Source organism: Oncorhynchus keta, unplaced genomic scaffold (genome assembly GCF_023373465.1).
Source record: "Oncorhynchus keta strain PuntledgeMale-10-30-2019 unplaced genomic scaffold, Oket_V2 Un_scaffold_9322_pilon_pilon, whole genome shotgun sequence".
Lineage (NCBI taxonomy): Eukaryota > Metazoa > Chordata > Actinopteri > Salmoniformes > Salmonidae > Oncorhynchus > Oncorhynchus keta.
The window spans coordinates 50,161-122,249 of record NW_026291015.1 but is presented as its reverse complement, the minus strand read 5'-3'; the positions used below and the strand labels follow the sequence as shown (position 1 = coordinate 122,249).

The 72,089-nt window shown below is 42.6% G+C and overlaps 1 protein-coding gene across 1 annotated transcript; it reads right to left on the bottom strand.

Annotated features, from left to right (window-relative positions):
• Positions 1–30,208: 30,208 nt before the first annotated feature.
• Positions 30,209–62,912, bottom strand: LOC118382620 (cysteinyl leukotriene receptor 1-like). Its single transcript, XM_052517662.1, has 5 exons — positions 62,206–62,912; positions 62,040–62,104; positions 43,900–43,990; positions 33,632–33,817; positions 30,209–33,392 (listed from the first exon to the last, which is right to left on the bottom strand). The coding sequence occupies exons 3-5, from the start codon at positions 43,978–43,980 to the stop codon at positions 32,625–32,627; spliced, it is 1,035 nt and encodes a 344-aa protein (XP_052373622.1). The 5' UTR covers positions 43,981–43,990; positions 62,040–62,104; positions 62,206–62,912; the 3' UTR covers positions 30,209–32,624.
• Positions 62,913–72,089: the final 9,177 nt, after the last annotated feature.

Sequence of the window (72,089 nt, the reverse complement as noted above, 5' to 3'; positions counted from 1 at the left end):
AGTCTGATTGGTCTTTATGTTCACTAGTCTGATTGGTCTTTATGTTCACTAGTCTGATTTGGCCTTTAACCATGTCTTTATGTTCACTAGTCTGATTGGTCTTTATGTTCACTAGTCTGATTTGGCCTTTAACCATGTCTTTATGTTCACTAGTCTGATTTGGCCTTTAGCCGTGTCTTTATGTTCACTAGTCTGATTTGGCCTTTAACCGTGTCTTTATGTTCACTAGTCTGATTTGGCCTTTAACCATGTCTTTATGTTCACTAGTCTGATTTGGCCTTTAGCCGTGTCTTTATGTTCACTAGTCTGATTTGGCCTTTAGCCGTGTCTTTATGTTCACTAGTCTGATTTGGCCTTTAACCGTGTCTTTATGTTCACTAGTCTGATTGGTCTTTATGTTCACTAGTCTGATTTGGCCTTTAGCCGTGTCTTTATGTTCACTAGTCTGATTGGTCTTTCTGTTCACTAGTCTGATTGGTCTTTCTGTTCACTAGTCTGATTGGTCTTTCTGTTCACTAGTCTGATTGGTATTTGTCCATGTCTTTATGTTCACTAGTCTGATTGGTCTTTCTGTTCACTAGTCTGATTGGTCTTTATGTTCACTAGGCTGATTTGGCCTTTAGCCATGTCTTTATGTTCACTAGTCTGATTTGGCCTTCAGCCGTGTCTTTATGTTCACTAGTCTGATTTGGCCTTTAGCCATGTCTTTATGTTCACTAGTCTGATTGGTCTTTATGTTCACTAGGCTGATTTGGCCGCTAGCCATGTCTTTATGTTCACTAGTCTGATTTGGCCTTTAGCCGTGTCTTTATGTTCACTAGTCTGATTGGCCTTTAGCCGTGTCTTTATGTTCACTAGTCTGATTGGTCTTTATGTTCACTAGTCTGATTTGGCCTTTAACCATGTCTTTATGTTCACTAGTCTGATTGGCCTTTAGCCATGTCTTTATGTTCACTAGTCTGATTGGTCTTTATGTTCACTAGTCTGATTGGTCTTTATGTTCACTAGTCTGATTTGGCCTTTAACCATGTCTTTATGTTCACTAGTCTGATTGGTCTTTATGTTCACTAGTCTGATTTGGCCTTTAACCATGTCTTTATGTTCACTAGTCTGATTTGGCCTTTAGCCGTGTCTTTATGTTCACTAGTCTGATTTGGCCTTTAACCGTGTCTTTATGTTCACTAGTCTGATTTGGCCTTTAACCATGTCTTTATGTTCACTAGTCTGATTTGGCCTTTAGCCGTGTCTTTATGTTCACTAGTCTGATTTGGCCTTTAGCCGTGTCTTTATGTTCACTAGTCTGATCTGGCCTTTAACCGTGTCTTTATGTTCACTAGTCTGATTGGTCTTTATGTTCACTAGTCTGATTTGGCCTTTAGCCGTGTCTTTATGTTCACTAGTCTGATTGGTCTTTCTGTTCACTAGTCTGATTGGTCTTTCTGTTCACTAGTCTGATTGGTCTTTATGTTCACTAGTCTGATTGGTCTTTATGTTCACTAGGCTGATTTGGCCGCTAGCCATGTCTTTATGTTCACTAGTCTGATTGGCCTTTAGCCATGTCTTTATGTTCACTAGTCTGATTGGTCTTTATGTTCACTAGTCTGATTGGTCTTTATGTTCACTAGGCTGATTTGGCCGCTAGCCATGTCTTTATGTTCACTAGTCTGATTTGGCCTTTAGCCGTGTCTTTATGTTCACTAGTCTGATTTGGCCTTTAGCCATGTCTTTATGTTCACTAGTCTGATTGGTCTTTATGTTCACTAGGCTGATTTGGCCGCTAGCCATGTCTTTATGTTCACTAGTCTGATTTGGCCTTTAGCCGTGTCTTTATGTTCACTAGTCTGATTGGCCTTTAGCCGTGTCTTTATGTTCACTAGTCTGATTGGTCTTTATGTTCACTAGTCTGATTTGGCCTTTAACCCTGTCTTTATGTTCACTAGTCTGATTGGCCTTTAGCCATGTCTTTATGTTCACTAGTCTGATTGGTCTTTATGTTCACTAGTCTGATTGGTCTTTATGTTCACTAGTCTGATTTGGCCTTTAACCATGTCTTTATGTTCACTAGTCTGATTGGTCTTTATGTTCACTAGTCTGATTTGGCCTTTAACCATGTCTTTATGTTCACTAGTCTGATTTGGCCTTTAGCCGTGTCTTTATGTTCACTAGTCTGATTTGGCCTTTAACCGTGTCTTTATGTTCACTAGTCTGATTTGGCCTTTAACCATGTCTTTATGTTCACTAGTCTGATTTGGCCTTTAGCCGTGTCTTTATGTTCACTAGTCTGATTTGGCCTTTAGCCGTGTCTTTATGTTCACTAGTCTGATTTGGCCTTTAACCGTGTCTTTATGTTCACTAGTCTGATTGGTCTTTATGTTCACTAGTCTGATTTGGCCTTTAGCCGTGTCTTTATGTTCACTAGTCTGATTGGTCTTTCTGTTCACTAGTCTGATTGGTCTTTCTGTTCACTAGTCTGATTGGTCTTTCTGTTCACTAGTCTGATTGGTATTTGTCCATGTCTTTATGTTCACTAGTCTGATTGGTCTTTCTGTTCACTAGTCTGATTGGTATTTGTCCATGTCTTTATGTTCACTCGTCTGATTGGTCTTTATGTTCACTAGTCTGATTGGTCTTTATGTTCACTAGGCTGATTTGGCCGCTAGCCATGTCTTTATGTTCACTAGTCTGATTGGTCTTTATGTTCACTAGTCTGATTGGTCTTTATGTTCACTAGTCTGATTGGTCTTTATGTTCACTAGGCTGATTTGGCCGCTAGCCATGTCTTTATGTTCACTAGTCTGATTGGCCTTTAGCCATGTCTTTATGTTCACTAGTCTGATTGGTCTTCATGTTCACTAGTCTGATTGGTCTTTATGTTCACTAGGCTGATTTGGCCGCTAGCCATGTCTTTATGTTCACTAGTCTGATTTGGCCTTTAGCCGTGTCTTTATGTTCACTAGTCTGATTTGGCCTTTAGCCATGTCTTTATGTTCACTAGTCTGATTGGCCTTTAGCCGTGTCTTTATGTTCACTAGTCTGATTGGTCTTTATGTTCACTAGTCTGATTGGTCTTTATGTTCACTAGTCTGATTTGGCCTTTAACCATGTCTTTATGTTCACTAGTCTGATTGGTCTTTATGTTCACTAGTCTGATTTGGCCTTTAACCATGTCTTTATGTTCACTAGTCTGATTTGGCCTTTAGCCGTGTCTTTATGTTCACTAGTCTGATTTGGCCTTTAACCGTGTCTTTATGTTCACTAGTCTGATTTGGCCTTTAACCATGTCTTTATGTTCACTAGTCTGATTTGGCCTTTAGCCGTGTCTTTATGTTCACTAGTCTGATTTGGCCTTTAGCCGTGTCTTTATGTTCACTAGTCTGATTTGGCCTTTAACCGTGTCTTTATGTTCACTAGTCTGATTGGTCTTTATGTTCACTAGTCTGATTTGGCCTTTAGCCGTGTCTTTATGTTCACTAGTCTGATTGGTCTTTCTGTTCACTAGTCTGATTGGTCTTTCTGTTCACTAGTCTGATTGGTCTTTCTGTTCACTAGTCTGATTGGTATTTGTCCATGTCTTTATGTTCACTAGTCTGATTGGTCTTTCTGTTCACTAGTCTGATTGGTATTTGTCCATGTCTTTATGTTCACTAGTCTGATTGGTCTTTATGTTCACTAGTCTGATTGGTCTTTATGTTCACTAGGCTGATTTGGCCGCTAGCCATGTCTTTATGTTCACTAGTCTGATTGGTCTTTATGTTCACTAGTCTGATTGGTCTTTATGTTCACTAGTCTGATTGGTCTTTATGTTCACTAGGCTGATTTGGCCGCTAGCCATGTCTTTATGTTCACTAGTCTGATTGGCCTTTAGCCATGTCTTTATGTTCACTAGTCTGATTGGTCTTCATGTTCACTAGTCTGATTGGTCTTTATGTTCACTAGGCTGATTTGGCCGCTAGCCATGTCTTTATGTTCACTAGTCTGATTTGGCCTTTAGCCGTGTCTTTATGTTCACTAGTCTGATTTGGCCTTTAGCCATGTCTTTATGTTCACTAGTCTGATTGGCCTTTAGCCGTGTCTTTATGTTCACTAGTCTGATTGGTCTTTATGTTCACTAGTCTGATTGGTCTTTATGTTCACTAGTCTGATTTGGCCTTTAACCATGTCTTTATGTTCACTAGTCTGATTGGTCTTTATGTTCACTAGTCTGATTGGCCTTTAACCGTGTCTTTATGTTCACTAGTCTGATTTGGCCTTTAGCCGTGTCTTTATGTTCACTAGTCTGATTTGGCCTTTAGCCATGTCTTTATGTTCACTAGTCTGATTTGGCCTTTAGCCGTGTCTTTATGTTCACTAGTCTGATTTGGCCTTTAACCGTGTCTTTATGTTCACTAGTCTGATTTGGCCTTTAACCGTGTCTTTATGTTCACTAGTCTGATTGGTCTTTATGTTCACTAGGCTGATTTGGCCGCTAGCCATGTCTTTATGTTCACTAGTCTGATTTGGCCTTTAGCCGTGTCTTTATGTTCACTAGTCTGATTTGGCCTTTAACCGTGTCTTTATGTTCACTAGTCTGATTGGTCTTTATGTTCACTAGTCTGATTTGGCCTTTAGCCGTGTCTTTATGTTCACTAGTCTGATTGGTCTTTCTGTTCACTAGTCTGATTGGTCTTTCTGTTCACTAGTCTGATTGGTCTTTCTGTTCACTAGTCTGATTGGTATTTGTCCATGTCTTTATGTTCACTAGTCTGATTGGTCTTTCTGTTCACTAGTCTGATTGGTATTTGTCCATGTCTTTATGTTCACTAGTCTGATTGGTCTTTATGTTCACTAGTCTGATTGGTCTTTATGTTCACTAGGCTGATTTGGCCGCTAGCCATGTCTTTATGTTCACTAGTCTGATTTGGCCTTTAGCCGTGTCTTTATGTTCACTAGTCTGATTTGGCCTTTAGCCATGTCTTTATGTTCACTAGTCTGATTGGCCTTTAGCCGTGTCTTTATGTTCACTAGTCTGATTGGTCTTTATGTTCACTAGTCTGATTGGTCTTTATGTTCACTAGTCTGATTTGGCCTTTAACCATGTCTTTATGTTCACTAGTCTGATTGGTCTTTATGTTCACTAGTCTGATTTGGCCTTTAACCATGTCTTTATGTTCACTAGTCTGATTTGGCCTTTAGCCGTGTCTTTATGTTCACTAGTCTGATTTGGCCTTTAACCGTGTCTTTATGTTCACTAGTCTGATTTGGCCTTTAACCATGTCTTTATGTTCACTTTTCTGATTTGGCCTTTAGCCATGTCTTTATGTTCACTAGTCTGATTGGTCTTTATGTTCACTTGTCGGATTGGCCTTTAGCCGTGTCTTTATGTTCACTAGTCTGATTGGTCTTTATGTTCACTTGTCGGATTGGCCTTTAGCCGTGTCTTTATGTTTACTAATCTGATTGGTCTTTATGTTCACTTGTCTGATTGGTCTTTAGTCATGTTCACTAGTCTGATTGGTTTTTGTCCATATCTTTATGTTTACTTGTCTGATTTGGTCTTTAGCCGTGTCTTTATGTTCACTAGTCTGATTTGGCCTTTAGCCGTGTCTTTATGTTCACTAGTCTGATTGGTCTTTATGTTCACTAGTCTGATTGGTCTTTATGTTCACTTGTCGGATTGGCCTTTAGCCGTGTCTTTATGTTCACTAGTCTGATTGGTCTTTATGTTCACTTGTCGGATTGGCCTTTAGCCGTGTCTTTATGTTTACTAATCTGATTGGTCTTTATGTTCACTTGTCTGATTGGTCTTTAGTCATGTTCACTAGTCTGATTGGTTTTTGTCCATATCTTTATGTTTACTTGTCTGATTTGGTCTTTAGCCGTGTCTTTATGTTCACTAGTCTGATTTGGCCTTTAGCCGTGTCTTTATGTTCACTAGTCTGATTGGTCTTTATGTTCACTAGTCTGATTGGTCTTTATGTTCACTAGTCTGATTTGGCCTTTAACCATGTCTTTATGTTCACTAGTCTGATTGGTCTTTATGTTCACTAGTCTGATTTGGCCTTTAACCATGTCTTTATGTTCACTAGTCTGATTTGGCCTTTTAGCCGTGTCTTTATGTTCACTAGTCTGATTTGGCCTTTAACCGTGTCTTTATGTTCACTAGTCTGATTTGGCCTTTAACCATGTCTTTATGTTCACTTTTCTGATTTGGCCTTTTAGCCATGTCTTTATGTTCACTAGTCTGATTGGTCTTTATGTTCACTTGTCGGATTGGCCTTTAGCCGTGTCTTTATGTTCACTAGTCTCATTGGTCTTTGTCCATGTCTTTATGTTTACTTGTCTGATTTGGCCTTTAGCCGTGTCTTTATGTTTACTAATCTGATTGGTCTTTATGTTCACTTGTCTGATTGGTCTTTAGTCATGTTCACTAGTCTGATTGGTTTTTGTCCATATCTTTATGTTTACTTGTCTGATTTGGTCTTTAGCCGTGTCTTTATGTTCACTAGTCTGATTCGGCCTTTAGCCGTGTCTTTATGTTCACTCGTCTGATTGGTCTTTATGTTCACTAGTCTGATTGGTCTTTATGTCTAGTCTGATTGGTCTTTATGTTCACTAGTCTGATTGATCTTTATGTTCACTAGTCTGATTGGTCTTTATGTTCACTAGTCTGATTTGGCCTTTAGCCGTGTCTTTATGTTCACTAGTCTGATTTGGTCTTTAGCCGTGTCTTTATGTTCACTAGTCTGATTGGTCTTTAGTCATGTCTTTATGTTCACTAGTCTGATTGGTCTTTATGTTCACTAGTCTGATTTGGCCTTTAGCTGTGTCTTTATGTTCACTAGTCTGATTGGCCTTTAGCCGTGTCTTTATGTTCACTAGTCTGATTGGTCTTTAGTCATGTCTTTATGTTCACTAGTCTGATTGGTCTTTATGTTCACTAGTCTGATTGGTCTTTATGTTCACTAGTCTGATTGGTCTTTATGTTCACTAGTCTGATTGGTCTTTAGCCGTGTCTTTATGTTCACTAGTCTGATTTGGCCTTTAGCCATGTCTTTATGTTCACTAGTCTGATTGGTCTTTATGTTCACTAGTCTGATTGGTCTTTGTCCATGTCTTTATGTTCACTAGTCTGATTTGGCCTTTAGCCATGTCTTTATGTTCACTCGTCTGATTGGTCTTTGTCCATGTCTTTATGTTCACTAGTCTGATTGGTCTTTATGTTCACTAATCTGATTGGTCTTTGTCCATGTCTTTATGTTCACTAGTCTGATTCGGCCTTTAGCCATGTCTTTATGTTCACTCGTCTTATTGGTCTTTATGTTCACTAGTCTGATTGGTCTTTGTCCGTGTCTTTATGTTCACTAGTCTGATTGGTCTTTAGCCATGTCTTTATGTTTACTTGTCTGATTGGTCTTCATGTTCACTAGTCTGATTGGTCTTTGTCCATGTCTTTATGTTCACTAGTCTGATTGGTCTTTATGTTCACTAGTCTGATTTGGCCTTTAGCCGTGTCTTTATGTTCACTAGTCTGATTGGTCTTTATGTTCACTAATCTGATTGGTCTTTATGTTCACTAGTCTGATTGGTCTTTATGTTCACTAGTCTGATTATACCTTTAGCCGTGTCTTTATGTTCACTAGTCTGATTGGACTTTATGTTCACTAGTCTGATTGGTCTTTATGTTCACTAGTCTGATTGGTCTTTATGTTCACTAGTCTGATTGGTCTTTATGTTCACTAGTCTGATTGGTCTTTATGTTCACTAGTCTGATTGGTCTTTATGTTCACTAGTCTGATTTGGCCTTTAGCCATGTCTTTATGTTCACTAGTTTGATTGGTCTTTATGTTCACTTGTCGGATTGGCCTTTAGCCGTGTCTTTATGTTCACTAGTCTGATTGGTCTTTGTCCATGTCTTTATGTTCACTAGTCTGATTGGTCTTTATGTTCACTAGTCTGATTGGCCTTTAGCCGTGTCTTTATGTTCACTAGTCTGATTTGGCCTTTAGCCATGTCTTTCTGTTCACTAGTCTGATTGGTCTTTCTGTTCACTAGTCTGATTGGCCTTAGCCATGTCTTTATGTTCACTAGTCTGATTTGGCCTTTAGCCATGTCTTTCTGTTCACTAGTCTGATTGGTCTTTCTGTTCACTAGTCTGATTGGTATTTGTCCATGTCTTTATGTTCACTAGTCTGATTGGTCTTTATGTTCACTAGTCTGATTGGCCTTTAGCCGTGTCTTTATGTTCACTAGTCTGATTGGTCTTTGTCCATGTCTTTATGTTCACTAGTCTGATTGGTCTTTATGTTCACTAGTCTGATTGGCCTTTAGCCATGTCTTTATGTTCACTAGTCTGATTGGTCTTTCTGTTCACTAGGCTGATTTGGCCTTTAGCCGTGTCTTTATGTTCACTAGGCTGATTTGGCCTTTGTCCATGTCTTTATGTTCACTAGTCTGATTGGTCTTGATGTTCACTAGTCTGATTGGTCTTTATGTTCACTAGGCTGATTTGGCCTTTAGCCGTGTCTTTATGTTCACTAGGCTGATTTGGCCGCTAGCCATGTCTTTATGTTCACTAGTCTGATTGGCCTTTAGCCATGTCTTTATGTTCACTAGTCTGATTGGTCTTTATGTTCACTAGTCTGATTGGTCTTTATGTTCACTAGTCTGATTGGTCTTTATGTTCACTAGGCTGATTTGGCCGCTAGCCATGTCTTTATGTTCACTAGTCTGATTGGCCTTTAGCCATGTCTTTATGTTCACTAGTCTGATTGGTCTTTATGTTCACTAGTCTGATTGGTCTTTATGTTCACTAGGCTGATTTGGCCGCTAGCCATGTCTTTATGTTCACTAGTCTGATTTGGCCTTCAGCCGTGTCTTTATGTTCACTAGTCTGATTTGGCCTTTAGCCATGTCTTTATGTTCACTAGTCTGATTGGTCTTTATGTTCACTAGGCTGATTTGGCCGCTAGCCATGTCTTTATGTTCACTAGTCTGATTTGGCCTTTAGCCGTGTCTTTATGTTCACTAGTCTGATTGGCCTTTAGCCGTGTCTTTATGTTCACTAGTCTGATTGGTCTTTATGTTCACTAGTCTGATTTGGCCTTTAACCCTGTCTTTATGTTCACTAGTCTGATTGGCCTTTAGCCATGTCTTTATGTTCACTAGTCTGATTGGTCTTTATGTTCACTAGTCTGATTGGTCTTTATGTTCACTAGTCTGATTTGGCCTTTTAACCATGTCTTTATGTTCACTAGTCTGATTGGTCTTTATGTTCACTAGTCTGATTTGGCCTTTAACCATGTCTTTATGTTCACTAGTCTGATTTGGCCTTTAGCCGTGTCTTTATGTTCACTAGTCTGATTTGGCCTTTAACCGTGTCTTTATGTTCACTAGTCTGATTTGGCCTTTAACCATGTCTTTATGTTCACTAGTCTGATTTGGCCTTTAGCCGTGTCTTTATGTTCACTAGTCTGATTTGGCCTTTAGCCGTGTCTTTATGTTCACTAGTCTGATCTGGCCTTTAACCGTGTCTTTATGTTCACTAGTCTGATTGGTCTTTATGTTCACTAGTCTGATTTGGCCTTTAGCCGTGTCTTTATGTTCACTAGTCTGATTGGTCTTTCTGTTCACTAGTCTGATTGGTCTTTCTGTTCACTAGTCTGATTGGTCTTTATGTTCACTAGTCTGATTGGTCTTTATGTTCACTAGGCTGATTTGGCCGCTAGCCATGTCTTTATGTTCACTAGTCTGATTGGCCTTTAGCCATGTCTTTATGTTCACTAGTCTGATTGGTCTTTATGTTCACTAGTCTGATTGGTCTTTATGTTCACTAGGCTGATTTGGCCGCTAGCCATGTCTTTATGTTCACTAGTCTGATTTGGCCTTTAGCCGTGTCTTTATGTTCACTAGTCTGATTTGGCCTTTAGCCATGTCTTTATGTTCACTAGTCTGATTGGTCTTTATGTTCACTAGTCTGATTGGCCTTTAGCCATGTCTTTATGTTCACTAGTCTGATTTGGCCTTTAGCCATGTCTTTATGTTCACTAGTCTGATTGGTCTTTCTGTTCACTAGGCTGATTTGGCCTTTAGCCGTGTCTTTATGTTCACTAGGCTGATTTGGCCTTTGTCCATGTCTTTATGTTCACTAGTCTGATTGGTCTTGATGTTCACTAGTCTGATTGGTCTTTATGTTCACTAGGCTGATTTGGCCTTTAGCCGTGTCTTTATGTTCACTAGGCTGATTTGGCCGCTAGCCATGTCTTTATGTTCACTAGTCTGATTGGCCTTTAGCCATGTCTTTATGTTCACTAGTCTGATTGGTCTTTATGTTCACTAGTCTGATTGGTCTTTATGTTCACTAGTCTGATTGGTCTTTATGTTCACTAGGCTGATTTGGCCGCTAGCCATGTCTTTATGTTCACTAGTCTGATTGGCCTTTAGCCATGTCTTTATGTTCACTAGTCTGATTGGTCTTTATGTTCACTAGTCTGATTGGTCTTTATGTTCACTAGGCTGATTGGCCGCTAGCCATGTCTTTATGTTCACTAGTCTGATTTGGCCTTCAGCCGTGTCTTTATGTTCACTAGTCTGATTTGGCCTTTAGCCATGTCTTTATGTTCACTAGTCTGATTGGTCTTTATGTTCACTAGGCTGATTTGGCCGCTAGCCATGTCTTTATGTTCACTAGTCTGATTTGGCCTTTAGCCGTGTCTTTATGTTCACTAGTCTGATTGGCCTTTAGCCGTGTCTTTATGTTCACTAGTCTGATTGGTCTTTATGTTCACTAGTCTGATTTGGCCTTTAACCCTGTCTTTATGTTCACTAGTCTGATTGGCCTTTAGCCATGTCTTTATGTTCACTAGTCTGATTGGTCTTTATGTTCACTAGTCTGATTGGTCTTTATGTTCACTAGTCTGATTTGGCCTTTAACCATGTCTTTATGTTCACTAGTCTGATTGGTCTTTATGTTCACTAGTCTGATTTGGCCTTTAACCATGTCTTTATGTTCACTAGTCTGATTTGGCCTTTAGCCGTGTCTTTATGTTCACTAGTCTGATTTGGCCTTTAACCGTGTCTTTATGTTCACTAGTCTGATTTGGCCTTTAACCATGTCTTTATGTTCACTAGTCTGATTTGGCCTTTAGCCGTGTCTTTATGTTCACTAGTCTGATTTGGCCTTTAGCCGTGTCTTTATGTTCACTAGTCTGATCTGGCCTTTAACCGTGTCTTTATGTTCACTAGTCTGATTGGTCTTTATGTTCACTAGTCTGATTTGGCCTTTAGCCGTGTCTTTATGTTCACTAGTCTGATTGGTCTTTCTGTTCACTAGTCTGATTGGTCTTTCTGTTCACTAGTCTGATTGGTCTTTATGTTCACTAGTCTGATTGGTCTTTATGTTCACTAGGCTGATTTGGCCGCTAGCCATGTCTTTATGTTCACTAGTCTGATTGGCCTTTAGCCATGTCTTTATGTTCACTAGTCTGATTGGTCTTTATGTTCACTAGTCTGATTGGTCTTTATGTTCACTAGGCTGATTTGGCCGCTAGCCATGTCTTTATGTTCACTAGTCTGATTTGGCCTTTAGCCGTGTCTTTATGTTCACTAGTCTGATTTGGCCTTTAGCCATGTCTTTATGTTCACTAGTCTGATTGGTCTTTATGTTCACTAGGCTGATTTGGCCGCTAGCCATGTCTTTATGTTCACTAGTCTGATTTGGCCTTTAGCCGTGTCTTTATGTTCACTAGTCTGATTGGCCTTTAGCCGTGTCTTTATGTTCACTAGTCTGATTGGTCTTTATGTTCACTAGTCTGATTTGGCCTTTAACCCTGTCTTTATGTTCACTAGTCTGATTGGCCTTTAGCCATGTCTTTATGTTCACTAGTCTGATTGGTCTTTATGTTCACTAGTCTGATTGGTCTTTATGTTCACTAGTCTGATTTGGCCTTTAACCATGTCTTTATGTTCACTAGTCTGATTGGTCTTTATGTTCACTAGTCTGATTTGGCCTTTAACCATGTCTTTATGTTCACTAGTCTGATTTGGCCTTTAGCCGTGTCTTTATGTTCACTAGTCTGATTTGGCCTTTAACCGTGTCTTTATGTTCACTAGTCTGATTTGGCCTTTAACCATGTCTTTATGTTCACTAGTCTGATTTGGCCTTTAGCCGTGTCTTTATGTTCACTAGTCTGATTTGGCCTTTAGCCGTGTCTTTATGTTCACTAGTCTGATTTGGCCTTTAACCGTGTCTTTATGTTCACTAGTCTGATTGGTCTTTATGTTCACTAGTCTGATTTGGCCTTTAGCCGTGTCTTTATGTTCACTAGTCTGATTGGTCTTTCTGTTCACTAGTCTGATTGGTCTTTCTGTTCACTAGTCTGATTGGTCTTTCTGTTCACTAGTCTGATTGGTATTTGTCCATGTCTTTATGTTCACTAGTCTGATTGGTCTTTCTGTTCACTAGTCTGATTGGTATTTGTCCATGTCTTTATGTTCACTCGTCTGATTGGTCTTTATGTTCACTAGTCTGATTGGTCTTTATGTTCACTAGGCTGATTTGGCCGCTAGCCATGTCTTTATGTTCACTAGTCTGATTGGCCTTTAGCCATGTCTTTATGTTCACTAGTCTGATTGGTCTTTATGTTCACTAGTCTGATTGGTCTTTATGTTCACTAGTCTGATTGGTCTTTATGTTCACTAGGCTGATTTGGCCGCTAGCCATGTCTTTATGTTCACTAGTCTGATTGGCCTTTAGCCATGTCTTTATGTTCACTAGTCTGATTGGTCTTCATGTTCACTAGTCTGATTGGTCTTTATGTTCACTAGGCTGATTTGGCCGCTAGCCATGTCTTTATGTTCACTAGTCTGATTTGGCCTTTAGCCGTGTCTTTATGTTCACTAGTCTGATTTGGCCTTTAGCCATGTCTTTATGTTCACTAGTCTGATTGGCCTTTAGCCGTGTCTTTATGTTCACTAGTCTGATTGGTCTTTATGTTCACTAGTCTGATTGGTCTTTATGTTCACTAGTCTGATTTGGCCTTTAACCATGTCTTTATGTTCACTAGTCTGATTGGTCTTTATGTTCACTAGTCTGATTTGGCCTTTAACCGTGTCTTTATGTTCACTAGTCTGATTTGGCCTTTAGCCGTGTCTTTATGTTCACTAGTCTGATTTGGCCTTTAGCCATGTCTTTATGTTCACTAGTCTGATTTGGCCTTTAGCCGTGTCTTTATGTTCACTAGTCTGATTTGGCCTTTAACCGTGTCTTTATGTTCACTAGTCTGATTTGGCCTTTAACCGTGTCTTTATGTTCACTGTCTGATTGGTCTTTATGTTCACTAGGCTGATTTGGCCTTTAGCCATGTCTTTATGTTCACTAGTCTGATTTGGCCTTTAGCCGTGTCTTTATGTTCACTAGTCTGATTTGGCCTTTAGCCATGTCTTTATGTTCACTAGTCTGATTGGTCTTTATGTTCACTAGGCTGATTTGGCCTTTAGCCATGTCTTTATGTTCACTAGTCTGATTTGGCCTTTAGCCGTGTCTTTATGTTCACTAGTCTGATTGGCCTTTAGCCGTGTCTTTATGTTCACTAGTCTGATTGGTCTTTATGTTCACTAGTCTGATTTGGCCTTTAACCATGTCTTTATGTTCACTAGTCTGATTGGCCTTTAGCCATGTCTTTATGTTCACTAGTCTGATTGGTCTTTATGTTCACTAGTCTGATTGGTCTTTATGTTCACTAGTCTGATTTGGCCTTTAACCATGTCTTTATGTTCACTAGTCTGATTGGTCTTTATGTTCACTAGTCTGATTTGGCCTTTAACCATGTCTTTATGTTCACTAGTCTGATTTGGCCTTTAGCCGTGTCTTTATGTTCACTAGTCTGATTTGGCCTTTAACCGTGTCTTTATGTTCACTAGTCTGATTTGGCCTTTAACCATGTCTTTATGTTCACTAGTCTGATTTGGCCTTTAGCCGTGTCTTTATGTTCACTAGTCTGATTTGGCCTTTAGCCGTGTCTTTATGTTCACTAGTCTGATTTGGCCTTTAACCGTGTCTTTATGTTCACTAGTCTGATTGGTCTTTATGTTCACTAGTCTGATTTGGCCTTTAGCCGTGTCTTTATGTTCACTAGTCTGATTGGTCTTTCTGTTCACTAGTCTGATTGGTCTTTCTGTTCACTAGTCTGATTGGTCTTTCTGTTCACTAGTCTGATTGGTATTTGTCCATGTCTTTATGTTCACTAGTCTGATTGGTCTTTCTGTTCACTAGTCTGATTGGTATTTGTCCATGTCTTTATGTTCACTAGTCTGATTGGTCTTTATGTTCACTAGTCTGATTGGTCTTTATGTTCACTAGGCTGATTTGGCCGCTAGCCATGTCTTTATGTTCACTAGTCTGATTGGCCTTTAGCCATGTCTTTATGTTCACTAGTCTGATTGGTCTTTATGTTCACTAGTCTGATTGGTCTTTATGTTCACTAGTCTGATTGGTCTTTATGTTCACTAGGCTGATTTGGCCGCTAGCCATGTCTTTATGTTCACTAGTCTGATTGGCCTTTAGCCATGTCTTTATGTTCACTAGTCTGATTGGTCTTCATGTTCACTAGTCTGATTGGTCTTTATGTTCACTAGGCTGATTTGGCCGCTAGCCATGTCTTTATGTTCACTAGTCTGATTTGGCCTTTAGCCGTGTCTTTATGTTCACTAGTCTGATTTGGCCTTTAGCCATGTCTTTATGTTCACTAGTCTGATTGGCCTTTAGCCGTGTCTTTATGTTCACTAGTCTGATTGGTCTTTATGTTCACTAGTCTGATTGGTCTTTATGTTCACTAGTCTGATTTGGCCTTTAACCATGTCTTTATGTTCACTAGTCTGATTGGTCTTTATGTTCACTAGTCTGATTTGGCCTTTAACCATGTCTTTATGTTCACTAGTCTGATTTGGCCTTTAGCCGTGTCTTTATGTTCACTAGTCTGATTTGGCCTTTAACCGTGTCTTTATGTTCACTAGTCTGATTTGGCCTTTAACCGTGTCTTTATGTTCACTAGTCTGATTGGTCTTTATGTTCACTAGGCTGATTTGGCGCTAGCCATGTCTTTATGTTCACTAGTCTGATTTGGCCTTTAGCCGTGTCTTTATGTTCACTAGTCTGATTTGGCCTTTAGCCATGTCTTTATGTTCACTAGTCTGATTGGTCTTTATGTTCACTAGGCTGATTTGGCCGCTAGCCATGTCTTTATGTTCACTAGTCTGATTTGGCCTTTAGCCGTGTCTTTATGTTCACTAGTCTGATTGGCCTTTAGCCGTGTCTTTATGTTCACTAGTCTGATTGGTCTTTATGTTCACTAGTCTGATTTGGCCTTTAACCATGTCTTTATGTTCACTAGTCTGATTGGCCTTTAGCCATGTCTTTATGTTCACTAGTCTGATTGGTCTTTATGTTCACTAGTCTGATTGGTCTTTATGTTCACTAGTCTGATTTGGCCTTTAACCATGTCTTTATGTTCACTAGTCTGATTGGTCTTTATGTTCACTAGTCTGATTTGGCCTTTAACCATGTCTTTATGTTCACTAGTCTGATTTGGCCTTTAGCCGTGTCTTTATGTTCACTAGTCTGATTTGGCCTTTAACCGTGTCTTTATGTTCACTAGTCTGATTTGGCCTTTAACCATGTCTTTATGTTCACTAGTCTGATTTGGCCTTTAGCCGTGTCTTTATGTTCACTAGTCTGATTTGGCCTTTAGCTGTTATGTTCACTAGTCTGATTTGGCCTTTAACCGTGTCTTTATGTTCACTAGTCTGATTGGTCTTTATGTTCACTAGTCTGATTTGGCCTTTAGCCGTGTCTTTATGTTCACTAGTCTGATTGGTCTTTCTGTTCACTAGTCTGATTGGTCTTTCTGTTCACTAGTCTGATTGGTCTTTCTGTTCACTAGTCTGATTGGTATTTGTCCATGTCTTTATGTTCACTAGTCTGATTGGTCTTTCTGTTCACTAGTCTGATTGGTATTTGTCCATGTCTTTATGTTCACTAGTCTGATTGGTCTTTATGTTCACTAGTCTGATTGGTCTTTATGTTCACTAGGCTGATTTGGCCGCTAGCCATGTCTTTATGTTCACTAGTCTGATTGGCCTTTAGCCATGTCTTTATGTTCACTAGTCTGATTGGTCTTTATGTTCACTAGTCTGATTGGTCTTTATGTTCACTAGTCTGATTGGTCTTTATGTTCACTAGGCTGATTTGGCCGCTAGCCATGTCTTTATGTTCACTAGTCTGATTGGCCTTTAGCCATGTCTTTATGTTCACTAGTCTGATTGGTCTTCATGTTCACTAGTCTGATTGGTCTTTATGTTCACTAGGCTGATTTGGCCGCTAGCCATGTCTTTATGTTCACTAGTCTGATTTGGCCTTTAGCCGTGTCTTTATGTTCACTAGTCTGATTTGGCCTTTAGCCATGTCTTTATGTTCACTAGTCTGATTGGCCTTTAGCCGTGTCTTTATGTTCACTAGTCTGATTGGTCTTTATGTTCACTAGTCTGATTGGTCTTTATGTTCACTAGTCTGATTTGGCCTTTAACCATGTCTTTATGTTCACTAGTCTGATTGGTCTTTATGTTCACTAGTCTGATTTGGCCTTTAACCATGTCTTTATGTTCACTAGTCTGATTTGGCCTTTAACCATGTCTTTATGTTCACTAGTCTGATTTGGCCTTTAACCGTGTCTTTATGTTCACTAGTCTGATTTGGCCTTTAACCATGTCTTTATGTTCACTAGTCTGATTTGGCCTTTAGCCGTGTCTTTATGTTCACTAGTCTGATTTGGCCTTTAACCGTGTCTTTATGTTCGCTAGTCTGATTGGTCTTTATTTTCACTAGTCTGATTTGGCCTTTAGCCGTGTCTTTATGTTCACTAGTCTGATTGGTCTTTATGTTCACTAGTCTGATTTGGCCTTTAGCCGTGTCTTTATGTTCACTAGTCTGATTGGTCTTTCTGTTCACTAGTCTGATTGGTCCTTCTGTTCACTAGTCTGATTGGTCTTTCTGTTCACTAGTCTGATTGGTATTTGTCCATGTCTTTATGTTCACTAGTCTGATTGGTCTTTAGGTTCACTAGTCTGATTGGTCTTTATGTTCACTAGTCTGATTGGTCTTTAGGTTCACTAGTCTGATTCGTCTTTATGTTCACTAGTCTGATTGGTCTTTATGTTCACTAGTCTGATTGGTCTTTATGTTCACTAGTCTGATTGGTCTTTATGTTCACTAGTCTGATTGGTCTTTATGTTCACTAATCTGATTGGTCTTTGTCCATGTCTTTATGTTCACTAGTCTGATTCGGCCTTTAGCCATGTCTTTATGTTCACTCGTCTGATTGGTCTTTAGCCGTGTCTTTATGTTTACTTGTCTGATTGGTCTTCATGTTCACTAGTCTGATTGGTCTTTGTCCATGTCTTTATGTTCACTAGTCTGATTGGTCTTTATGTTCACTAATCTGATTGGTCTTTATATTCACTAGTCTGATTGGTCTTTATGTTCACTAGTCTGAATGGTCTTTATGTTCACTAGTCTGATTTGGCCTTTAGCCGTGTCTTTATGTTCACTAGTCTGATTGGTCTTTATGTTCACTAGTCTGATTGGTCTTTATGTTCACTAGTCTGATTGGTCTTTATGTTCAATAGTCTGATTTGGCCTTTAGCCGTGTCTTTATGTTCACTAGTCTGATTTGGCCTTTAGCCATGTCTTTATGTTCACTAGTCTGATTTGGCCTTTAGCCATGTCTTTATGTTCACTAGTCTGATTTGGCCTTTCGCCGTGTCTATATGTTCACTAGTCTGATTGGTCTTTATGTTCACTAGTCTGATTGGTCTTTATGTTCACTAGTCTGATTGGTCTTTATGTTCACTAGTCTGTTTGGTCTTTAGTCATGTTCACTAGTCTGATTGGCCTTTAGCCGTGTCTTTATGTTCACTAGTCTGATTTGGCCTTTAACCATGTCTTTATGTTCACTAGTCTGATTTGGCCTTTAGCCGTGTCTTTATGTTCACTAGTCTGATTGGTCTTTATGTTCACTAGTCTGATTTGGCCTTTAACCATGTCTTTATGTTCACTAGTCTGATTGGTCTTTAGCCATGTCTTTATGTTCACTAGTCTGATTGGCCTTTAGCCGTGTCTTTATGTTCACTAGTCTGATTTGGCCTTTAGCCATGTCTTTATGTTCACTAGTCTGATTGGTCTTTCTGTTCACTAGTCTGATTGGTATTTGTCCATGTCTTTATGTTCACTAGTCTGATTGGTCTTTATGTTCACTAGTCTGATTGGTCTTTAGGTTCACTAGTCTGATTGGTCTTTATGTTCACTAGTCTGATTGGTCTTTAGGTTCACTAGTCTGATTGGTCTTTATGTTCACTAGTCTGATTGGTCTTTAGGTTCACTAGTCTGATTGGTTTTTGTCCATGTCTTTATGTTCACTAGTCTGATTGGTCTTTAGGTTCACTAGTCTGATTGGTCTTTATGTTCACTAGTCTGATTGGTCTTTCTGTTCACTAGTCTGATTGGTATTTGTCCATGTCTTTATGTTCACTAGTCTGATTGGTCTTTATGTTCACTAGTCTGATTGGTCTTTATGTTCACTAGTCTGATTGGTCTTTATGTTCACTAGTCTGATTGGTCTTTGTCCATGTCTTTATGTTCACTAGTCTGATTGGTCTTTGTCCATGTCTTTATGTTCACTAGTCTGATTGGTCGTTGTCCATGTCTTTATGTTCACTAATCTGATTGGTCTTTATGTTCACCAGTCTGATTGGTCTTTATGTTCACTAGTCTGATTGGTCTTTATGATCACTAATCTGATTGGTCTTTGTCCATGTCTTTATGTTCACTAGTCTGATTGGTCTTTATGTTCACTAGACTGATTGGTCTTTGTCCATGTCTTTATGTTCACTAGTCTAATTGGTCTTTGTCCATGTCTTTATGATCACTAATCTGATTGGTCTTTGTCCATGTCTTTATGTTCACTAGTCTGATTGGTCTTTATGTTCACTAGAGTGATTGGTCTTTGTCCATATCTTTATGTTCACTCGTCTGATTGGTCTTTATGTTTACTTGTCTGATTTGGCCTTTAGCCGTGTCTTTATGTTCACTAGTCTGATTTGGCCTTTAGCCGTGTCTTTATGTTCACTAGTCTGATTGGTCTTTATGTTCACTAGTCTGATTGGTCTTTATCCATGTCTTTATGTTCACTAGTCTGATTGGTCTTTAGTCAAGTTCACTAGTCTGATTGGTCTTTTTGTTCACTAGTCTGATTGGTCTTTATGTTCACTAGTCTGATTGGTCTTTATCCATGTCTTTATGTTCACTAGTCTGATTGGTCTTTATGTTCAAGTCTGATTGGTCTTTAGTCAAGTTCACTACTCTGATTTGGTCTTTTCTTCACTAGTCTGATTGGTCTTTATGTTCACTAGTCTGATTGGTCTTTATCCATGTCTTTATGTTCACTAGTCTGATTGGTCTTTATGTTCACTAGTCTGATTGGTCTTTAGTCAAGTTCACTAGTCTGATTTGGTCTTTTTCTTCACTAGTCTGATTGGTCTTTATGTTCACTAGTCTGATTTGGCCTTTAGCCGTGTCTTTATGTTCACTAGTCTGATTGGTCTTTATGTTCACTAGTCTGATTGGTCTTTATGTTCACTAGTCTGATTGGTCTTTATGTTCACTAGTCTGATTTGGCCTTTAGCCGTGTCTTTATGTTCACTAGTCTGATTGGTCTTTATGTTCACTAGTCTGATTGGTCTTTATGTTCACTAGTCTGATTGGTCTTTATGTTCACTAGTCTGATTTGGCCTTTAGCCGTGTCTTTATGTTCACTAGTCTGATTGGTCTTTATGTTCACTAGTCTGATTGGTCTTTATGTTCACTCGTCTGATTGGTCTTTATGTTCACTAGTCTGATTTGGCCTTTAGCCGTGTCTTTATGTTCACTAGTCTGATTGGTCTTTATGTTCACTAGTCTGATTGGTCTTTATGTTCACTAGTCTGATTTGGCCTTTAGCCGTGTCTTTCTGTTCACTAGTCTGATTGGTCTTTATGTTCACTAGTCTGATTGGTCTTTATGTTCACTAGTCTGATTGGTCTTTATGTTCACTAGTCTGATTTGGCCTTTAACCGTGTCTTTATGTTCACTAGTCTGATTGGTCTTTAGTCGTGTCTTTATGTTCACTAGTCTGATTGGCCTTTAGCCGTGTCTTTAGGTTCACTAGTCTGATTATTATTCAACCATGCTGGTCATTTATGAACATTTGAACATCTTGGCCACGTTCTGTTATAATCTCTACCCGGCACAGCCAGAAGAGGACTGGCCACCCCACATATGCTCTCTCTAATTCTCTCTTTCTTTCTCTCTCTCGGAGGACCTGAGCCCTAGGACCGTGCCCCAGGACTACCTGACATGATGGCTCCTTGCTGTCCCCAGTCCACCTGACTGTGCTGCTGCTCCAGTTTCAACTGTTCTGCCTTATTATTATTCGACCATGCTGGTCATTTATGAACATTTGAACATCTTGGTCATGTTCTGTTATAATCTCTACCCGGCACAGCCAGAAGAGGACTGGCCACCCCACATAGCCCGGTTCCTCTCTAGGTTTCTTCCTAGGTTTTGGCCTTTCTAGGGAGTTTTTCCTAGCCACCGTGCTTTTACACCTGCATTGTTTGCTGTTTGGGGTTTTAGGCTGGGTTTCTGTACAGCACTTTGAGATATCAGCTGATGTACGAAGGGCTATATAAATACATTTGATTTGATTTGATTGGTCTTTATGTTCACTAGTCTGATTGGTCTTTGTCCGTGTCTTTATGTTCACTCGTCTGATTGGCCTTTAGCCGTGTCTTTATGTTCACTAGTCTGATTTGGCCTTTAGCCATGTCTTTATGTTCACTAGTCTGATTTGGCCTTTAGCCGTGTCTTTATGTTCACTAGTCTGATTTGGCCTTTAGCCATGTCTTTATGTTCACTAGTCTGATTTGGCCTTTAGCCATGTCTTTATGTTCACTAGTCTGATTGGTCTTTATGTTCACTAGTCTGATTGGTCTTTGTCCGTGTCTTTATGTTCACTTGTCTGATTGGCCTTTAGCCGTGTCTTTATGTTCACTAGTCTGATTGGCCTTTAGCCGTGTCTTTAGGTTCACGAGTCTGATTGGTCTTTATGTTCACTAGCCTGATTGATCTTTAGTCAAGTTCACTAGTCTGATTGTCCTTTAGCCGTGTCTTTATGTTCACTAGTCTGATTTGGCCTTTAGCCGTGTCTTTATGTTCACTAGTCTGATTTGGCCTTTAGCCGTGTCTTTATGTTCACTAGTCTGATTTGGCCTTTAGCCGTGTCTTTATGTTCACTAGTCTGATTGGTCTTTAGTCAAGTTCACTAGTCTGATTTGGCCTTTAGCCGTGTCTTTATGTTCACTTGTCTGATTAGCCTTTAGCCGTGTCTTCATGTTCACTAGTCTGATTGGCCTTTAGCCGTGTCTTCATGTTCACTAGTCTGATTGGTCTTCATGTTCACTTGTCTGATTGGCCTTTAGCCGTGTCTTCATGTTCACTAGTCTGATTGGCCTTTAGCCGTGTCTTCATGTTCACTAGTCTGATTGGTCTTCATGTTCACTAGTCTGATTGGCCTTTAGCCGTGTCTTCATGTTCACTAGTCTGATTGGTCTTCATGTTCACTAGTCTGATTGGCCTTTAGCCGTGTCTTCATGTTCACTAGTCTGATTGGTCTTCATGTTCACTTGTCTGATTGGCCTTTAGCCGTGTCTTTATGTTCACTAGTCTGATTGGTCTTTATGTTCACTAGTCTGATTGGCTTTTGTCCATGTCTTTATGTTCACTTGTCTGATTTGGCCTTTAGCCGTGTCTTTATGTGTACTAATCTGATTGGTCTTTATGTTCACTAGTCTGATTGGTCTTTATGTTCACTAGTCTGATTGGTCTTTACCCATGTCTTTATGTTCACTAGTCTGATTTGGCCTTTAGCCGAGTCTTTATGTTCACTCGTCTTATTGGCCTTTAGCCATGTCTTTATGTTCACTAGTCTGATTGGTCTTTATGTTCACTAGTCTGATTGGTCTTTATGTTCACTAGTCTGATTCGGCCTTTAGCCATGTCTTTATGTTCACTAGTCTGATTGGTCTTTAGTCATGTTCACTAGTCTGATTGGTCTTTGTCCGTGTCTTTATGTTCACTTGTCTGATTTGGCCTTTAGCCGTGTCTTTATGTTCACTAGTCTGATTGGCCTTTAGCCGTGTCTTCATGTTCACTAGTCTGATTGGTCTTCATGTTCACTCGTCTGATTGGTCTTTATGTTTACTTATCTGATTGGCCTTTTCCCGTGACTTCATGTTTTTTTGTGAAGGTCTGATAGGTGGTACAGTTGTGTGTCTGATAGCAGTGTATTCCAGACATGGGAAGCTCTTACAGAGAAAGCAGATTGACTAAAGGTGCTTTTCCGTAAAGGAAAAGGCAGACCTTGGCAGATCTGCTGCCATATGTTTGGGTTTTCTGTTTAACAAAAATACTAAGTGGAGGGGGAGCCAGGCCATTTATGATCTGGAATACAAGAGATTAATTGGTGTATTGCACAGGAGCTCATGCTTTCTGAGGATATAACAGTTATGATGACTATTGAGCTTCCTATCAAGCAACAGGCTCTCAGCCTGTTTGTAGGCAGACTGAATGGGGTTTAATGTTGTACAACTAGTCAAGCCATATGTTAAGTGGGGGGAGTATCATAGCATTAAAGTACAGTTTTGTTAGCTCTGTAGTCAAACAATTTCGGATGAATCGCTAGGTTGAATTTGGTTATTTGAGTTACCTTTTGTACCTGCTTTTTAAAAGACCGGTTGGAATCAAGTATGATGCCAGAATACTTAAAATCGGATACCACCTGGAGCTTCTCCCCTGACACATAGACATCTGGCTCAGTAGCATCAGATACCACCTGGAGCTTCTCCCCTGACACATAGACTTCTGGCTCAGTAGCATCAGATACCACCTGGAGCTTCTCCCCTGACACATAGACATCTGGCTCAGTAGCATCAGATACCACCTGGACAGTTTTGTGTTGAGAACCTCATGGTTAACAGTATCAAAAGCCTTCCATAGGCCCAGAAACACATCCCCAACAACGCCCCCTTTGTCCATCTTGGACTTCACATTTTCCAAAAGAAAGCAGTTGGCCGTTCCTGTGGAGTGTTTCGTCTGAAGCCAAACTGCATGGAGTGTAATGTGAAGGGGCTGTTGTTGAGGTGGGCAATCAGTTGTTCTGCTACAAACTTTTCAACAACCTTTGACACCACAGGGCCTGTAGTTACTCACGTCAGCAGGGTCACCTGATTTAAAGATGGCAGTTATTATGGCCGACTTCTAGACCCTTGGAAACACACACTGACCAATAGATGTGTTGGTGACCTTACTAATGGGGCCCATGAGTGACTCTGTAATTTTTAAGAAAGGTAAGAAAGGTAGAGTCACATATTTGGCTTTTGAGTTCTTAAGTGAGCTAATCACCTTGCTCACCTCTGACTCAGAAACCTCCCTGATGGTGAAGACGGGTTGAGTGTCATTCACTTGCGCTGAAACCAAGAAACCAGTGGAGGGGTTCTGTGTCAGTACCTTGACTTTTTTAGATTCTCACAGATCAATTTAGTCACATGGCCGTGGCTTGCTATATAAAGTGAGTCACATGGCCGTGGCTTACTATATAAAGCAGGCAGACAGGCGATGTGGCATTCAGTTACTGTTTGATTGAACATTAGAATGGGGAAAACTAGTGACCTAAGTAACTTTGAGCGTGGTGTGATCGTCGGTTCCAGTTTCCCAGAAACAGCCAGCCTCCTGGATTTTCACATACGACAGTGTCTAGGGTTTAACCTGTTAGGGCTAGGGCAGAATACTGCCCCCTTTGGATGAATTGCGTGCCCATAGTAAACTGAAAAAAAATCTGTCCAAAATTGCTAATATATGCATATAATAATTATTATTGGATAGAAAACACTCTAAAGCTTCTAAAACCGTTTGAATTATGTCTGTAAGTATAGCAGAACTCACAGGGCAGGCAATCTCCCAAACTATTTTTGAGAATAGTGTTACAAACAAATAACATCCAGTCATCGGAAATACTGTGGGCAAAAACAGCTCGTTGATGAGAGAGGTTGAAGGAGAATGGCAAAAACCGTGCAAGCTAACAGGTGGGCCACAAAAAGACAAATGCTGTACATCAAAGCAGCATGGTGCAGTACAGCAATGGTGTCCTTGTCACGGATGGGCTATTGCAGCAGATGACCAGACCAGGTTCCACTCCAATCAGCTAAAAACAAGAAGAAGAGGCTCCAGTAGTCACACGATCATCAAAACTGGACAATTGAGGAGTGAAAAAACATTGCCTGATATGACGAATCACAGTTTCTGTTGTCTGGATTTGGCATAAGCAGCATGAGTCCATGGCTCCTTCCTGCCTGGTGTCAATGGTACAGTCTGGTGGCGGTGGTGTAATAGTGTGGGAAATGTTTTCCTGGCACATGTTAGGTCCCTCGATACAAACTGAGCAACATTTTAATGAGACACCTTGAAGAATCCATGCCCCGAAGAATTCAGGCTGTTCTGGAGCAAAGGCAGGTCCAACCCAGTACTAGATGAGTGTACCTAATAACCTGGCCGCTATATATTCCAGTCAAACATTTTGGACACATCTATTCATTCAAGTTTTTTTTAATATATTTTACTGTTTTCTACATTGCAGAATAATAGTGAAGACATCAAACCTATGAAATAACCTATGGATTCATGTAGTAACCAACTCCCATTGAAAGAATGCCAAGAGTGTGCAAAGCTGTCAAGGAAAAGGATGAATTAAAAATATATTTAACACTTTTTTTAGTAACTTCATTATTCCATATTTTTTTTACCTTTAGGTAAGTCAGTTAAGAACAAATTCTTATTTTCAATGAGAGCCTAGGAACAGTGGGTTAACTGCCTTGTTCAGGGATAGATTTGCACCTTGTCAGCTCAGGGATTTGAACTTGCAACCTTTTGATTACTAGCCCAATGCTCTAACCACTAGGCTACCCTGCCACCCCATGCTCCATGTTTAATGTGTGTGTGTGTGTGTGTGTGTGTGTGTGTGTGTGTGTGTGTGTGTGTGTGTGTGTGTGTGTGTGTGTGTGTGTGTGTGTGTGTGTGTGTGTGTGTGTGTGTGTGTGTGTGTGTGTGTGTGTGTGTGTGTGTGTGTGTGTGTGTGTACACTCACTACAGTTCAAAACTTTTGGGTCACTTTAGAAATGTAGTTGTTTTTGTCCATTAAAATAACATCAAATTGATCAGAAATACAGTGTAGACAAAAACTGGATCCCTACAAATCAGCTGGGCTAGACAATCTGGACAATCTCTTCCTAAAATTGTCTGCTGCCATTGTTGCAACCCCTATTACTAGCCTGTTCAACCTCTCTTTTGTATCGTCTGAGATTCCTAAAGATTACGCGGCTGCGGTCATCCCCCTCTTCAAAGGGGGAGGCGCTCTCTAGACCCAAACTGTTACAGACCTACATCTATCATGCCCTGCCTTTCTAAAGTCTTCGAAAGTGAACAAACAGATCACCGACAATTTCAAATTCCACCATACCTTCTCCACTATGCAATCTGGTTTCCGAGCTGGTCACGGGTGCACCTCAGCCATGCTCAAGGTCCTAAATGATATCATAACCGCCATCGATAAAAGACAGTGCTGTGCAGCCGTCTTCTTCGACCTGGCCAAGGCTTTCGACTCTGTCAACCACCGTAATCTTATCGCCAGACTCAACAGCCTTGGTTTCTCAAATGACTGCCTCACCTGGTTCACTAACTACTTCTCAGACAGAGTTTAGTGTGTCAAAACGGAGGGCCTGTTGTCTGCCTCTGGCAGTCTCTATGGGTGTGCCACAGGGTTCAATTCTTGGACTGACTGTTTTCGTTGTATGTAACAACAATGTCGCTCTTGCTGCGGGTGATTCTTTGATCCACCTCTACGCAGACGACACCATTTTGTATACATCTGGCCCTTCTTTGGACACTGTGTTAAAAACCTCAAGATGAGCTTCAACACCATACAACACTCCTTCCGTGGCATCCAACTGCTCTTAAATGCTAGTAAAATGAAATGCATGCTCTTAAACCGATTGCTGCCCGCACCCGCCCGCCCGACTAGCATCACTACTCTGGACACTTCTGACTTAGAATATGTGGACAACTATAAATACCTAGATGTCTGGCTAGACTGTAAACTCTCATTCCAGACTTACATAATTAAGCATCTCCAATCCAAAGTTAAATATAGAATTGGCTTTCTATTTCACAACAAATCCTAATTCACTCATGCTGCCAAACATACCCTCGTAAAACTGACTATCTTACCGATCCTTGACGTTAACGATGTCATTTACAAAATAGCCTCCAACACCCTACTCAGCAAATTGGATGCAGTCTATCACAGTGCCATTCGTTTTGTCACCAAAGCCCCATATACTACCCACCACTGTGACCTGTATGCTCTCGTTGGCTGGTCCTCGCTAGATATTAGTCACCAAACCCACTGGCTCCAGGTCATCTATAAGTCTTTGCTAGGTAAAGCTCCGCCTTATCTCAGCTCACTGGTCACCATAGCAACAGCCACCCGTAGAGCGCTCCAGCAGGTATATTTCACTGGTCTTCCCCAAAGCCAACACCTCTTTGTCCGCCTTTCTTTCCAGTTCTCTGCTGCCTATGACTGGAACGAATTGCCATTTTGAGTTGTAATCGAACCCTCAAATGCTGATGCTCCAGATACTCAACTAGTCTAAAGAAGGCCAGTTTTATTGCTTCTTTAATCAGAACAACAGTTTTCAGCTGTGTTAACATAAATGCAAAATTATTTTCTAATGATCAATTAACCTTTTAAAATGAAAAACTTGGATTAGCTAACACAATGTGCCATTGGAACACAGGAGTGATGGTTGCTGATCATGGGCCTCTGTACGCCTATGTAGATATTCCATAAAAAATCTGCCGTTTTCAGCTACAATAGTCATTTACAACATTAACAATGTCTACACTGTATTTCTGATCAATTTGATGACAAAAAAATAGCTTTTCTTTCAAAAACAAGGACATTTCTCAGTGACCGTAAACTTTTGAACTGTAGTGTATGTAAATATATATATATATAGTGTATGTACTGTATGTAAATATATATATATATATATTTACATACATATATATACACATTATATATACATATATGCATACATATATATACATATACACATATACATATATACACATACATATATATATACACATACATATATATATATATATATACACATACATATATATATATATATATACACATACATATATATATATATATATACACATACATATATATATACACATACATATATATATATATGGCTGTGCCGTGTATATGCCGTGTATATGGCTGTGTCGTATATATATATATATATATATATATATATCTATAGTGTATGTAAATAATATGTACATACACTATATATATATATATATATAGTATAAAACAAAAAACTAGGTTAAGTGAGAATAGGGATTGGTATGAATCCAAAGAAGATAGGAAATTCACATGAGCACCACATTGCCAACTCCACCCATGCTCTACCAAGTTTTTCCAGCACACAGCTTTGATCTACTACAGTAGCTATGTTGGTATTGTACGTCAAACTATGTGAAGGTAGGTTGCTTAGGATTAAAATATTCTCAAACAGACCAATTCATAGTCAGAGTTGTGCCCACAATAATGTGTTTTTTACCTTGTGCAAGAAAAAGTATTGGATTCTTCACACACCACAGTAAGACATTATCCCATTATGCTCTCTTTTCATGCTTTTTGTATTAAAGGAAAGCAAGCTTTCCTTTTATACTTACAAGACCATCAGGTTTGATTTCTCTTGTAGTAATGTGGTGCCTGCCTGTATTTCCTTAAACCTTTACTTTAGCAAAACATGTCATTACATTTTTTAAATTCCTTTTTTGGATAGTAGGTGCCCAACATAGCAGGTGATAGTGTGTTGGACACAGTAGCTCAGATAGATAGAGCCTGTCTGCATTCCTGATTTCTGTAACTGTTAGATTACCTGTGTAATATTGACAAACTCAGAACCACTTGTGTTTCAAACATGGTCCTGTTTTATCAATTGCGGTTTTGAACAATGGACAGTTTATTTCCTCTGTCAAAATAATATGTAGCTTAAAGTTTTTTGTACTTGTATTTATTTTTGCAACAAAGATGGTGATGCAACATTAACACATATTTACAATACGTGTATATCTAAAAATACATACAGACAAATATATATATCTAGTGCCGTGGGGACTGTGCTTTGGCAAAGTGGGTGGTGTTATATCCTTCCTGTTTGGCCCTGTCGGGGGTATCATTGGATGGGGACACAGTGTCTCCTGACCCCTCCTCTCTCAGCCTCCAGTATTTATGCTGCAGTAGTTTATGTGTCAGGGGGCTAGGGTCAGTTTGCTATATCTGGAGTACTTCTCCTGTCTTATTTGATGTCTTGTGTGAATTTAAGTATGCTCTCTCCAATTCTCTCTTTCTTTCCCTCTTTCTTTCTCTCTCTCATAGGACCTGAGCCCTAGGACCATGCCTCAGGACTACCTGGCATGATGACTCCTTGCTGTCCCCAGTATCCCTGGCCGTGCTGCTGCTCCAGTTTCAACTTTTCTGCCTGCGGCTATGGAACCCTGACCTGTTCACCGGATGTGCTGCCTGCTGTCCCAGACCTGCTGTTTTCAACTCTCTAGAGACAGCAGGAGCGGCAGAGATACTCTGAATGATCGGCTATGAAAAGCCAACTGACATTTACTCCTGAGGTACTGACTTGCTGCACCCTCGACAACTACTGTGATTATTATTATTTGACCATGCTGGTCATTTATGAACATTTTAACATTTTGGTCATGTTCAGTTATAATCTCCACATGGCACAGCCAGAAGAGGACTGGCCACCCCTCATAGCTTGGTTCCTCTCTAGGTTTCTTGCTAGGTTTTGGCCTTTCTAGGGAGTTTTTCCTAGCCACCGTGCTTCTACACCTGCATTTGCTTGCTGTTTGGGGTTTTAGGCTGGGTTTCTGTACAGCACTTTGAGATATCAGCTGATGTCAGAAGGGCTGTATAAATAAATTAGATTTGATATACATAATTTTAATAGCAGGGTATAGTAAAGTCCATTATTTTTCTGAAGAGTATAGACTTTTTGAGAAGTGTTGAATGAGCATGGGCGGAGTATTCATTGTGGTGCTCATGAATTTCCTTTCTTTTTCAGCTTCAAACCAATGACTATTCTCACTTAACTTAGTTTTTCATTTTTCATTTCTATGTTTTTTACACCGGAAGGTGATTATCCAACATTATTATACAACATTATAAAACAGCACATGCTCTCCTCACAATGTCATGCATTTTATTCATTTGATTTATTGATAAGATCCTAGCTCATAATCCTACTGATCATTGCTCGAAGCAAATTGACGAGAGCAAGGAAACACAAACTGAAGTGAATGTTTACTATGTGATTACACAATGTGGCTGACTAGATGACTACAGGAGAGATTACACAATGTATCTGGCTGGATGACTACAGGAGCGAGAAATATGGATGAGCTGTTCAATGGAAGAGTTCTGAAATATTCTTTCTCGCCAAGGCAAAATGTGACTGTGAGTATGTCATATTCATCAAACTCGGTGGAAATGACTTGGGCCACACAAAGGGGACAGCCCTGGTGCGTCAGATGAGAGCTGATTTGGAGGTAGTCATCAGAATGTTCTCAGAGAGAACGGTGGTCAACATCACACAGTGGAGGAGTTGGATGTTCCAGTGGGAGGAGACCAGGCTGGTACACAGCAAGTCACCAAGCAATGATTCTGATGTTTTAACCTGGTGCAGTGTGTGGAGCCCCCTGACTATGTTTACTATATTACGTCTAGTCTATGAGACCAGGCTGGTAGACAGCAAGTCACCAAGCATTGATTCTGATATTGTTATTTTAACCTGGTGCAGTGTGTGGAGTCCCCTGACTAAGTTTTCCTTGCGGATAGCGATTTCAGATTTTCTGTGAACACACTGAAAAGTAATTTGACACCTAAGTTGATCAGTCAGCACACATTTGGATTATAAATGTCAAGACGGCAGGAGAGGGAGTTTATGCCAGAGCTGTCATTTATTCGACAAATGTTTGAAATGCAATGCTGTCAGTCTGGTAAGCATGCACAACTGAGGTTAGGTTTCCATGGGCATTTGGGTTTCTTAATTTTATGCAGTTCAACATCACTAACTTACTGTATCTCAACAAACCCATTTGTTTTCTTGGCTATGGTTTGTGGTCTTGGTTCTTCTTAGGAAATGTAGCATAGCTAACTGCAATGTTAGTCCTGTCTGACACATTTGATCAGTGCAATAAACATGATGAGTATTTTTATTTATCCATTATTTTACCAGGTGAGATGACTCAGAACACATTCTCAGCAACAACCTGGGAAATAGTTACAGGGGAGTGGAGGGGGATGAATGAGCCAATTGTAAACTGGGGATTATTAGGTGACTGTGATGGTTTGATGGCCAGATTGGGAATGTTAGTTACAGGTCTCCTGACTTTAACATCCCATCCGAAAGACAGCACCCTACACAGGGCAGTGTCCCCAATCACTGCCCTCGGGAATTGAGACATTTTTAGACCATAGGAAAGAGTGCCTCTTACTGGCACTCCAACACCACTTCCAGCAGCATCTGTCTCCCATCCAGGGACTGACCAGGACCAACCCTGCTTAGTTTCAGAAGCAATCCAGCAGTGGTATGCAGGGTGGTATACTGCTGGCTATAAGTATGGCAGTTTCCCAAAGTTTGGTGGTTTTAGACTTAACGTAACTAACATTAACTAAATAATAATGTTTTGTGTAAGAAAGTATGATATATTGTCGTGCATGAACTGGCCATACACGTTAGCTAATGTTAAGTCTTACGTTGGCTAAGGTTAATTAGCTAGCTAAAGTTAATTAGCTATAATAGCAGCCAAGGACATTAGCTAATTTATTTGTGCATCTTTCTTTATGCTCTGGTTACATCTAAGTGTCTAGTTTACACAAGATGATTTCAGCATTATGTGAAAAATCTTATTGGCAAAATATAGCTTGCTAGCTAGCGTTCCCTACTTATTGGTTAACTACCTAGCCAATGTTAGCTCTCACTTGACTGGTATAACATTATGTTAGCTAGCTAGCTCATCAAAACAAAAGCACATTCATCGGCTAGCTACATTTACATCTTTGTTTGCTAGCTAGCTTTATGCTGACTGGTGATAGCTAGCTACAGAGGCTAGCTGCTGGACTTTGTACAAGCAAGCTAATGTTAGCTAGGTAGCATTAGCTATTTAGCTACCTAGCTAATCAAAATATCTCTTTAAATGTATTGATTACCCTCAGCTATATGGTGGTATGGAAGCTATCTATATACAATAGTCTTGGTTTGTTCCATACACTTCTTATGACTGGCAGCATGGTGTTGTTAAAAGCAACTGACCTAAAAAATAGTTTAGCATGGTCCGAAATGCTACCAAAAGGTAGCACATCGTTGTTTCTTAACGGACAGAAATGTGCACGTGAGGCCGATTTGAAATTATAAATTTAACAAAAACTATTAGTCAATCAGCCATTTTTTAAGTCCAATGGTCACTTTATGGAGGGTATAGCCTTGTTTTAATCCGCCATCTAGAATTTGACCTAGGTAGGCGCAAAAAAACACGCTTCGCCATCTGGCAGTCCGACGGACGAATCTGGGTTTGGCGGGTGCCAGGAGAACGCTACCTGCCCCAATGCATAGTGCCAACTGTAAAGTTTGGGGGAGGAGGAATAATTAGTTGTTTTTCATGGTTCGAGCTAGGCCACTTAGTTCCAGCGATGGAAATCTTAATGCTACAGCATACAATTACATTCTAGACAATTCTGTGCTTCCAACTTAGTTTGGGGAAGGCCATTCCCTGTTTCAGCATGACAATGCCCCAGTGCACAAAGCTAGGCCCATACAGAAATGGTTTGTCGAGATCAGTGTGGAAGAACTTGACTGGCCTGCACAGAGTCCTGACCTCAACCCCATCGAACATCTTTGGGATGAATTAGAATGCCGACTGCGAGCCAGGCCTAATAGCCCAACATCAGTGCCAAACCTCACTAATGCTCTTGTGGCTGAATGAAAGCAAGCAAGCAATGTTCTAGTGGAAAGATTTCCCATAAGAGTTGAGGTCAATATTGCAGCAAAGGGGTACCAACTCCATATGTATTGTGCATAGGGGCATTGTCATGCTGAAACAGGAAAAGGCCTTCCCCAAACTGTTGCCACAAAGTTGGAACTACAGAATTGTCTAGAATGTCATTGTATGTTGTAGCGTTAAGATTTCCCTTTACTAGAACTAAGGGGCATAGCCCAAACCATGAAAAACAGAGCTTGACTTTGTGCATCGTGATCTTAGGCTCGTGTGCCCCTGTCACTCACTCACTCACTCACTCACTCACTCACTCACTCACTCACTCACTCACTCACTCACTCACTCACTCACTCACTCACTCAAAGCGTGTTCCCCTCCCTAACGGTGGCTGTGCCTCTGTCTCTGTGGCCGGTTGTCTCTGTGTCCTTCTAGTGGACCTGAAGGTTGACAGGCGTCGTCTGAAGCCCTCTCCAGAGAAGAAGTAGAGCAAGGGGTCGAAGCAGGAGTTGGAGGCAGCCAGACAGAGTGTCACCACCACACTCTTCTGCATGTACACCAGCTCCGAACAGGAAGTGGCAGTCTGGGACAGGAAGCTGAGGTGGACGGAGCGTTGGACGTGGTACGGCATGAAGCACAGCAGGAATGCTAGCATCACTATTACAATCATTCTGATAGCCTTAGACCCCACCCCCTTCTGGCGCTGCGCAGTGTGTTGCCGTGACAGCAGAGCCCGGATAATCCCGGCATAGCACAGCAGGATGACCAAGAAAGGAAGCACGAAGCCCACGACCAATGAGAAGTAGTTGAGCATGATGAGCTTGCTAAGCCCGCCCCCTGTTCTGCGCTCTGGAGGCTCGAAGCACTTGGTCTTATTGGTGGCTGGGTCGAGGTGCTGACCAGTCATGAGGAAGGGGGAGGAGACAGTGCAGATGAACACCCAGATACAGACACACACCAGACGGGCGCGACGCTCTGAAACCAGGCGCAGGTTCTGCACGGGAAACACGATGGCGAGGAAGCGTGTGACGGACATGGCGGTCATGAAGAACACGCTGCAGTAGAGGTTCACGTAGAGGGCATAGGACGAAACCCTGCACAGGAAGTCTCCCAGGTTCCACTGACCCTGAGGGAGATGGTCAAAAACAACAATAATCTATATTTTAATAGCATCTCAAAGACCTGGATTCATTCAAAGGTGCTTTGTCGGCAATGTGCCTTTTAAAAGGCAATTTCTCCCGAAGTAAATTATCTGTAAAAGTCAAGTGAAATGCGCTTGTCGACAACTCACCTTTGATTGAGTTCGTCCAAAACGATGTTACAGAGCACAACCCCCCAAAAAACAAGAAGTAGAAATAGTCCTACCTTATTAACGTAGTAGAGGACCCGTAGCGGTAGCGTGGAGACACACAGCAGGTCGGACACGGCCAGGTTCAACATGTAGATGTGGAACGCAGAACGCTGACGGAACGTTTTAACCAGAACCAACAGGGCGAAACCATTACCGGCCAGGCCGAACACCGTGATGATAGAGTACACAGTAGAGTACACCTGGAGAGACAAACACCTGGTTACAGACAGTAGAATCCACCTGTTAAAACATAGATATCTGGTTACAGACAGAGTACACCTGGTAACACACAGATACACCTGGTTACAGACAGAACGTAGAATGTGGCAGGGCTTGCAAACCATTGCAGATTACAAAGGGAAGCACAGGCGAGAGCTGCCCAGTCACACAAGCCTACCAGACAAACTAAACTAGTTCTATGCTCGCTTCGAGGCATATAACACGGAAACATGCATGAGAGCACCAGCTGTTCTGGAAGACTGTGTGATCGCGCACTCTGCAGCCGATGTAAGACCTTTAAACAGATCAACATTCACAAGGCCAGACGGAATACCAGAACGTGAACTCCGAGCATGAGTTGACTAACTGGCAAGAATCTTTGCTAATATTTTCAACCTATCCCTGTCCGAGTCTGTAATACCAACATGTTTAATTTTTTTATTTGACCTTTATTTAACTAGGCAAGTCAGTTAAGAATAAATTCTTATTATCAATGACTGCCTAGGAACAGTGGGTTAATTGCCTGTTCAGGGGCAGAAAGATTTCTACCTTGTGTGGGTAGGTTTCTGTGGTCATATTGCCAGGACCGGACGGTGGAGTGGGTGGCGTTCATCCCCTGCGCAGAGATGGCCCAAAACTCACTTTTTGATTTTGGTACCATTCCATACATGAAGGGAACATTTTGTAATTTGCTGTTTGATTGATGAGAAACTCCATATTGCAAATGCACGGTCCCTTACTCAACTTCCGCTAATGTTTCTAAAATTCGCCGACAGCGCTGGGCCGTACGCAGCGGCTATGTGAGAATGCTATTCATTGACTACAGCTCAGCGTTCAACACCATAGTGCCCTCAATGCTCATCAATAAGCTAAGGACCTTGGAACTAAACACCTCCCTCTGCAACTGGGATCCTGGACTCCCTGATGGGCCGCCCCCAGGTGGTAAGGGTAGGTAACAACACATCCGCCACGCTGATCCTCAACATAGGGGCCCTTCAGGGGTGCATGCTGTGTCCCTTCCTGTACTCCCTGTTCACTCATGACTGCACAGCCAGGCATGACTCCAACAACATCATTAAGTTTAACGATGAGACAACCGTGGTAGGCCTGATCACCGACAACGACGAGCCAGTCTATAGGGCTGTGTGGTGCCAGGACAATAACCTCTCCCTCAACGTGATCAAGACGAAGGAGATGATTGTGGACTACAGGAAAAAGAGAATTGAGCACACCCCCATTCTCATCGACTGGGCTGTAGTGGAGCAGGTTGAGAGCTTCAAGTTCCTTGGTGTCCACATCACCAACAAACTAACATTCTTTAAAAAAATACATTTTTAAAAATTTAACCTTTATTTAATCAGGTAGGCTAGTTGAGAAAAAGTTGTGTGACCTGGCCCAGATAAAGCAAAGCAGTGTGACACAGACAACAACACAGAGTTACACATGAAGTAAACAATAAACAAGCCAATAACGCAATAAACAAGTCAATGACACAGTAGAAAAAAGAAAGTCTATATACAGTGTGTGCAAAAGGCATGAGGAGGTAGGCAATAAATAGGCCATAGGAGAGAATAATTACAATTTAGCAGATTAACACTGGAGTGATAAATGAGCAATAATATAATATATAATAATAATAATATAATAATAATATATAATAATAATATAATAATATAAGTCCATAATATGGTCCTTCTGTAGCTCAGTTGGTAGAGCATGGCGCTTGTAACGCCAGGGTAGTGGGTTCGATTCCCGGGACCACCCATACGTAGAATGTATGCACACATGACTGTAAGTCGCTTTGGATAAAAGCGTCTGCTAAATGGCATATATTATTATTATAAATGAGCAGATGAAGAAGTGCAGGTAGAGATACTGGTGTGCAAAAGAGCAGAAAAGTAAATAAAACAAAAACAGTATGGGGATGAGGTAGGTAGATTGGGTGGGCTATTTACAGATGGACTATGTACAGCTGCAGCGATCGGTTAGCTGCTCAGATAGTTGATGTTTAAAGTTGGTGAGGGAGATAAAAATCTCCAACTTCAGCAATTTATGCAATTCGTTCCAGTCAATGGCAGCAGAGAACTGGAAGGAAAGGCGGCCAAATGGGGTGTTGGCTTTGAGATATACCTGCTGGAACGTGTGCTACAGATGGGTGTTGTTATCGTGACCAGTGAACTGAGATAAGGCATAGTTTTTTGCATAGACTTATAGATGACCTGGAGCCAGTGTGTCTGGCGACGAATATGTAGCGAGGGCCAGCCGACTAGAGCATGCAGGTCGCAGTGGTGGGTGGTATAAGGGGATTTGTTAGCAAAACGGATGGTACTGTGATAGACTGCATCCAGTTTGCTGAGTAGAGTGTTGGAAGCTATTTTGTAGATGGTATCGCCGAAGTCGTGGATCGGTAGGATAGTCAGTTTTACTAGGGTAAGTTTGACGGCGTAAGTGACAGAGTCTTTGTTGCAAAATAGAAAGCCAATTCTAGATTTGATTTTGGATTGGGGATGTTTAATATGAGTCTGGAAGGAGAGTTTACAGTCTAGCCAGACACCTAGGTATTTATAGTTGTCCACATATTCTAGGTCGGAACCGTCCAGGGTGGTGATGCTAGTCGGGCGGGCGGGTGCGGGCATCGAACGGTTGAAAAGCATGCATTTAGTTTTACTAGCGTTTAAGAGCAGTTGGAGGCCACGGAAGGAGTGTTGTATGGCATTGAAGCTCATTTGGTGGTTAGTTAGCACAGTGTCCAAGGAATGGCCAGAAGTATACAGAATGGTGTCGTCTGCATAGAGGTGGATCAGGGAATCTCCCGCAGCAAGAGCGACATCATTGATATATACAGAGAAAATAGTTGGTACCCCCATAGAAACTGCCAGAGGTCCGGACAATACACCCTCCGATTTGGCACATTGAACTCTGTCTGCAAAGTAGTTGGTGAACCAGGCGAGGCAGTCATTAATAAAACCAAGGCTATTGAGTCTGGTGATAAGAATATGGTGATTGACAGAGTCGAAAGCCTTGGCCAGGTCGATGAAGATGGCTGCATGGTACTGTCTTTTATCGATGGCGGTTATGATATCATTTAGTACCTTGAGCGTTGCCAAGGTGCACCCGTGACCGGCTCGGAAGCCGGATTGCACAGCGGAGATGGTACGGTGGGATTCGAAATGGTCAGTGATCAGTTTATTAACTTTGCTTTTGAATACTTTAGATAGGCAGGGCAGGATGGATATAGGTCTGTAACAGTTTGGGTCTAGGGTGTCACCCCCTTTGAAGAGTGGGATGACCACGGCAGCTTTCCAATCTTTAGGGATTTCGGACGATACAAAAGAGAGGTTGAGCAGGCTGGTAATAGGGATTGCAACAATGGCAGCGGATAGTTTTAGAAAAAGAGGGTCCAGATTGTCTAGCCCAGCTGATTTGTACTGTTGCTCGGTTTTGCAGCTCTTTCAGAACATCTGCTGTCTGGTTTTGGGTGAAGGAGAAGCTGGGGAGGCTAGGGCGAGTAGCTGCAGGGGAGACGGAGCTGTTGGCCGGGGTTGGAGCAGCCAGGAGGAAGGCATGGCCAGCCATTGAGAAATGCTTATTGAAATGTTCGATTATCATGGATTTATCAGTGGTGACAGTGTTACCTAGCCTCAGTGCAGTGGGCAGCTGGGAGGAGGTGCTCTGGTTCTCAATGGATTTATCAGTGGTGACCGTGTTACCTAGCCTCAGTGCAGTGGGCAGCTGGGAGGAGGTGCTCTGGTTCTCAATGGATTTATCAGTGGTGACCGTGTTACTTAGCCTCAGTGCAGTGGGCAGCTGGGAGGAGGTGCTCTTGCTCTCCATGGATTTATCAGTGGTGACCGTGTTACCTAGCCTCAGTGCAGTTGGCAGCTGGGAGGAGCTGCTCTTGTTCTCCATGGACTTTACAGTGTCCCAAAACGTTTTGGGGTTAGAGCCACAGGATGCGAATTTCTGCTTGAAAAAGCTAGTGTTTGCTTTCCTGACTGACTGCGTGTATTGGTTCATGACTTCACCGAACAGTTGCATATTTTGGGGACTATTCGATGCTATTGCAGTCTACCACAGGATGTTTTTGTGCTGGTCAAGGGCAGTCAGGTCTGGAGTGAACCAAGGGCTATATCTTTTCTTGGTTCTGTATTTTTTGAACGGGGCATGCTTATCTAAGATGGTGAGGAAATTACTTTTAAAGAATGACCAGGCATCCTCGACTGACGGATGAGGTCAATATCCTTCCAGGATACCCGGACCAGGTCGATTAGAAAGGCCTGCTCGCAGAAGTGTTTTAGGGAGCGTTTGACAGTGCTGAGGGGTGGTCGTTTGACCGCGGGCCCATAGCTGACACAGCCAATGAGGCAGTGATCGCTGAGATCCTGATTGAAAATAGCGGAGGTGTATTTGGAGAGCAAGTTGGTCAGTATAGTATCTACGAGGGTGCCCATGTTTACGGATTTAGGGTTGTACCTGGTGGGTTCCTTGATGATTTGTGTGAGATTGAGGGCATCTAGCTTAGATTGTAGGACTGCCGGAGTGTTAAGCATATCCCAGTTTAGGTCACCTAACAGAACCAACTCTGAAGCTAGATGGGGGGTGATCAATTCACAAATGGTGTCCAGGGCACAGCTGGGTGCGGAGGGGGGTCTATAACAAGCGGAAACAGTGAGAGACTTATTTCTGGAGAGGTGTTCATTTTTAAAATTAGAAGTTCAAACAGTTTGGGTATAGACCTGGAAAGTATGACAGAACTTTGCAGGCTATCTCTGCAGTAGATTGCAACTCCTCCTCCTTTGGCTGTTCTATCTTGATGGAAAATGTTGTAGCTGGGGATGGAAATCTCAGAATTGTTGTTGGCCTTCCTAAGCCAGGATTCAGACACGGCAAGGACATCAGGGTTGGCGGAGTGTGCTAAAGCAGTGAGTAAAACAAACTTAGGCAGGAGGCTTCTGATGTTGACATACATGAAACCAAGGTTTTTTTGTCAACAAATGAGGGTGCCTGGGGACATGCAGGGCCTGGGTTTACCTCCACATCACCCGAGGAACAGAGGAGGAGTAGGATGAGGGTACGGTTAAAGGCTATCAAAACTGGTCGCCTAGAGCGTTGGGGAGAATAAAAGGTGCAGATTTCTGGGCAGGGTAGAATAGATTCAGGGAATAATGTGCAGACACGGGTATGGTGGGGTGCGGGTACAGCGGAGGTAAGCCCAGGCACTGAGTGATGATAAGAGAGGTTGTATCTCTGGATAAGCTGGTTATAATGGGAGAGGTCACCGCATGTGTGGGAGGTGGGACAAAAGAGGTATCGGAGGTATGAAGAGTGGAACTAGGGGCTCCATTGTAAACTAAAACAATGATAACTAACCTGAACAACAGTATACAAGGCATATATTGACACATGAGAGAGACATACAGCGAGGCATAAAGTAACCACAGGTGTTGATTTGGAGAGCTAGCTAAGACAGCAACGGGTGAGACAACAACAGCTAATTAGCTAAAACAACAACAGGTAAAATGGGGATGAATGGGCAGAGAGGGTCGGTTAACTACACACAGAGCCTGAGTTAGCGGCTGGGGACAACAGACATAAAAACTTATTTTTTTTTAAATAAATATATTTTTAATAACATGGTCCAATCACACCAAGACAGTCTTGAAGAGGGCACAAAAAAAAACTATTCACCCTCAGGAGACTGAACAGATTTGGCATGGGTCCTCAGATCCGCAAAAGGTTCTACAGCTGCACCATCGAGAGCATCCTGACTGGTTGCATCACTGCCTGGTATGGCAACTGCTCGGCCTCCGACCACAAGGCACAACAGAGTGTGTACGGCCCAGTACATCACTGAGGCCAAGCTTCCTCTCATCCAGGACCTCTACACCAGGCGGGGTCAGAGGAAGGCCCTAAAAATTGTAAAAGACTCCAGCCACCCTAGTCATAGACTGTTCTCTCTGCTACCGCATGGCAAGCGGTACCGGAGCGACAAGCCTTCAAAAAAGCTTCTACCCCAGAGCAATAAGGCTCCTGAACATCTAATCAAATGGCTACCCAGACTATTTGCATTGCCTCCCCTCTTTTACACTGTGCTACTTTCTGTTGTTATCATCTATGCATAGTCACTTTAATAACTCTACCCATATGTACATTACCTCAACTAACTGGTGCCCCCGCACATTGACTATGTACCGGTACCCCCCTGTACATTGTTATTTTACTGCTGCTCTTTAATTACTTGATTTCTTATTCTTATTCTTATTTTTTTAACTGCATTGTTGGTTAGGGGCTCGTAGGTAATAATTTCACTGTGTTTACCTGTCATATTTGAATACACCTGGCAACACATACAGTAGATTTACCTGTTTACCTGTCCCGTACGGACTCGGGAGAGACGACGTTTGAGAGCCGTGTTTCCTCTGAAATACAACCCAACCAAGCCGCTCTGCTTCTTGAAACAATGCCCACTTAACCCGGTAGCCAACCGCACCAATGTGTCAGAGGAAACACCGTACACCTGGCGACCGTGTCAGCATGCACTGCGCCCGGCCACCCACAGGAGTCGCTAGTGAGTGATGGGACAAGGACATCACTTCCGGCCAAAACCTTCCCTAACCCAGACTACACTGGACCAATTGTGCGCCGTCCCATGGGTCTCCCAGGCACGACCGACTGCGACAGAGCCTGTACTCGAACCCTGAATCTCTAGTCGCACAGCTGCACTTAGACCACTGTGCCACTCGAGAGATAGCATGTAAATACACCTGGTAACGCATACAGTACATACACATGGTTACAGACTGAATGTAGAATACACCTGGTAACCTTTTTACCCTTATTTTACCAGGTCATTTGACAGAGAGCATTCTCATTTACAGCAACAACCTTCGGGTAGAGGGGTATGAGGGGTATGAATGAGTCAATTGGAAGCTGGGGATGATAAGGTTGCCATGATTGTATGAGGGCCAGATTGAGAATTTAGCCAGGACACCGGGGATAACACACCTACTTTTACAATAAGCGCCATGGGAAGTTTTGTGACCACAGACAGTGAGGTCACCCGTTTAACGTCCCATCCGAAAGACATCGCCCTACACAGGGTAATGTCCCCAATCACTGCCGGAGGGCATGTTTCTTTAGACCAGAGGAAAGAGTACCTACTACTGGCCCTCCGAGACCACTTCCAGCAGCATCTGGTCTAACCATTCCACATGCTGAGCACTTATTGGCTGCTTATCCTTCACTCTGCGGTCCAACTCATCCCAAACAATTTCAATTGGGTTGAGGTCGGGTAATTGTGGAGGCCAGGTCATCTGATGCAGCACTCCATCACTCTCCTTCTTGGTCAAATAGCCTTTTTATTTATTTTTTATTTTTATTTCACCTTTAATTAACCAGGTAGGCTAGTTGAGAACACCTTTATTTAACCAGGTAGGGTAGTTGAGAACAAGTTCTCATTTGCAACTGCGACCTGGCCAAGATAAAGCATAGCAGTGTGAACAGACAACAACACAGAGTTACACAGGGAGTAAACAATTAACAAGTCAATAACATAGTAGAAAAAAATAATCTATATACATTGTGTGCAAAAGGCATGAGGAGGTAGGCAATAAATAGGCCATAGGAGTGAATAATTACAATTTAGCAGGAACTCCCTCTCCCGGATCCGGGAGAATTGTCATCAACTGACACTAATTAGCATAACGCAACGGACAAAAAATATTACTAGAAAATATTAAAATTCATAAAATCACAAGTGAAATATATTGAAACACAGCTTAGCCCTTTGTTAATCACCCTGTCATCTCAGATTTTGAAATTATGCTTTACAGCCAAAGCAAGACAAGCATTTGTGTAAGTTTATCGATAGCCTAGCATAGCATTTTACCCAGCTAGCAGCAGGCAACCTGGTCACGAAAATCAGAAAAGCAATCAAATTTTAAAAAATATGTTCCATAAAGATTATTTTTGTAGCCGAAATAACTCCGTTAGTTCTTCACGTTTGGCTGGGAATTCGACCGGAAATTTGCAGTCACAACAATGTCGAAAAAGATCCCAATTTGCTCCATAATATCGACAGAAACATGGCAAACGTTGTTTATAATCAATCCTCAAGGTGTTTTTCAAATATCTATTCAATAATATATCAACCGGGACAGCTGTATTTTCAGTAAGACCGGGAGGAAAAATAGCTACCTCTGTCTATTACACAAGAATTACTCTGAGAGCCCTCAGCCGGAGTCTTACGCAATGTAGTCGTTTACGCTCATTCTATGACCATCTGATCATTTATCACTCCAGTATTAATCTGCTAAATTGTAATTATTTGCCTACCTCCTCATGCCTTTTGCTCACAATGTATATAGACTCTTTTAAAAAAAAAAATCCTACTGTGTTATTTATTGACTTGTTTATTGTTTACTCCATGTGTAACTCTGTGTTGTTGTCTGTTCACACTGCTATGCTTTATCTTGGCCAGGTCGCAGTTGTAAATGAGAACTTGTTCTCAACTAGCCTACCTGGTTAAATAAAGGTGAAGTTAAAACATAAAAATAAATTAAATGCATACAAAGCTCTGCATTTGGAAAATCTGTCTATAGCTCTATACTCCTTATTCCCGCTCACAACCAAAGACTCAAACAGGAAGTTCCAGTGACGCGCACAATAAGGAAGTAATCTGAATAAGCGGATACTAAGCTACAGGACTGTTTCGCAAGCACAGACTTTAATATGTACCGGGATTCATCCGAAAACATTGAGGAGTTTACCACATCAGTCACCGGCTTAATTTGTATTTGATTTTATTATGGATCCCCGTAAGATCCCCATTACTCTTCCGGGGGTCCAGCAAAATTAAAGTAGTTTTTCCAAAACATTACAGTACATTCACAGATTTCATAACACACTGTGTGTCCTCAGGCTCCTACTCCACCACTACCACATATCTACACAACATAATCTCTGTGTACATGTGCATATGTTATCGTGTGTGTGTATACATGTGTCTGTGCCTACGTTTGTGTTTCTTCACAGTCCCTGCTGTTCAGAAGGTATTTGTATCTGTTTTTTAAAATCGGATTCTACTGCTGCATCAGTTACTTGATGTGGAATAGAGTTCCATGTAGTCATGGCTCTATGTAGTACTGTGGAATAGAGTTCCATGTAGTCATGGCTCTATGTTGTACTGTGGAATAGAGTTCCATGTAGTCATGGCTCTATGTAGTACTGTGGAATAGAGTTACATGTAGTCATGGCTCTATGTAGTACTGTGGAATAGAGTTCCATGTAGTCATGGCTCTAGGTAGTACTGTGCACCTCCCATAGTCTGTTCTGGACTTGTGGACTGTGAAGAGACCTCTGGTGACATGTCTTGTGGAGTATGCATGGGTGTCCAAGCTGTACACCAGCAGCTCAAACAGACAGCTTGATGCATTCAACATGTCAATACCTCTCATGAATACAAGTAGTGATGAAGTCAATCTCTCCTCCACTTTGAGCCAGGAGAGATTGACATGCATATTCTTAATATTAGCTCTCTGTGTACATCCAAGGGCCAGCCTAGCTGCCCTGTTCTGAGCAAATTGCAGTTTTCCTAAGTCCCTCTTTGAGGCACCTGACCACACGACTGAACAGTAGTTCAGGTGAGACAAAACTAGGGCCTGTAGGACCTGCCGTGTTGATTGTGCTGTTAAGAAGGTAGAGCAACGCTTTATTATGGACAGACTTCTCCCCATTTTAGCTACTGTTGTATCAATATGTTTTAACCATGACAGTTTAAAATCCAGGGTTCATCCAGGGTTACTTCAAACATGTTACCTGTTGAAATTGCTGTACAATATGATCTTGTTGCCATTTGATGCACATTCAGATGTCATAAATCAGCACTGCAGAGCTCTCCCTGTACTATGCCGTGCCTTGACTGTAACACACTGCTTCTGTTAGATACCACTAACCAATCGATCTCTCTCATTGCACAGCTTTCCCATAGCATAGAAGTATATATGCATGGATGAAAGGGGGAGCGGGGGGGCAGACAGGCACGCAGACAGACAGATATGGTTACCTGGTTACGGAAGTCATCGATAGACAGACAGTTGGTAGTGTTGTCCCTCAGAGTCACGTTGTCAAACTCTGCTAGATTCATGTCTGCATGTCTGGAACACAGACAGACAGTATAAAAAGAGAGGAAGACAGACAGTATAAAAAGAGAGGAAGACAGACAGACAGTATAAAAAGAGAGGAAGACAGACAGACAGTATAAAAAGAGAGGAAAACAGACAGACAGTATAAAAAGAGAGGAAGACAGACAGACAGTATGAGAAGAGAAGAAAACTCTGCACTACATGAAAGAAAACACTTTTCTACAGAGTTCAGGTACGCCTCTGCACTACATGAAAGAAAACACTTTTCTACAGAGTTCAGGTACGCCTCTGCATGAAAGAAAAGAACGTTGGAGGAGTTTTCAACAACAATGACAGGAATCCCGTACTAGGGCAGAACCAGGAAGCCTTCCAGTACTACAGTAATACAGAGTAGTTTTATGTTTGCTTTGATGGCAACCTACAAAACATGTGTTATCTAAGATGTGTTTGTCGTAAAGCCTTGCTGTTTATGAAGCAGATACTAATCTGATACTTTTCTGTTGATGTTCAGTCAGTTCTCAGGAGAAGAGATTCCACAGAACACCAACAGAGTCCTCCACATTGGTACAACATTTTAGAGGCACTCGGCGATGCGGTACGGAGCTTGATTTAGCCTCAGCATGACTCCGGGGCCTTCGCAATTGTGTCACACAATACACATGTAGCCACGGAACCTACGCTCCGGGATAAAGCATAAATTGGCTTTAATGCTGCAGAGAATACCACAGAACACCCTAACCCTCCCTGCTGCAGACAATAAGATAACAGTTATTGGGTCAGGACTGTTCTGACATTCCCAGTAATTGGGTCAGGACTGTTATGTTCTGTTAGTACCAGCTATTGGGTCAGGATTGTTATGTTCTGTCAGTACCAGCTATTGGGTCAGGACTGTTATATTCTGTCATTACCAGCTATTGGTTCAGAACTGTTATGTTCTGTCAATACCAGCTATTGGGTCAGGACTGTTCTCACAGTACCAGCATTTGGGTCAGAACTGTATGTTCTGTCAGTACCAGCTATTGGTTAGGACTGTTCTGACAGTACCAGCTATTGGGTCAGGACTGTTCTGACAGTACAAGGTATTGGGTCAGGACTGTTCTGAAAGTACCAGCTACTAGTTCAGGACTGTTCTGACAGTACCAGCTACTGGGTCAGGATTGTTCTGACAGTACCAGCTATTGCGTCAGAACTTTTACGTTCTGTCAATATCAGTTATTGGGTCAGGACTGTTCTGTCAGTACCAGCTGAAAAACATCCTGCTAGTAGCTATGTTAAACACATCACATCACTTTTCAATTGATTTCACCTCTAAGATTACAGTTAAGCTTGTCACTAACTGGCTGGGAAATACAGTGCCTTGCGAAAGTATTCGGCCACCTTGAACTTTGCGACCTTTTGCCACATTTCAGGCTTCAAACATAAAGATATAAAACTGTATTTTTTTGTGAAGAATCAACAACAAGTGGGACACAATCATGAAGTGGAACGACATTTATTGGATATTTCAAACTTTTTTAACAAATCAAAAATGGAAAAATTGGGCGTCCTAACCATCTCACCACGCGCTCTCACCACTGGTGTCCCCCAGGGCTCTGTTCTAGGCCCCCTCTCCTATTCTCGCTATACACCAAGTCACTTGGCTCTGTCATAACCTCACATGGTCTCTCCTATCATTGCTATGCAGACGACACACATTTAATCTTCTCCTTTCCCCCTTCTGATGACCAGGTGGCGAATCGCATCTCTGCATGTCTGGCAGACATATCAGTGTGGATGACGGATCACCACCTCAAGCTGAACCTCGGCAAGACGGAGCTGCTCTTCCTCCCGGGGAAGGACTGCCCGTTCCATGATCTCGCCATCACGGCTGACAACTCCATTGTGTCCTCCTCCCAGAGCGCTAAGAACCTTGGCGTGATCCTGGACAACACCCTGTCGTTCTCAACTAACATCAAGGCGGTGGCCCGTTCCTGTAGGTTCATGCTCTACAACATCCGCAGAGTTCGACCCTGCCTCACACAGGAAGCGGCGCAGGTCCTAATCCAGGCACTTGTCATCTCCCGTCTGGATTACTGCAACTCGCTGTTGGCTGGGCTCCCTGCCTGTGCCATTAAACCCCTACAACTCATCCAGAACGCCACCGCAGCCCGTCTGGTGTTCAACCTTCCCAAGTTCTCTCACGTCACCCCCTAGCTCCTCCGCTCTCTCCACTGGCTTCCAGTTGAAGCTCGCATCCGCTACAAGACCATGGTGCTTGCCTATGGAGCTGTGAGGGTCCTCCTGGTAACGGCTGTAGTCAGAACACTGGCACCTCAGTACCTCCAGGCTCTGATCAGGCCCTACACCCAAACAAGGGCACTGCGTTCATCCACCTCTGGCCTGCTCGCCTCCCTACCACTGAGGAAGTACAGTTCCCGCTCAGCCCAGTCAAAACTGTTCGCTGCTCTGGCCCCCCAATGGTGGAACAAACTCCCTCACGACGCCAGGACAGCGGAGTCAATCACCACCTTCCGGAGACACCTGAAACCCCACATCTTTAAGGAATACCTAAGATAGGATAAGTAATCCTTCTCACCCCCCCCCCCCTTTAAGATTTAAATGCACTATTGTAAAGTGACTGTTCTACTGGATGTCATAAGGTGAATGCACCAATTTGTAAGTCGCTCTGGATAAGAGCGTCTGCTAAATGACTTAAATGTAAATGTAAATGTAACACTGTTTCCTACTGGTAGTTTAAATACAATGTTAGCTGTAGGCCAGAACACTGGTCCTCCTGGTAGTTTAACTACAATGTTAGCTGCAGGCCAGAACACTGTTCCTCCTGGTAATTTACCTACAATGTTAGCTGTAGTCCAGGACACTGGTCCTCCTGGTAGTTTAACTACAATGTTAGCTGTAGTCCAGAACACTGGTCCTCCTGGTAGTTTAACTACAATGTTAGCTGTAGTCCAAAACACTGGTCCTCCTGGTAGTTTAACTACAATGTTAGATGTAGTCCAGAAAACTGGTCTTGCTGGTAGTTTAACTACAATGTTAGCTGTAGTCCAGAACACTGTTCCTCCTGGTAGTTTATCTACAATGTTAGCTGCAGTCCAGAACACTGTTCCTACTGGTAGTTTAACTACAATGTTAGCTGTAGTCCAGAACACTGTTCCTACTTGTAGTTTATCTACAATGTTAGCTGTAGTCCAGAACACTGTTCCTACTGGTAGTTTAACTACAATGTTAGCTGTAGTCCAGAACACTGGTCCTCCTGGTAGTTTACCTACAATGTTATCTGGAGGCCAGAACACTGGTAGTTTAACTACAATGTTAGCTGTAGTCCAGAACACTGGTCCTCCTGGTAGTTTAACTACAATGTTAGCTGTAGTCCAGAACACTGTTCCTACTTGTAGTTTATCTACAATGTTAGCTGTAGTCCAGAACACTGTTCCTACTGGTAGTTTAACTACAATGTTAGCTGTAGTCCAGAACACTGGTAGTTTAACTACAATGTTAGCTGTAGTCCAGAACACTGGTACTTTAACTACAATGTTAGCTGTAGTCCAGGTCACTGGTCCTCCTGGTAGTGTATCTACAATGTTAGCTGTAGGCCAGAACACTGTTCCTCCTGGTAGTTTACCTACAATGTTAGCTGTAGTCCAGAACACTGGTCCTCCTGGTAGTTTAACTACAATGTTAGCTGTAGTCCAGGACACTGGTCCTCCTGGTAGTTTATCCACAATGTTATCTGGAGGCCAGAACACTGATCTTCCTGGTAGTGTATCCACAATGTTAGCTGTAGTCCAGAACACTGGTAGTTTAACTGCAATGTTAGCTGTAGTCCAGAGCACTGGTAGTTGAACTACTATGTTATCTGGAGGCCAGAACACTGGTAGTTTAACTACAATGTTAGCTGTAGTCCAGAACACTGGTCCTCCTGGTAGTTTAACTACAATGTTAGCTGTAGTCCAAAACACTGGTCCTCCTGGTAGTTTAACTACAATGTTAGCTGTAGTCCAGAACACTGGTAGTTTAACTACAATGTTAGCTGTAGTCCAGGTCACTGGTCCTACTGGTAGTGTATCTACAATGTTAGCTGTAGTCCAGAACACTGTTCCTACTTGTAGTTTATCTACAATGTTAGCTGTAGTCCAGAACACTGTTCCTACTGGTAGTTTAACTACAATGTTAGCTGTAGTCCAGAACACTGGTCCTCCTAGTAGTTTACCTACAATGTTATCTGGAGGCCAGAACACTGGTAGTTTAACTACAATGTTAGCTGTAGTCCAGCACACTGGTAGTTTAACTACAATGTTAGCTGTAGTCCAGGTCACTGGTCCTCCTGGTAGTGTATCTACAATGTTAGCTGTAGTCCAGAACACTGTTCCTACTTGTAGTTTATCTACAATGTTAGCTGTAGTCCAGAACACTGTTCCTACTGGTAGTTTAACTACAATGTTAGCTGTAGTCCAGAACACTGGTAGTTTAACTACAATGTTAGCTGTAGTCCAGAACACTGGTACTTTAACTACAATGTTAGCTGTAGTCCAGGTCACTGGTCCTCCTGGTAGTGTATCTACAATGTTAGCTGTAGGCTAGAACACTGTTCCTCCTGGTAGTTTACCTACAATGTTAGCTGTAGTCCAGAACACTGGTCCTCCTCGTAGTTTAACTACAATGTTAGCTGTAGTCCAGGACACTGGTCCTCCTGGTAGTTTATCCACAATGTTATCTGGAGGCCAGAACACTGATCTTCCTGGTAGTGTATCCACAATGTTAGCTGTAGTCCAGAACACTGGTAGTTTAACTACAATGTTAGCTGTAGTCCAGAACACTGGTAGTTGAACTACAATGTTATCTGGAGGCCAGAACACTGGTAGTTTAACTACAATGTTAGCTGTAGTCCAGAACACTGGTCCTCCTGGTAGTTTAACTACAATGTTAGCTGTAGTCCAAAACACTGGTCCTCCTGGTAGTTTAACTACAATGTTAGCTGTAGTCCAGAACACTGGTAGTTTAACTACAATGTTAGCTGTAGTCCAGGTCACTGGTCCTACTGGTAGTGTATCTACAATGTTAGCTGTAGTCCAGAACACTGTTCCTACTTGTAGTTTATCTACAATGTTAGCTGTAGTCCAGAACACTGTTCCTACTGGTAGTTTAACTACAATGTTAGCTGTAGTCCAGAACACTGGTCCTCCTGGTAGTTTACCTACAATGTCATCTGGAGGCCAGAACACTGGTAGTTTAACTACAATGTTAGCTGTAGTCCAGAACACTGGTCCTCCTGGTAGTTTAACTACAATGTTAGCTGTAGTCCAGAACACTGTTCCTACTTGTAGTTTATCTACAATGTTAGCTGTAGTCCAGAACACTGTTCCTACTGGTAGTTTAACTACAATGTTAGCTGTAGTCCAGAACACTGGTAGTTTAACTACAATGTTAGCTGTAGTCCAGCACACTGGTAGTTTAACTACAATGTTAGCTGTAGTCCAGGTCACTGGTCCTCCTGGTAGTGTATCTACAATGTTAGCTGTAGGCCAGAACACTGTTCCTCCTGGTAGTTTACCTACAATGTTAGCTGTAGTCCAGGACACTGGTCCTCCTGGTAGTTTATCCACAATGTTATCTGGAGGCCAGAACACTGATCTTCCTGGTAGTGTATCCACAATGTTAGCTGTAGTCCAGAACACTGTTCCTACTGCTAGTTTTACTACAATATTAGCTGTAGTCCAGAACACTGGTTCTCCTGGTAGTTTAACTACAATGTTAGCTGTAGTCCAGAACACTGGTCCTCCTGGTAGTTTAACTACAATGTTAGCTGTAGTCCAGAACACTGGTCCTCCTGGTAGTTTAACTACAATGTTAGCTGTGGTCCAGAACACTGGTCCTCCTGGTAGTTTAACTACAATATTAGCTGTAGTCCAGAACACTGGTTCTCCTGGTAGTTTACCTACAATGTTAGCTGTAGTCCAGGATACTGGTCCTCCTGGTAGTTTATCCACAATGTTATCTGGAGGCCAGAACACTGATCTTCCTGGTAGTGTATCCACAATGTTAGCTGTAGTCCAGAACACTGTTCCTACTGCTAGTTTTACTACAATATTAGCTGTAGTCCAGAACACTGGTTCTCCTGGTAGTTTAACTACAATGTTAGCTGTAGTCCAGAACACTGGTCCTCCTGGTAGTTTAACTACAATGTTAGCTGTAGTCCAGAACACTGGTTCTCCTGGTAGTTTAACTACAATGTTAGCTGTAGTCCAGAACACTGGTCCTCCTGGTAGTTTAACTACAATGTTAGCTGTAGTCCAAAACACTGGTAGTTTAACTACAATGTTAGCTGTAGTCCATAACACTGGTCCTCCTGGTAGTTTAACTACAATGTTAGCTGTAGTCCAGAACACTGGTAGTTTAACTACAATGTTAGCTGTAGTCCAGAACACTGGTCTTCCTGGTAGTTTACCTACAATGTTATCTGGAGGCCAGAACACTGGTAGTTTAACTACAATGTTAGCTGTAATCCAGAACACTGGTCCTCCTGGTAGTGTATCTACAATGTTAGCTGTAGGCCAGAACACTGTTCCTACTGGTAGTTTTACTACAATATTAGCTGTAGTCCAGAACACTGGTCCTCCTGGTAGTTTAACTACAATGTTAGCTGTAGTCCAGAACACTGGTCCTCCTGGTAGTTTAACTACAATGTTAGCTGTAGTCCAGAACACTGGTAGTTTAACTACAATGTTAGCTGTAGTCCAGAACACTGGTAGTTTAACTACAATGTTAGCTATAGTCCAGAACACTGGTAGTTGAACTACAATGTTATCTGGAGGCCAGAACACTGGTAGTTTAACTACAATGTTAGCTGTAGTCCAGAACACTGGTCCTCCTGGTAGTTTAACTACAATGTTAGCTGTAGTCCAAAACACTGGTCCTCCTGGTAGTTTAACTACAATGTTAGCTGTAGTCCAGAACACTGGTAGTTTAACTACAATGTTAGCTGTAGTCCAGGTCACTGGTCCTACTGGTAGTGTATCTACAATGTTAGCTGTAGTCCAGAACACTGTTCCTACTGGTAGTTTAACTACAATGTTAGCTGTAGTCCAGAACACTGTTCCTACTTGTAGTTTATCTACAATGTTAGCTGTAGTCCAGAACACTGTTCCTACTGGTAGTTTAACTACAATGTTAGCTGTAGTCCAGAACACTGGTCCTCCTGGTAGTTTACCTACAATGTTATCTGGAGGCCAGAACACTGGTAGTTTACCTACAATGTTAGCTGTAGTCCAGAACACTGTTCCTACTTGTAGTTTATCTACAATGTTAGCTGTAGTCCAGAACACTGGTCCTCCTGGTAGTTTAACTACAATGTTAGCTGTAGTCCAGAACACTGGTCCTCCTGGTAGTTTAACTTCAATGTTAATGTTATTTATTTTCTGCTCTGGTACCCTGGAATGTTCCTCTACAGGGAGTAGCTCCAACTCCTGGTAAAGAGAATGTCTTGGTTCCATCAATACCTTTTGGGCTTTTTCTATCATAAATTACCTCCAGACCTGATTGCTTGACCACTAGCACCTTCATAAATGACCTCCAGACCTGACTGCTTGACCCCTAGCACCTTCATAAATGACCTCCAGACCTGACTGCTTGACCCCTAGCACCTTCATAAATGACCACCAGCCCTGACTGCTTGAGCCCTAGCGCCTTCATAAATGACCTCCAGACCTGACTGCTTGACCCCTAGCACCTTACTAGCAAAGCTAACAATCTTTCGTAACATTCTTAAAGCGCCAATCATTAGTTGAAACGATAACAAAGCCGTCTCCCCAACACTGTTTCAGTAAAAAGCAGGGGGATGGGCCTGGAGAAATGGAACCACTATCAAATTCAAAGACACAGGTATGGATGCAAGGACTGACCATGATATCAACAGTATAGGTTTAACAATATCTTGAGGCAATATAGATGTGTTTACATTTGCTTTTGTTTATAAACATTGGAGTAAAACAAGCTAATATTTTGGGTTCTGATGAGGTACGATTGTAGAACTAAGCTCATGAGGCACTTATAAGTTATATTCTTCAAGAATCAAAGGGAATATACAGTATCATTAATTTTTATGTCCATGGATGCAGAAACTGCTGATTGCCACTCTAAGGTCTGAGTTCAGCTCCAGCTCTCTGATAACAGAGTTTTGCTCTCTGCTGCAAAACCACCAATCAGATATCAGCAGGGTTCTGCTCTCTAGTGTATGGACGTGTGCTGATGAAAGACCAGGCCAATTCCAAATGCCTAGCATTTGGCAGACCGTACCCAATACACATCTTCTCTCCCTGTGTATTTTCCCCTTTGTGAATAACTTATCTCAATTTCAAGGAGAACATGTCATGCTTTGTATCATTATGTAGGGAACATTATGGCCTGAACAATGACCTACCTTTCCCGGTTGTACAAGAGATTTATATTTTCAAAACAATAATGAAGATGGTTCTTCTCCCTCCTCAAGAGAGGTCCAGTTTGAGAGGGCCAGCAGGATAAGGGAGGATGAGAGAGAGAAAGAGAGAGGTTCAGCAAAATAAGGGAGGATAAGAGAGGCTGAGAGAGAGAGAAAGAGGTTCAGCAGAATAAGGGAGGATAAGACAGACGGACAGACGGACGCATAACAAAGATGTGTTCAGATGATAATATCGGATTGATGGTTTTACAGCAGAGAGCATAACCCTGTTGATATCTAATTGGTGGTTTTACAGCAGAGAGCATAACCCTGTTGATATCTAATTGGTGGTTTTACAGCAGAGAGCATAACCCTGTTGATATCTAATTGGTGGTTTTACAGCAGAGAGCATAACCCTGTTGATATCTAATTGGTGGTTTTACAGCAGAGAGCATAACCCTGTTTATATCTAATTGGTGGTTTTACAGCAGAGAGCATAACCCTGTTGATATCTAATTGGTGGTTTTACAGCAGAGAGCATAACCCTGTTGATATCTAATTGGTGGTTATACAGCAGAGAGCATAACCCTGTTGATATCTGATTGGTGGTTTTACAGCAGAGAGCATAACCCTGTTGATATCTAATTGGTGGTTTTACAGCAGTGAGCATAACCCTGTTGATATCTAATTGGTGGTTATACAGCAGTGAGCATAACCCTGTTGATATCTAATTGGTGGTTTTACAGCAGAGAGCATAACCCTGTTGATATCTAATTGGTGGTTTTACAGCAGAGAGCATAAACCTGTTGATATCTAATTGGTGGTTATACAGCAGTGAGCATAAACCTGTTGATATCTAATTGGTGGTTATACAGCAGTGAGCATAACCCTGTTGATATCTAATTGGTGGTTATACAGCAGAGAGCATAACCCTGTTGATATCTGATTGGTGGTTTTACAGCAGAGAGCATAACCCTGTTGATATCTAATTGGTGGTTATACAGCAGTGAGCATAACCCTGTTGATATCTAATTGGTGGTTTTACAGCAGAGAGCATAACCCTGTTGATATCTAATTGGTGGTTATAAAGCAGTGAGCATAACCCTGTTTATATCTAATTGGTGGTTATACAGCTGAGAGCATAACCCTGTTGATATCTAATTGGTGGTTTTACAGCAGAGAGCATAACCCTGTTGATATCTAATTGGTGGTTATACAGCAGTGAGCATAACCCTGTTGATATCTAATTGGTGGTTATACAGCAGAGAGCATAACCCTGTTGATATCTGATTGGTGGTTTTACAGCAGAGAGCATAACCCTGTTGATATCTGATTGGTGGTTTTACAGCAGAGAGCATAACCCTGTTGATATCTAATTGGTGGTTATACAGCAGAGAGCATAACCCTGTTGATATCTAATTGGTGGTTTTACAGCAGAGAGCATAACCCTGTTGATATCTAATTGGTGGTTTTACAGCAGAGAGCATAACCCTGTTGATATCTAATTGGTGGTTATACAGCAGAGAGCATAACCCTGTTGATATCTAATTGGTGGTTTTACAGCAGAGAGCATAACCCTGTTGATATCTAATTGGTGGTTATACAGCAGAGAGCATAACCCTGTTGATATCTGATTGGTGGTTTTACAGCAGAGAGCATGACCCTGTTGATATCTAATTGGTGGTTTTACAGCAGAGAGCATAACCCTGTTGATATCTAATTGGTGGTTTTACAGCAGAGAGCATAACCCTGTTGATATCTAATTGGTGGTTTTACAGCAGAGAGCATAACCCTGTTGATATCTAATTGGTGGTTTTACAGCAGAGAGCATAACCCTGTTGATATCTGATTGGTGGTTTTACAGCAGAGAGCATAACCCTGTTGATATCTAATTGGTGGTTTTACAGCAGTGAGCATAACCCTGTTGATATCTAATTGGTGGTTATGCAGCAGTGAGCATAACCCTGTTGATATCTAATTGGTGGTTTTACAGCAGAGAGCATAACCCTGTTGATATCTAATTGGTGGTTTTACAGCAGAGAGCATAACCCTGTTGATATCTAATTGGTGGTTATACAGCAGTGAGCATAACCCTGTTGATATCTAATTGGTGGTTATACAGCAGAGAGCATAACCCTGTTGATATCTGATTGGTGGTTTTACAGCAGAGAGCATAACCCTGTTGATATCTGATTGGTGGTTATACAGCAGTGAGCATAACCCTGTTGATATCTAATTGGTGGTTTTACAGCAGAGAGCATAACCCTGTTGATATCTAATTGGTGGTTATACAGCAGTGAGCATAACCCTGTTGATATCTAATTGGTGGTTTTACAGCAGAGAGCATAACCCTGTTGATATCTAATTGGTGGTTTTACAACAGAGAGCATAACCCTGTTGATATCTAATTGGTGGTTATACAGCAGAGAGCATAACCCTGTTGATATCTGATTGGTGGTTTTACAGCAGAGACCATAACCCTGTTGATATCTGATTGGTGGTTATACAGCAGTGAGCATAACCCTGTTGATATCTAATTGGTGGTTTTACAGCAGAGAGCATAACCCTGTTGATATCTAATTGGTGGTTTTACAGCAGAGAGCATAACCCTGTTGATATCTAATTGGTGGTTTTACAGCAGAGAGCATAACCCTGTTGATATCTAATTGGTTGTTTTACAGCAGAGAGCATAACCCTGTTGATATCGAATTGGTGGTTATACAGCAGAGAGCATAACCCTGTTGATATCTGATTGGTGGTTTTACAGCAGTGAGCATAACCCTGTTGATATCTAATTGGTGGTTATACAGCAGAGAGCATAACCCTGTTGATATCTAATTGGTGGTTTTACAGCAGAGAGCATAACCCTGTTGATATCTAATTGGTGGTTATACAGCAGTGAGCATAACCCTGTTGATATCTAATTGGTGGTTTTACAGCAGAGAGCATAACCCTGTTGATATCTAATTGGTGGTTTTACAACAGAGAGCATAACCCTGTTGATATCTAATTGGTGGTTATACAGCAGAGAGCATAACCCTGTTGATATCTGATTGGTGGTTTTACAGCAGAGACCATAACCCTGTTGATAACTGTCACGTTCTGACCTTTATTTTCTGTGTTTTGTATTTAGTTAGTATGGTCAGGGCGTGAGTTGGGTGGGCAGTCTATGTTTGTTTTTCTATGTTTTGGTTATTTCTATGTTTCGGCCTAGTATGGTTCTCAATCAGAGGCAGGTGTCATTAGTTGTCTCTGATTGAGAATCATACTTAGGTAGCCTGGGTTTCACTGTGTGTTGGTGGGTGATTGTTCCTACTCTGTGTGTGTACCAGATAGGACTGTTTTTGAGTTTTCACATTTCTTGTTTTTGTTAGTTTGTTCATGTGTACCTTAAAGCATTAAAAAGTACCATGGACAATTACCACGCCGCGTATTGGTCCTCTGATCCGTTTCGCCTCTCCTCTTCGGAAGAAGAGGAGGAAATTCATTAAAATCACCCACCAAAATCGGACCAAGCGGCGTGGTAAAGGACAGCGACGACAGCAGCAGCAGCATCAACAACAGAGGCCACCATCACAGGACTCCTGGACATGGGAGGAGATACTGAACGGAGAGGGACCCTGGGCACGGGCTGGGGAAAATCGCAGCCCCAAAGCAGAGCTGGAGGCAGCGATATCTGAGCGGTGGTTTTATGAGGAGCCAGCACGGCAGTGATATCTAGGTACAGAGAGGCAGCCCCATAATTTTTTTTTTTACAGGGGCACACGAGGTGTGGTACTAAGCCAGGTAGCAGACCTGAGCTCACTTCGTGCTTATGATAAGCAGCGCATTACTGGTCAGGCACCGTTTATGCAGCGCACGGTGTATTTAGTGCGTGTCCATACCCGGTGCGCTATATCCCCCCGCATAACCCTGTGCCATGCGAGTGGGGCATTGAGCCAGAGCGTATGGTGCCTGCTCACCCGTTGATAGTCTTGGTGGTTATCCTGCGCCGGCTCTGCGTGCTGTGTCTCCGGGCGCTGGGAGGGTGCAGTCGTCCTCTGCCTGATATCCGCTCGTACCGGGCAACTGTGGGAGTGGAGCCTTGCGTGTAGTAAGCACTAGATCTCCGTGCTTACCCACAGCCCGGTTCAACCTGTGCCTGCACTCTGGAGGTCCGGGCTTAGTTGTCCAGCCTGGGAAGTGGTGCCAAGGTTGCGCACCAGAGCTCCAGTGCTCCCCACAGCCCGGTCTTTCAGGCTCCTCCTAACACCAAGCCTCCTGAAAGTCTCCCCAGCCTGGTGGTTCCTGTGGCAGCCCCACGCACCAGGCTGTCTCTCAGTCTCCTCCCTGCAGGTGCTCCCGCCTGTCCGGTGCCGCTGCCGGAGCGTCCCGCCTGTCCTGCGCCGTTGCCGGAGCGTAACCGCCTGCCCTAATTGGTGCCGCTGCAGCGGTTTTACAGCAGAGAGCATAACCCTGTTGATAACCCTGTTGATATCTGGCGCCGCTGCCGGAGCCTCCCGTTGTCCGGCGCCGCTGCCTCCCGCCTGATCCGGCGCCGCTGCCGGAGCCTCCCGCCTGTCCGGCGCCGCTGCCGGAGTGTCCCGCCTGTCCGGCGCCACTGCCTCCTGTGGCAGCTCCACGGTGTTCTCTGTCTCCTCTCTGCAGGTGCTCCCGCCTGTCGGCGCCCTGTTGATATCGGAGAAGCGTCCCGCCCGTCATGCCCCTGTTGATATCAGGTGCCGCTGCCGGAGCATCCCGCCTGTCCGGCGCCGCTGCAAAGAGCGCCCCGCCTGTCCGGTGGTTATACCTGTCCGGCGCCGCTGCCGGAGCCTCCCGCCTGTCCCGTGCCGCTGCCGGAGCATCCCTGCCTGATATCGGCGCCGCTGCCGGAGCCCCTCAGCCCAGAGGCACCAGAGCCCCTCAGCCCAGAGGCGCCAGAGCCCCTCAGCCCAGAGGCGCCAGAGCCCCTCAGCCCAGGGCGCCAGAGCCCCTGCCCTCTGATATCTGAGCTTCTGCCCCTCTGTCCCGAGCTGCCCCTCTGTCCAGTGGGGTCATTGAGAGGGGTTGCCATGGTGAGAAAGCCACGGAGGCGGACAATAACAGCGGACTAAGACAATGGTGAAGTGGGGTGCGTCCCGCGCCAGAACCGCCATCTGCACAGACGCCCACCCAGACCCTCCCCTGATATCAAGGTTTTGCGGCCGGAGTCCGCACCTTTGGGGGTACTGTCACGTTCTGACCTTTATTTTCTGTGTTTTGTATTTATTAGTATGGTCAGGGCGTGAGTTGGGTGGGCAGTCTATGTTTGTTTTTCTATGTTTTGGTTATTTCTATGTTTCGGCCTAGTATGGTTCTCAATCAGAGGCAGGTGTCATTAGTTGTCTCTGATTGAGAATCATACCCTGGGTTTCACTGTGTGTTGGTGGGTGATTGTTCCTGTCTCTGTGTGTGCACCAGATAGGACTGTTTTTGAGTTTTCACATTTCTTGTTTTTGTTAGTTTGTTCATGTGTACCTTAAAGCATTAAAAAGTACCATGGACAATTACCACGCCGCGTATTGGTCCTCTGATCCGTTTCGCCTCTCCTCTTCGGAAGAAGAGGAGGAAATTCATTAAAATAACCCTGTTGATATCTGATTGGTGGTTTTACAGCAGAGAGCATAACCCTGTTGATATCTATTTGGTGGTTTTACAGCAGAGAGCATAACCCTGTTGATATCTAATTGGTGGTTTTACAGCAGAGAGCATAACCCTGTTGATATCTAATTTGTGGTTTTACAGCAGAGAGCAAAACCCTGTTGATATCTGAGTGGTGGTTTTACAGCAGAGAGCATAACCCTGTTGATATCTGATTGGTGGTTTTACAGCAGAGACCATAACCCTGTTGATATCTAATTGGTGGTTATACAGCAGAGAGCATAACCCTGTTGATATCTAATTGGTGGTTTTACAGCAGAGAGCATAACCCTGTTGATATCTAATTGGTGGTTATACAGCAGTGAGCATAACCCTGTTGATATCTAATTGGTGGTTATACAGCAGAGAGCATAACCCTGTTGATATCTAATTGGTGGTTTTACAGCAGAGAGCATAACCCTGTTGATATCTAATTGGTGGTTATACAGCAGAGAGCATAACCCTGTTGATATCTAATTGGTGGTTATACAGCAGAGAGCATAACCCTGTTGATATCTAATTGGTGGTTATACAGCAGAGAGCATAACCCTGTTTATACAGATAACCCTCTAATTGGTGGTTATACAGCAGAGAGCATAACCCTGTTGATATCTAATTGGTGGTTATACAGCAGAGAGCATAACCCTGTTGATATCTAATTGGTGGTTATACAGCAGAGAGCATAACCCTGTTTATATCTAATTGGTGGTTATACAGCAGAGAGCATAACCCTGTTGATATCTAATTGGTGGTTATACAGCAGAGAGCATAACCCTGTTGATATCTAATTGGTGGTTATAAATGTAAATGTATACAGCAGAGAGCATAACCCTGTTGATATCTAATTGGTGGTTATACAGCAGAGAGCATAACCCTGTTGATATCTAATTGGTGGTTTTACAGCAGAGAGCATAACCCTGTTGATATCTGATTGGTGGTTTTACAGCAGAGAGCATAACCCTGTTGATATCTGATTGGTGGTTTTACAGCAGAGAGCATAACCCTGTTGATATCTAATTGGTGGTTATACAGCAGTGAGCATAACCCTGTTGATATCTAATTGGTGGTTTTACAGCAGAGAGCATAACCCTGTTGATATCTAATTGGTGGTTTTACAGCAGAGAGCATAACCCTGTTGATATCTAATTGGTGGTTATACAGCAGTGAGCATAACCCTGTTGATATCTAATTGGTGGTTATAAATGTAAATGTATACAGCAGAGAGCATAACCCTGTTGATATCTAATTGGTGGTTATACAGCAGAGAGCATAACCCTGTTGATATCTGATTGGTGGTTTTACAGCAGAGAGCATAACCCTGTTGATATCTATTTGGTGGTTTTACAGCAGAGAGCATAACCCTGTTGATATCTAATTGGTGGTTTTACAGCAGAGAGCATAACCCTGTTGATATCTAATTTGTGGTTTTACAGCAGAGAGCAAAACCCTGTTGATATCTGAGTGGTGGTTTTACAGCAGAGAGCATAACCCTGTTGATATCTGGTTGGTGGTTTTACAGCAGAGACCATAACCCTGTTGATATCTAATTGGTGGTTATACAGCAGAGAGCATAACCCTGTTGATATCTAATTGGTGGTTTTACAGCAGAGAGCATAACCCTGTTGATATCTAATTGGTGGTTATACAGCAGTGAGCATAACCCTGTTGATATCTAATTGGTGGTTATACAGCAGAGAGCATAACCCTGTTGATATCTAATTGGTGGTTTTACAGCAGAGAGCATAACCCTGTTGATATCTAATTGGTGGTTATACAGCAGTGAGCATAACCCTGTTGATATCTAATTGGTGGTTATACAGCAGAGAGCATAACCCTGTTGATATCTAATTGGTGGTTTTACAGCAGAGAGCATAACCCTGGGGATATCTAATTGGTGGTTTTACAGCAGAGAGCATAACCCTGTTGATATCGAATTGGTGGTTATACAGCAGAGAGCATAACCCTGTTGATATCTAATTGGTGGTTATACAGCAGAGAGCATAACCCTGTTGATATCTAATTGGTGGTTATACAGCAGAGAGCATAACCCTGTTGATATCTAATTGGTGGTTATACAGCAGAGAGCATAACCCTGTTTATATCTAATTGGTGGTTATACAGCAGAGAGCATAACCCTGTTGATATCTAATTGGTGGTTATACAGCAGAGAGCATAACCCTGTTGATATCTAATTGGTGGTTATAAATGTAAATGTATACAGCAGAGAGCATAACCCTGTTGATATCTAATTGGTGGTTATTCAGCAGAGAGCATAACCCTGTTGATATCTAATTGGTGGTTTTACAGCAGAGAGCATAACCCTGTTGATATCTGATTGGTGGTTTTACAGCAGAGAGTATAATCCTGTTGATATCTGATTGGTGGTTTTACAGCAGAGAGCATAACCCTGTTGATATCTAATTGGTGGTTATACAGCAGTGAGCATAACCCTGTTGATATCTAATTGGTGGTTTTACAGCAGAGAGCATAACCCTGTTGATATCTAATTGGTGGTTTTACAGCAGAGAGCATAACCCTGTTGATATCTAATTGGTGGTTATACAGCAGTGAGCATAACCCTGTTGATATCTAATTGGTGGTTATACAGCAGAGAGCATAACCCTGTTGATATCTGATTGGTGGTTTTACAGCAGAGAGCATAACCCTGTTGATATCTGATTGGTGGTTATACAGCAGTGAGCATAACCCTGTTGATATCTAATTGGTGGTTATACAGCAGAGAGCATAACCCTGTTGATATCTAATTGGTGGTTATACAGCAGAGAGCATAACCCTGTTGATATCTAATTGGTGGTTATACAGCAGAGAGCATAACCCTGTTGATATCTAATTGGTGGTTTTACAGCAGAGAGCATAACCCTGTTGATATCTAATTGGTGGTTATACAGCAGTGAGCATAACCCTGTTGATATCTAATTGGTGGTTATACAGCAGAGAGCATAACCCTGTTGATATCTAATTGGTGGTTATACAGCAGAGAGCATAACCCTGTTGATATCTAATTGGTGGTTATACAGCAGAGAGCATAACCATGTTGATATCTGATTGGTGGTTTTACAGCAGAGAGCATAACCCTGTTGATATCTAATTGGTGGTTTTACAGCAGAGAGCATAACCCTGTTGATATCTAATTGGTGGTTTTACAGCAGAGAGCATAACCCTGTTGATATCTAATTGGTGGTTTTACAGCGGAGAGCATAACCCTGTTGATATCTAATTTGTGGTTTTAAAGCAGAGAGCATAACCCTGTTGATATATGAGTGGTGGTTTTACAGCAGAGAGCATAACCCTGTTGATATCTGATTGGTGGTTTTACAGCAGAGACCATAACCCTGTTGATATCTAATTGGTGGTTATATAGCAGAGAGCATAACCCTGTTGATATCTAATTGGTGGTTTTACAGCAGAGAGCATAACCCTGTTGATATCTAATTGGTGGTTATACAGCAGTGAGCATAACCCTGTTGATATCTAATTGGTGGTTATACAGCAGAGAGCATAACCCTGTTGATATCTAATTGGTGGTTTTACAGCAGAGAGCATAACCCTGTTGATATCTAATTGGTGGTTATACAGCAGAGAGCATAACCCTGTTGATATCTAATTGGTGGTTATACAGCAGAGAGCATAACCCTGTTGATATCTAATTGGTGGTTATACAGCAGTGCAGCAACGTGTCATTTTACTATCATATGTTGAACAATGTTGAACATACTTTTACTGTCTGTCTATAATGCTGAACTGTGGCCCTTCACACCTATGTACGATACCAAGACTTGTCTGTCTGTCCCAGGTCAGGTCAGGTCCCTTTCTAATCTCACACATGTAGCCCACACGAACACCTGTTTATACAAACCTATCTGTTTACTAACACTGTGTGTGAACCAGTAAGCATTGCTCTCTAGATGTTGACACATTTATGGCCTTGAATAGACCCACAATGATCTGATCGCTGCTCAGACACTTTACCTGCTGCTGATGAAGAAGTTGTGTTTAAGGGTTTCCTATTGAAGTCAGCAGACCACAAGGGAGCCCTGTTCAAGAAGGGCAGCTCAATCAATGGTAAATATGAAGTAACTCATTTAATTCCATTCCATATACAGAGGTTTGTTCATATAAACAGAGAGTTTCTTACCGTAACCTGCAGAATATTGCCTGATAGATGACAGAACCTGCTGCTCTGCTTCAGCCTCTGAGTACTGCTGCTGTGGGATACACTCAGACTCCTCTCTCTCTCTCTCTCTGTCTGTCTCACTCTCTCTCACACACACGCTCTTTCGCTCTCACACGTTTTCTCGGACTCTCTGTGTTTTTGTTGTAATAATGTTGAGTGATGATGCCTGTCGGAGGGAGGGAGACCACACAGTAACATCAATAAAGTTCTTTACAGTAAATTGATGATGACCTCAGCATCTGTTATTATAGCAGATAATCCCATGTCAATAATCTCCTGCAAAACCCACTTCTAGAGAGGAAGAATGAAAAGACAAGATGTCCAGTGTGTGAGGGCATCATCAATTTACTGTAAAGATCTTTATGGATGTCCCCTCCCTCCCTTTGCCAGCCAGTCAACCAGTCAACCAGTCAAGCAGCCAGTCAGTCAGCCAGCCAGCCAGTCAGTCAGTCTGTCAAGCAGCCAGTCAGTCAGTCAGTCTGTCAAGCAGTCAGTCAGTCAGTCAGTCTGTCAAGCAGCCAGTCAGTTTCTTCACACCATATGGTAATGTATTAAGCCAGATTAACCCGTTTCTTCATTCTGTCTGTCTGTCTGTCTGTCTATTGAACCGACGTCATCCATGAAACTCGAAACTGCATCTGCCCACTCAGAAAAATCCTAGGCATTAGTTATGGTAGTTAACTTGTTCACGCTACCAGGTTCCCCAAGGGCCCCCCCCCCCACGCTCAACTCAAAAGATGGCGCACAGAATGCAAAAATATTCTTAGAAATATTTAACCTCCACACATTAACAAGTCCAATAGCTCAAATGAAAGATAAACACCTTGTTCATCTACCCAGTGAGTCAGATTTCTAAAATGTTTTACGGCGAAAACATAGCACATATTTATGTCAAACCACCACCAAAGACACAGCCGATATATAGCCATTTTGTCGAACAAAAGATGCAATCACGAACGCAGGATTAAAAGAAAAATAATTCACTAACCTTCAGATGACAGTAATAGGACATGTTACACAGTACATTTATGTTTTTTTCAATAATATGCTATTTCTATCCATAAATCACCGTTTACATTGACGCCATGTTCAGAAAATGCTAAAAAAAATGTCAGGAGAAATTATATATAACTCCGCCAGATAACAGCAATACACATCATAAACTTTGACTAAATATACATGTTCTACATATAGTTAGAAAGATACAATGCTTCTTAATGCAATCGCTTTGTCACATTTCTTTTTAACTTTACAGAAATCGTTCATTTTTCAATAATCTGAGATGGCGCTCAGACATAAGCAATATTTCTCCGCTATGTTGGAGTCAACAGAAACACAAAATTACAACATAAATATTCCCTTACCTTTGATGGTCTTCGATCATAATGTAGTGGAAGAAGTCATACTTACCCAAAACATTGTTTGGTTTCAATTCGTGTGTCTTTGTATTAGCATATGCTGCAAGTTCCAGCTGAAATACTACCAAAAATTACTTCTGGTCACGAACAGTTGCGCATCAAATCTTAAATTACATATTATATGTCGACTAAACTGGTCAAACTAAGTGCAGAATCAAGCTTTAGGATGTTCTAAACGTACAAAACTATTATCTAATCTCTCGGACGAACGTGCTTCTTGGCAGGCTATCTGGAACAAAGGAACGTGTCTCCAAGAAGCGCGCTCCCGTAACCTTGAATTTTCTCGCGACACTCAGTCTTTTTTCCACTCAAAACACGCGGGATTTGCACAATTAAACGGTGTACTGTATGAGGACTTCTAGTGGAAGACATAAAAAGTGTCTCCAGATCCATAGCTGGTTGGGAAGGGTGGGAACGATGACATCAAAGTTGCCCCAAGTTTGAGGCTCCCAAAAATAGTTTGGGAGATTGCCTGCCCTGTGAGTTCTGCTATACTTACAGACATAATTCAAACGGTTTTAGAAGCTTTAGAGTGTTTTCGATCAAATAATTATTATATGCATATAATAGCAATTCTGGACAGATTTTTTTTCAGTTTACTATGGGCACGCAATTCCTCCAAAGGGGGCAGTATTCTGCCTATCCTTAACTGGTTTTAACATGTCTCAGGTGTGTTCTCAGCTCCACTGCCACCACATCACCCCCTGGTAACTCTACTGGCACCACATCATCCCCTGGTAACTCTACTGGCACCACATCACCCCCTGGTAACTCTACTGGCACCACATCACCTGGTAACTCTACTGGCACCACATCACCCCCTGGTAACTCCACTGGCAACACATTACCCCCTGGTAACTCTACTGACACCACATTACCCCCTGGTAACTCTACTGACACCACATTACCCCCTGGTAACTCTACTGACACCACATTACCCCCTGGTAACTCTACTGGCACCACATTACCCCCTGGTAACTGTACTAGCACCACATTACCCCTGGTAGCTCCACTGACATCACATTACCCCTGGTAGTTCCACTGCCACCACATTACCCCTGGTAGTTCCACTGCCACCACATTACCCCTGGTAGTTCCACTGACACCACATTACCCCTGGTAGTTCCACTGACACCACATTACCCCTGGTAGTTCCACTGCCACCACATTACCCCTGGTAGTTCCACTGCCACCACATTACCCCTGGTAGTTCCACTGCCACCACATTACCCCTGGTAGTTCCACTGACACCACATTACCCCTGGTAGTTCCACTGACACCACATTACCCATGGTAGTTCCACTGCCACCACATTACCCCTGGTAGTTCCACTGACACCACATTACCCCTGGTAGTTCCACTGCCACCACATTACCCCTGGTTAGTTCCAATGCCACCACATTACCCCTGGTAGTTCCACTGCCACCACATTACCCCTGGTAGTTCCACTGCCACCACATTACCCCTGGTAGTTCCACTGCCACCACATTACCCCTGGTACTTCCACTGACACCACATTACCCCTGGTAGTTCCACTGACACCACATTACCCATGGTAGTTCCAATGCCACCACATTACCCCTGGTAGTTCCACTGCCACCACATTACCCCTGGTAGCTACAATGCCACCACATTACCCCCTGTTAGCTCCACTGCTACCACATTAGCCCCTGGTAGCTACACTGCTACCACATTACCCCCTTGTAGCTACACTGCTACCACATTACCTCCTGGTAGCTACACTGCCACCACATTACCCCCTGATATCTCCACTGGCACCACATTACCTCTGGTAGCTCAATTTCCATCATATTACCCCCTGATATCTCCACTGGCACCACATAACCTCCTGCCATCACATTACCTCCTGGTAGCACCACATTACCTCCTGGTAGCACCACATTACTCACTGATAGCACCACATTACCCCCTGGTAGCACCACATTACCTCCTGGTAGCTCCACTGGCACCACGTTACCCCCTGGTAGCTTCACTGGCACCACATTACCTCCTGGTAGCTCCAATGGCACCATATTACCTCCTGGTGGCTCCACTGGCACCACATTACCTCCTGGTAGCTCCACTAGCAACATTACCTCCTGGTAGCTCCACATTACCTCCTGGTAGCTCCACATTACCTCTTTGTAGCGCCACTGGCACGACATTACCTCCTGGTAGCGCCACTGGCACCACGTTACCTCCTGGTAGCCCCACATTACCCCCTGGTAGCACCACATTACCTCCTTGTAGCTCCACTGGCACCACATTACCTCCTGCCACCACATTACCCCCTGATATCTCCACTGGCACCACATTATCTCCTGCCACCACATTACCCCCTGATATCTCCACTGGCACCACATTACCTCTGGTAGCTCAATTTCCATCATATTACCCCCTGATATCTCCACTGGCACCACATTACCCCCTGGTAGCTCCACTGGCACCACATTACCTCCTGGTAGCTCCAATGGCACCATATTAAATCAAATTTTTCAAATTAAATTTATTTATATAGCCCTTCGTACATCAGCTGATATCTCAAAGTGCTGTACAGAAACCCAGCCTAAAACCCCAAACAGCAAACAATGCAGGTGTAAAAGCACGGTGGCTAGGAAAAACTCCCTAGAAAGGCCAAAACCTAGGAAGAAACCTAGAGAGGAACCGGGCTATGTGGGGTGGCCAGTCCTCTTCTGGCTGTGCCGGGTAGAGATTATAACAGAACATGACCAAGATGTTCAAATGTTCATAAATGACCAGCATGGTCGAATAATAATAAGGCAGAACAGTTGAAACTGGAGCAGCAGCACAGTCAGGTGGACTGGGGACAGCAAGGAGCCATCATGTCAGGTAGTCCTGGGGCACGGTCCTAGGGCTCAGGTCCTCCGAGAGAGAGAAAGAAAGAGAGAATTAGAGAGAGCATATGTGGGGTGGCCAGTCCTCTTCTGGCTGTGCCGGGTGGAGATTATAACAGAACGTGGCCAAGATGTTCAAATGTTCATAAATGACCAGCATGGTTGAATAATAGTAAGGCAGAACAGTTGAAACTGGAGCAGGAGCATGGCCAGGTGGACTGGGGACAGCAAGGAGTCATCATGTCAGGTAGTCCTGGGGCACGGTCCTAGGGCTCAGGTCAGTTGAAACTGGAGCAGCAGCATGGCCAGGTGGACTGGGGACAGCAAGGAGTCATCATGTCAGGTAGTCCTGGGGCATGGTCCTAGGGCTGGAGCAGGTCCAGGTGGACTGGGGACAGCAAGGAGTCATCATGTCAGGTAGTCCTGGGGCATGGTCCTAGGGCTCAGGTCCTCCGAGAGAGAAAGAAAGAAGGAGAGAATTAGAGAACGCACACTTAGATTCACACAAGACACCGAATAGGACAGGAGAAGTACTCCAGATATAACAAACTGACCCTAGCCCCCCGACACAAACTACTGCAGCATAAATACTGGAGGCTGAGACAGGAGGGGACAGGAGACACTGTGGCCCCATCCGAGGACACCCCCGGACAGGGCCAAACAGGAAGGATATAACCCCACCCACTTTGCCAAAGCACAGCCCCCACACCACTAGAGGGATATCTTCAACCACCAACTTACCATCCTGAGACAAGGCTGAGTATAGCCCACAAAGATCTCCGCCACGGCACAGCCCAAGTGGGGGAGGGGGGGGGGCGCCAACCCAGACAGGATGACCACAACAGTGAATCAACCCACTCAGGTGACGCACCTCCTGCAGGGACGGCATGAGAGAGCCCCAGTAAGCCAGTGACTCAGGCCCTGTAATAGGGTTAGAGGCAGAGAATCCCAGTGGAAAGAGGGGAACCGGCCAGGCAGAGACAGCAAGGGCGGTTCGTTGCTCCAGAGCCTTCCCGTTCACCTTCCCACTCCTGGGCCAGACTACACTCAATCATATGACCCACTGAAGAGATGAGTCTTCAGTAAAGACTTAAAGGTTGAGACCGAGTTTGCTTCTCTGACATGGGTAGGCAGACCGTTCCATAAAAATGGAGCTCTATAGGAGAAAGCCCTGCCTCCAGCTGTTTGCTTAGAAATTCTAGGGACAATTAGGAGGCCTGCGTCTTGTGACCGTAGCGTACGTGTAGGTATGTACGGCAGGACCAAATCAGAGAGATAGGTAGGAGCAAGCCCATGTAATGCTTTGTAGGTTAGCAGTAAAACCTTAAAATCAGCCCTTGCTTTGACAGGAAGCCAGTGTAGAGAGGCTAGCACTGGAGTAATATGATCACATTTTTTGGTTCTAGTCAGGATTCTAGCAGCCGTATTTAGCACTAACTGAAGTTTATTTAGTGCTTTATCTGGGTAGCCGGAAAGTAGAGCATTGCAGTAGTCTAACCTAGAAGTGACAAAAGCATGGATTAATTTTTCTGCATAATTTTTGGACAGAAAGTTTCTGATTTTTGCAATATTACGGAGATGGAAAAAAGCTGTCTTCGAAATGGTCTTGATATGTTCTTCAAAAGAGAGATCAGGGTCCAGAGTAACGCCGAGGTCCTTCACAGTTTTATTTGAGACGACTGAACAACCATTAAGATTAATTGTCAGATTCAACAGAAGATCTCTTTGTTTCTTGGGACCTAGAACAAGCATCTCTGTTTTGTCCGAGTTTAATAGTAGAAAGTTTGCAGCCATCCACTTCCTTATGTCTGAAACACATGCTTCTAGCGAGGGCAATTTTGGAGCTTCACCATGTTTCATTGAAATGTACAGCTGTGTGTCATCTGCATAGCAGTGAAAGTTAACATTATGTTTTCGAATAACATCCCCAAGAGATAAAATGTATAGTGAAAACAATAGTGGTCCTAAAATGGAACCTTGAGGAGCACCGAAATGTACAGTTGATTTGTCAGAGGACAAACCATTCACAGAGACAAACTGATATCTTTCCGACAGATAAGATCTAAACCAGGCCAGAACATGTCCGTGTAGACCAATTTGGGTTTCCAATCTTTCCAAAAGAATGTGGTGATCGATGGTATCAAAAGCAGCACTAAGGTCTAGGAGCACGAGGACAGATGCAGAGCCTCGGTCCGATGCCATTAAAATGTCATTTACCACCTTCACAAGTGCCGTCTCAGTGCTATGATGGGGTCTAAAACCAGACTGAAGCATTTCGTATACATTGTTTGTCATCAGGAAAGCAGTGAGTTGCTGCGCAACAGCCTTCTCTAAAATGTTTGAGAGGAATGGAAGATTCGATATAGGCCGATAGTTTTTTATATTTTCTGGGTCAAGGTTTGGCTTTTTCAAGAGAGGCTTTATTACTGCCACTTTTAGTGAGTTTGGTACACATCCAGTGGATAGAGAGCCATTTATTATGTCCAACATAGGAGGGCCAAGCACAGGAAGCAGCTCTTTCAGTAGTTTAGTTGGAATAGGGTCCAGTATGCAGCTTGAAGGTTTAGAGGCCATGATTATTTTCATCATTGTGTCAAGAGATATAGTACTAAAACACTTGAGCGTCTCTCTTGATCCTAGGTCCTGGCAGAGTTGTGCAGACTCAGGACAACTGAGGTTTGGAGGAATACGCAGGTTTAAAGAGGATTCCGTAATTTGCTTTCTAATAATCATAATCTTTTCCTCAAAGAAGTTAATGAATTTATCACTGCTAAAGTGAAAGTCATCCTCTCTTGGGGAATGCTGCTTTTTAGTTAGCTTTGCGACAGTATCAAAAAGGAATTTCGGATTGTTCTTATTTTCCTCAATTAAGTTAGAAAAATAGGATGATCGAGCAGCAGTAAGGGCTCATTACCTCCTTGTAGCTCCACTGGCACCACATTACCTCCTGGTAGCGCCACATTACCTCCTGGTAGCTCCACTGACACCACATTACCTCCTGGTATCGCCACGTTACACCCTGGTAGCACCACATTACCCCCTGGTAGCACCACGTTACCCCCTGGTAGCACCACATTACCCCCTGGTAGCACCACATTACCCCCTGGTAGCACCACGTTACCCCCTGGTAGCACCACATTACCCCCTGGTAGCACCACATTACCCCCTGGTAGCACCACATTACCCCCTGGTAGTACCACTGGCACCACGTTACCCCCTGGCAGCACCATGTTACCCCCTGGTAGCACCACATTACCCCCTGGTAGCACCACTGGCACCACGTTACCCCCTGGTAGCACCACGTTACCCCCTGGTAGCACCACGTTACCCCCTGGTAGCACCACATTACCCCCTGGTAGCACCATATTACCTCCTGGTAGCTCCACTGGCACCACATTTGGCAGAGGGGTGAGAACACCAAACATCCAGATCAGATATGGGACATAACCTCATATTGTGTTCTCATGAGTAGGTCTTTGGCATGTTGCCCTGTATGTACTCCACTTAACTTAACTACTCTACAGAGGCAATGCAGTAAATACATAAAATATTTAACTGCGAAATCTGTCCAGTCAAAGATACATTTTTTATTCTGATTGTCTGGCTTGTTTTTATGTCAGGAAACTAAATACCAACAGGACATTACAACAGATTGGCAGTTTTTGCCCTTTGCAGCACAGTAAGGTTGTTGACATGGTGTTCTGCTCAGCCGGTATTTATCCTACTTAGCTTCTGACCTGGTCCGGGTACAACACAACCTTCTGACCTGGGCTGGGATTCAAGTGGTTAGAAGGACATTTCCTCTTAATGAGTTGCTGTGTGTTGGCTAGAGTACTTAGAGGATGTTAGGTCATGGAGTAGCAGATACAGAGGAAATGAGAAACCAGTTTTCTGTTGTGGAAAGTGATAATTCAGTTACAACTCAGTCTTACAGAGAGACAACTGTTATACAGTTATACATCCCAGGGAGGGGGAGGTAGGGACAGAGAGCCTTAACACTCAGGCTGACTGGCACCCAGGACCAACAGCAACATTACAGTAATGAGCATTATGATACAAACATCATTAGTGTATAAGTGGTTTACTCCATCGGAAGACAGTGTGTGGTTATAGGTCTCAGTGGATCTCTAGCAATGGGGAGATTCTCAATTTTACAAAAGTACATCCTCTCCTCTCTCCTCCCTGACCCAGAAATGTGGTCAAATGGTTGAGGAGAGATTCAATTAGTTAGTAGGCGAATCGAGGAGTGTTCTCACCTCCTCCCGCTAAGGAAGCATATCAGTATCCTAGAGTCCTTCACGTAAGAGTTTTTTAAAAACCCCTATGAATCAACTGTTGTGTACTTGGAAAAGAAAAGCATGTACACTACCGTTCAAAAGTTTGGGGTCATGTAGAAATGTCCGTGTTTTTGTCCATAAAAATAACATCAAATTGATCAGAAATACAGTGTAGACATTGTTAATGTTGTAAATGACTATTGTAGATGTTTTATCTATGTAATATCTACATAGGCGTACAGATGCTCATTATCAGCAACCATCACTCCTGTGTTCCAATGTCATGATCTGTTAGCTAATCCAAGTGTATCATTTTAAAAGGCTCATTGATCATTAGAAAACCTTTTTGCAATTATGTTAGCACAGCTGAAAACTCAGTCTATTCTTGTTCTGAGAAATGAAGGCTATTCCATGCGAGAAATTGCCAAGAAACTGAAGATGTCGTACAACGCTGTGTACTATTCCCTTCACAGAACCGCACAAACTGGCTTTAACCAGAATAGAAAGAGGAATGGGAGGCCCCGGTGCACATCTGAGCAAGAGGACAAGTACATTAGAGTCTAGTTTCAGAAACAGACACCTCACAAGTCCTCAACTGGCAGCTTCATTAAATAGTATGCTCAAAACACCAGTCTCAAAGTCAACAGTGAAGAGGCGACTCCGGTATGCTGGCCTTCTAGGCAGAGTTCCTCTGTCCAGTGTCGGTGTTCTTTTGTCCATCGAAAAAAAAAAAATTTGGCCAGTCAGACATATCTCATTCTTTACAACTCTGCCTAGAAGGTCAGCATCCCGGAGACGCCTCTTTGCTCTTGACGTTGAGACTAGTGTTTTGTTGGGTATTATTTAATGATGCTGCCAGTTGAGGGCTTGTGAGGCATCTGTTTCTCAAACTAAACACTAATGTTTCAGAAGAAAGTTCTTTGTTTCTTGCCATTTTTAACCTGTCGACCCCACAAATGCTGCAGATACTCAACTAGTATAAAGAAGGACAGTTTTATTGCTTCTTTAATCAGAACAACAGTTTTCAGCTGTGCTAACATAATTGCAAAAAGGTTTTCTAATGATCAGTTAGCCTTTTAAAATGATAAACTTGGATTAGCTAACACAACTAATATTGGAAGAGATGAGTGATGGTTTCTGATAATGGGCCTCTGTATGTCTATGTAGATATTCCATAATACATCTGCCATTTCCAGCTACAATAGTTATTTACAACATTAACAATGTCTACACTGTATTTCTGATCAATTTGATGTTATTTTAATGGATAATATATTTTTTTAATTATTTCAAAA

Excerpts from the sequence above, each read along its gene's own strand:
- LOC118382620 (XM_052517662.1), bottom strand. The coding sequence starts at position 43,980 with ATGAATCTAGCAGAGTTTGACAACGTGACTCTGAGGGACAACACTACC. Across the intron at positions 33,818-43,899 it reads TCGATGACTTCCGTAACCAG|GTGTACTCTACTGTGTACTC; the intron begins GTAACCATATCT and ends TTGTCTCTCCAG. Across the intron at positions 33,393-33,631 it reads TCCTCTACTACGTTAATAAG|GGTCAGTGGAACCTGGGAGA; the intron begins GTAGGACTATTT and ends CATCTCCCTCAG.